Raw genomic sequence first — 67,369 nt, forward strand, 5'->3', positions numbered from 1 at the left:
GGACATTTCCACCGTCGCCTCCATTTCTTGGCTCACACGTGCTATTAATTCTTTTTTACACAATCAATTTTTTATTGATTACAGGAAAATTGGTATCCATAACTAGTATGTTACTTCTCTGTTTTCTTTCTTTCTAAGAGCTTGATTCCTAAAATAACTAGTATGTTACTCGAAACTTTTTTACACAATCAATTCTGTTTTCTTTCTTTCTGTTTTTTTTTTTTTTTTTTTTTTTTCTGTTTTTTGTTAGCTTTGTAACCAAAAAAAAATGTATGTTACTTCTCTAAAAAAAAATACTTAACGTTGCCGTTACTAGTATGTTCATCTAAGACTTGAACTTGATGATAATGATACCAATCTGGACTAGAAAAGACTAGCATTAAGTCTTGTTGAACACCCTGGTAGAATTTTTAATGATCAATGTTTGATCATCAATTCATCATAGTGTAAAAGTCCTTCGGTGTTTGAAGGTAAATCTCTTGCAGTGAAGGGACTAGACATAAAAACCATATTAGGTTGTAAACTAGTATAAAAATATCAGCATTGCTCTAGTTCGCGACGGATTTTGTCCCGACGGAATCACGACACGTTTACAACCATATAATTTTGCTCCTGTCCCAAAACAAGGGATGACATTCTTGCAATTAAGAAAAAATACATTCAGTGCAAATTAGCTTGTCATGAAAATTTCGCTAGCTTATCCGCCGCGATAACTAGCATTATTCTAAGAATATCTATGATTTTCTCATTCATGTCACTTTATCTTTTATATATTTAACACTGTTTTGCTAAATGTATTTTTTAAGAGAAAAATTGGCTTTCAAAATTATTTGTGAAATATTTTTAACTTGAACACAGTTCAACTCCATTAATGTGTTCTCTTGCACCTTCAATTTTATGAAATGTTGTGATTTTAAACATAAATTAAATTGATTATCGAGATGTACAATTGATCAATACGATGTTTACGGATAGAAGTAGGTCTCTGTAATCGATTTTAACTTAAACTATAATTTGGAGATTTTTCATCTAGATTCTAACTTAAACTTATCAATGATCTTAATATTCATCTCTTGAAAAAAGATCGGACTTGTCTAAAACGCTCTCTTCTTCTTATTTTTTTACGAATCTTATTAAATTAACGAGCACCCAAAACTTGACATTTAAAGCTCCTGACGTGGAGAAAAACAAATTGTATCGTTGTTTCAACGTCAAGCCGTTATTACACTCTTTGCATGCCTGCAGCTGCAGGCTGCAGTTGTTGAACATTTTCTTTTGTAATTTTAAAGCTTGCTTCCAATTTTTTCAAGGTGGTCTTATTTATTTGCGCCATAAATATATACATAGAGAGCGTGAGGGAGAAGGTAGGAAGAAGGAAAGCAACAAATGTGATAGTTAATGCTTGTAAAAAATGGCAATTAATGTAATTTTTTTACCATTTATATCCAAATTAACATAAATGTCAACAAATTTGTTTTTGCACAAAAATATAAAATAGAATTTTACTTAGATATCTATCACTTTAAAATTATTTTAAAGAAGAAAGAAAGGGGCGTCTTTAGAGACCTTCAAAATAATTTAGTTTTATAAAAACGACTAAAGATTTAATTTGATTCCTCTCATTTCAATCTATGGCAAAAAATAATATTTAAATTAGTCTATAACATTTTTCATATGAAGGACCATAAATCCCTTAATTAATTTTGACTTCTAGTATTTGATTGGTTGACTACAAGCATGTTTGTTAAAGTGATAACATGTTAGTTACATGTGTTACCAATATTTTTCAGACCAAAATTACTCATTCCTACATTTTATTTTGAATGTCAAGATTATTTACTAAAAGGAGTCAATTAAATTATTAAGATCACTAGAAACACTAGTTAACATATGAATTTTAAGGAAAAATGATAAGAACACTTTTTTTAACGTTTACTCTTTAATTTAATTTCTCAGTTTTAAAATGAGTGTCGTTTTAACTATAAAAATTTGTTTTATAATGAATGTCACTTTCATTTTCTAATACAATAATAACTTTTTCTTTTCAATTGTACCATTACACTACTTGCAAAATATTATTTTTTTATTTAATGAAAAACAAACCAATAGTTGATTATGATAATTTAGTAAAATAACATCTATTTTTCTCTTAATTAATGCATTTCTTAATACGTGTATAAAAACCTTAAACGACATTCATTTTAAAACGGATGGAGTAATAAAACACACACGTGTGTTTCACCACTTTAATGATCACTTTATGTGAGAATATCATTTTTTCAAAAAGTGAAATTCGTATCAATTTCATCCAATAAAAGAACTCTTGTTAAAAAAAGAGCGTTCATGTCAATTCTCTAACACTTATCGTTACACTTCTTCCGGTCATATTTATAAGAAACGTTTGAGTTTTTTGATTCATTGCATAAATAATGTATTTGGTCTATATTCTAGACAAGATACACTAATTACACAATGAATTTAAAAATCGATTTTTTCTTATAAATATAATCGGAGAAACTACGAAGAAATCAATATGTTAAAAAGATATTTTTTTTATCTAATAAGATTTCTAGTAACTGAATGTCAAACAGCAAGTAAATGCTGATTTGCTCAAGCTGGTTTTGACTACTTTCATTCACACAGACACAAGGTTACAGCTGCTAGCTATGTTGAAGCTGTTTTCATTTTCAACCTCGTCTCTCACATTTGACTGCTTGAACGTACTATTAGAATTAATTTAGCTTAATCAATTCATTTATTGTCGGTATACAATTCCAATTGGTATCCAACAACCATCACCGTCATCCCACGAGCCTTGCTTTTTCTCTTTCTCTTTCTCTTTCTCTTTTTCTACCCAAACCGAACAACAAAATAAAAATAAAAATAAATATGAATGAAAATGTTGGCTGAAAGATATAGATATAGATATAGACGAATTTTATTTGAGTAGAGATAATAATTGAAAAAACTAAACGTAAAAGGATAGATTTCCTAATATTATAACTCGTGTAGTTTCCTTCACCTACAAAGAGAAAATAAATAATAATTCTAATTTATGGTAGAAAGATAATAAAGTGAAGTAGGAGAAGAGAGAGAGAGAGAGAGCATTGAGCTCATTCCATTTCTGTGTACTCACTCACTCACTCACTCCTTTATCGTTTCTCAAGTTTTTTGAGTCTGCTTTACTTCACACACTCCCCTAGAGCTACAATAACACCACCTTCTGAGTTGTCTTTCACTCAAAACACATTTTTGTTTTCATATTTATGTTTCTGACTTTACACAGTTCATTGATTTCACTAGCTCAAACAAACATCGTTAAAAGGTACTTTTTCTTTTCTTTTCTTCTTTTATGTTAGACTTTGCAATTATTGTCACTCTTACTTTCCAAAACATCCTAATTTTTCTTGTTTTTTTTAGTGTTTTTTTTCTTTCTTTCTTTCTATGGAGAATTGTTAATTTGTGGTTGGTATGAGATTTGTGTTTTGATCAATTGTTTGTTACAGTTAATTGTGAAAGTTAGGAAGAAATGGCAGGAGGAGGAGCTCCGGCGCCGAAAGCAGATGAACCACAGCCGCATCCACCGAAGGATCAGCTTCCAAATGTTTCTTATTGCATAACAAGTCCTCCACCTTGGCGTGAGTTTTATTACATTCCCTTTTTAATTTACTTTGAACCTGATTCTTAAATTTAAGCCATTGATATATGGGAATATGGCATATTTTTAAAGCATTTATTTTTTTATTTTTTTTTTATTTTTTATGGTAACTTTATATCCAATTGTTTAAAGTGTCTTTCTATAAACTCTTTCCTATCTTGATGATTTTGAGGACAAAATATTCAATTTAAATTAAATAAAAACTAACCATTCTTTTATGTTATTCTAATTCTGTGTACTTAGCAAGGTATGTGGAGGAAATAAGAGGAAAAATAAAAGGAAAAACAAATATTCCTTCAGCAATTAAGTCATGAGTCTTGCCTGATCATTTTCCTTTTTGGTCTCGAGCGCCTCCTTTCCTAAGGGAATGGCGCTGGTTAATTTGGACTCACGATTATTAAGAGATTGAACTTAGTGCACCTGACCGATACTTGACCGGGGATAAGTGAAGTGTGACTAAGATTTATAAACTTTTTTCAAAGTAATAATAGCCGTGTTTGTCTGAAGGACTCGGTTTCTGGTTGTGTGATTATGATAGTCAATGAATTTTTTACTTTGCATGTGATTGGAAGTTGGAACCAATTTGGAGTCCTACTTCGAATTTATTGAATTCCTTTTGAACTTCTTGTTTTGGCTTTTAGCTATGCTTTGATTCTACATACATATGGAGGCTCTTTTTTGTGTTTTTCTGAAGGAGGAGGCTCTTCTTAGTTATTTTCATATTTTAGGGATTGAGGGCCACAAATCATTTCTGTGCTACTTTTATTTCTGATTTAATCATTTCCAAACATTTTACTGGTTAATTAATAAGATTTTTTTTCTTCTGAAGAAACGTTAATTCATTTTGTTGAATTTGGAACATTATATAACAATGCTGAGGCCAAGCAGTCGACAACTTCTGATTGGAAAATACGATTTTATGGTTAAATTCAATACCATTACCATATCCTGTCATCTGTATCATACAAAATAGTTTGAATTTTAAGAATCAACCTCTTTCTTCATTGGGCTCTAGCTTGTAGATATAACCGGTACATCTGATTTTCTTTTCCTTATTAAATTTGATGTGAAATTTGGGGGCATTTTGATGCAGCTGAGGCTATACTTCTTGGTTTCCAACATTATCTTGTGATGCTGGGTACAACCGTGCTAATTCCTACTTCTCTTGTTCCTCAGATGGGAGGTGGCAATGTAAGTATTAACACATAAAATTAATATTCTTAAGGAAACAGTAATTGATAATTTTGAGAGAGATATTTGTATTTGACCTCTTGATTAAAGTTGCACTTTTGTCCTAGCCAAAAATATTATTTTTAAACAAGAGGAGAATTAGAAGTCCATTTTTTTTTTGCAGGAGGAGAAAGCAAAAGTTATCCAAACACTACTCTTTGTGGCTGGAATCAACACATTGGTGCAAACTTTGTTTGGAAGCCGATTGCCCGCAGTAATTGGAGGCTCTTATACCTTTGTTCCAGCAACAATATCGATCATTCTTGCTGGTCGATTCAATGATGAGCCGGATCCTATAGAGGTATTGTATGAGAACAATTCTTCCTATGAATTGTGCAAAGTTGATATGTCATATGCTTGCTGGGTTACTGTATTGTATTGTAATGAAATCCGCCATAATCTGAACAGAGAGCATAAATTTAATTTAACAAGCAGAATATGACATTAGATTCTGGTGCTAAATAAATGCTGGATCACTATTTTTATTTTTTGGGCACAAGAACTGTTTGATCACTAATTTCCCCTGCTTTTTTGCTTCATTCTTCTCTTTATACAGAAATTCAAGAAGATAATGCGGGCAACCCAAGGCGCTCTAATTGTCGCTTCAACCCTTCAAATAGTATTAGGGTTTAGCGGTCTTTGGCGAAATGTTGCAAGGTTGGTCTCAAGTTTAAGTGGCTGTGTTATTACTTTCTTGGTCTTCATATGTGGCTTGAACATGTCCAAAGTGGAGTGTAAGCAAGATTTATGAAGTGTCCTGTTTCTGATGATTGAATTTCATATTTTACTGATATTTATGATATGAAATATGCATTAACTAGTTAATCTTCAGAAACTGAAAAGATTAAATTAACTTGATGTGCTTGTGATTGAGCATAATATTCCCAAATGATGCAAGCTCAACTTCTTTCTTCAGGTTCTTAAGTCCACTCTCAGCAGTTCCTTTGGTATCTCTTGTTGGTTTTGGGCTGTATGAGTTGGGATTTCCTGGGGTAAGCCTTATGCTGCATATTTAAATTGACTGCGTGCATTGTTAATTGATAAAAAATAATAATTCAATTTTGATACCTGGCTTTGGTGTAGGTTGCTAAGTGTGTAGAGATTGGATTGCCAGAGCTTGTATTGCTAGTATTTGTTTCACAGGTACATATTTTTGTAGTGTCAGAAACCCAGTATCTATGTTTCAAATAAGCATCATGATCTCCGTTCATGTTTCTATATCTTTCTAGTATTGGTTTCTGTGAAACAAGATTTGTTAACAATAGTTGATGGTTGTCATGCAGTTTGTACCCCATGTGCTCCATTCAGGAAAACATGTCTTCGACCGTTTTTCTGTTTTGTTCACGGTTGCAATCGTGTGGTTATATGCTTTTATTCTCACTGTTGGAGGGGCCTATAACCACGTTAAACGTACAACGCAGATGACCTGCCGCACTGATAGTTCAGGCCTAATAGATGCTGCTCCATGGTGAGTTGTGGATTTCGTAATTCTTTGACTATTTAAAACTACATGGTTTTCTTCTTTGACAACTGATTATTTGAAAATAACCCAGTGTCCTTAAGTTGTGGTGCACTCACTATAAGTTTATAACATTGTATCATTTGAATTTTTTAATATTTTATATTTATCTTATTACTTCATAAAACTTAAAAATGACGCATTTTGCCATAGGGTGTTATGGGGGATTCATTCCTTGAATTCCATATTAGTATTATCAGTGATCCTTTGTGGAGTTGAGAATCGGGGAATATGCAATATGACTGATAATATCAAAATGATACAATGTATCACCGAGAAATGCTCCTAACACGTTTTTTAAAAAACATTCTTCAACATATTCTTTATAATTTGTTCATTTTTATTAAATGGTTAAAGGATAATCTTGACTTGTTAAAAAATGGACAATTGTGAAGCGTGTATTACTGTTATTAAGTAGTAGCTATAGTGACAGTCTAACCTAGCAGAATTTGAAAAAAACAACTATTATTCGCAATCTGCGAGCATTTATAGCAGCACAATAGCATTTATAGTGACAGTCTAACCTAGCAGAATTTGAAAAAACAACTATTATTTGTGAAGCGTGTATTATGCAATTTGCAATCGAGAATGCTGGTCTGTAGTAAATGTGTGTTGTTAGCCTTCCTTATTGTCACATTTGTAATTCCTGAACCTTAGAGCATGGACACAACGGAGTTGATATTCATAAAGCAAAATTTAATTGCATCCTTGAGATATTAGTTTCTTATTCATTGGGATTTTGGATTTGCAGGATAAGAGTTCCGTATCCATTTCAATGGGGTGCCCCTTCATTTGATGCAGGTGAAGCCTTTGCCATGATGATGACATCCTTTGTTGCTCTAGTAGAGGTAATTCCTTTATTTGGATATTTTTAATTTCTTTTGAAGTTTTTTTTTTTTTGTTTTTGACAAATTTCTTTTGAAGTTGACAAGAGTTCCTATTTTAATTAATAATGAGCAATTTCCTTTCACATGCAATAATTATTTTATTAATTTCTATATTCATAATTATTTTTGCTCTTATGAATATGTTATCAGGGTGCACTGCAGCAAGACATCTAGGATTGTTGTTTTTGTTTTGTAGACGACTGACTTTAGTGAAATGGCCATGCTTTTCAAAAACAAAATTTTAGAAATCTGGTACCTAAGCATCATGGCTGATTATTTTTTTGTTTAGAAAAATCTAGGGCTGAAGTCGGGTTTTTAGTCCTGGAAAGTTTTATCAGTACTTTGGTGTTTGTAAAGAACGGCTGAATTTCTTTCTTAAATGGCAATTGCAACATGGGAACAATATTGATAACTTTAATCGATATAATGGTTTCACAAGAGAAAATGACCTTCCAACTTGAAAATGATAATGATTACAACGTTAAATCATCAAAATTCAAGTTGGGGATAATGGAGGGTATATTAATTTATGGTTGGGGAGGATAATATGATGTAACTATACCAAATAGAGGAATACTGATCTAAATTACTTTTTTAGTTATGGGCAATATTTTACCAGTGTAATAGCTTTAATGTTTTGTGAAGAAAAATTCACTAGAGGGAAATCATTAATTAATATGTACCACTAAAATTTGGCCCGACACATGATAGTGTTACTGTGTGCATGATGACATTCTGAGATTATCTGGCTTGTATACTTGTGTTTTAACTGATTATTCGTGTTATGAATATATGCTTATGTGCATTTTCATTGAATTATACTGCCTCACTAGAACTAAGTTTTATACTTATGTTTAATTTGTTACATGCAGTCTAGTGGAGCTTTCATTGCTGTTTATCGGTTCGCAAGTGCAACACCATTACCACCATCCATTCTTAGTCGGGGCATTGGTTGGCAGGTACAAAAGTAGCAAGTACTTTTGAATTTAAACATCCACAAATAAATTTAAATGCATTTATACACATTAGTAGTTTAAAGTCGACACTGATAATACCGAAAACTGTACATTTTATCCGTGTCAGGGTGTCGGCATTCTGTTATCAGGATTGTTTGGAACTGGCATTGGATCTTCTGTATCTGTGTAAGAATCTATCATTATGTTTGTATACCTAACTTTAATTAAAGAGGAATGAACATCCTTGTTGATTCCTGAAAGGTGTTTGTTTTTGTTTCCTTATAGAGAAAATGCTGGTCTTTTGGCTTTGACACGCGTCGGTAGTCGAAGAGTGGTTCAGATATCCGCTGGGTTTATGATTTTCTTTTCGATTCTAGGTGAGTTGAAAAATGCAATGTGTTAGAAACCACATGATCATAGAGATTTTGATGAATCTCATGTGTGCATTAAATTTGAGAGTATGACAGAAAGGAAAATTCCCTAGAATATTTCATATTGATAAAAGATAGTAAATCAGTTCATGAGAAGCTCTATACGCAGAGTTTGTGAGAAATTAACTAACTACCTACCTACCTAATAAAAGACTAACTAACCAACTCTATATTAACTTCTATATTCTATACAATGTTTGTAACCTAGTACGCTTCTTTCCTTCAACACTTACTATTTTTTCTTTACTGTGTAGGAAAATTTGGAGCAGTATTTGCTTCCATTCCCCCTCCCATTGTCGCTGCACTATACTGCTTGTTCTTTGCTTATGTTGGTATGTTTATTTAAGATATTCTAATAACCACAAGCCATTCATGCGTTTAATTTACTTTGATGCTTACAATAAACAACATGTAACTTTCCACTTTGAATATCATTTGTAGGCTCGGGAGGTCTAAGTTTTCTTCAATTCTGCAACCTCAATAGTTTTAGGACCAAGTTTGTATTAGGCTTCTCCATCTTCTTGGGTTTATCTATCCCACAGTACTTCAACGAGTACACAGCAATTAATGGTTTTGGTCCAGTTCACACCGGAGCGAGATGGGTATGGCTCTATGGTTATCTATTTACTTTTCTATTACTATTTACATCCCCGTGTGTTATATTCACAAGCCTTGAATTTCTTGTCGTGTGCGTTTTATGTATATTGGTTATAAACATTTTGAATTTTTGATGTACCTTGCAGTTCAATGATATAGTAAATGTGCCGTTCCAATCAAAAGCTTTCGTTGCTGGAGTTGTTGCCTATTTCTTGGATAACACACTACATAAGAAAGAATCTGCTATTCGGAAAGACAGAGGAAAGCATTGGTGGGATAAGTACAGGTCCTTTAAGACCGACACAAGAAGTGAAGAGTTTTATTCCCTGCCTTTCAATCTAAATAAATACTTCCCATCTGTGTAACTTAGGTGGTTAATTTAATCAAATATTGCTTCACAAGAGTCTCTAAAATGTCAGTGATTTGATCTTGTTCTAAAATGAAGTTGGATCTTTCTACATGATATAGTTATATCAAGTTCTCTCTCACGTGCTATAGAATAGTATGTTTTATAATGTAACAAAAAACATTTGTTTTATTGTTTTTCATTCTGTAAATGCTGACCTGGGAATTGAATTCACCGTATTAGAGTATGCTTTATCTATCATTCATTTAATATTAGATTACCAGTCATCTTGTTTACCTTGGAATCGCTCTTTGCTTCATACCAGTGTAATTTTTTTTCTCTCACACTCTTATCCTTTAACAGTCTTAAACGATACTCCCTCCGTTCCTTTTTAAGTGTCACTTTTGTAGAAAAATTTTGTTCCTATTTAAGTGTCACTTTCAAAGTTCAATGCAACATTAAATGTTGTTTTATCAATATTGTTCTTAGTTATTTATTGCGGAGAGAGAAATATATGAAATGAGATATTAAATGAATAAGGTCATTATAGTAAAAGTATAGCTTATTGCATCAAAAGTAGTATCAATTGTTGATTGTCTTGGTTTGTGTAAAATGTCAAAATGTGACAATTAAAAAGAAACGGAGGTAGTAGTACTTATTTATACTTAAACTTTATATTGTTAGTAAACTTATAATTACTATAGTAAAAGATTATCTACACAAGATTTATTAGATTATTAGATAGATTTTATCACATTCCTACATATTATATAATTTTTTGATTAAAAATGAATTGAATTAAGATCCCATGTGAATGAAGTCAGATATAATTAGGCCCAAAAAAAGATATCTTCTATCCACACCCCTTCTTGGCTACTAAGAGCAAACTTAGCCAGGAAATGCTGTCCTTGCAGCAAATATCTTTGGCAAAAATGGATTTGGTACTCTCTAGTAGAGCAATTGTCTCAATTGTTTGTTGTGCTTAGACTCTTCTTTTCCTTGCAACTGTGTGGATTCGAACTCAATACCTTGATACCACACGGTTAAACACTTACATCTCGGTACCTTGATGCTACACGGTTAAACTCTTGCTACGAGATAACACTTCAGCGTAGTATACATTGTATTGTTTCATTCATAAGTCAATACAAGTACAGATGTCACCTTCCATTTCTAGTGGTTATTGTTTATTACCTTGCATTTTAATCTCCATCTGTACCTCTATTCTATCACTATCGCTTTGCAAATTTATACCACTTTCTTGGGAAAAATAAGTGCACTTCCCCTTCTTAGACCTCTACACTCAGAAAGTGGAATTTCACTTGTTTCCAATAATACAGTAGTCAGTACACTTTATTACCCGATTGTGTTGATTTTTCCGTCAAGTCCATTCCAATTGTTTCTATTTGTCATACATTCATACTACTCCTGTCCAACTATGTTTTTTTTTCTTTGGTTAATAGGCCTTTACCCCTTTCATTTTTGATTTTGCCCTCTGTAAAATTTATTTTTGGATTCGGTCCTAGTAAAAAAATTTTGTTTTGGAAAACCCCCTAGACCAGCTGACTGTGCATTTTTGCTGATGTGACATGCAACGTCACCTTTTTTGGATGACATGGTGCGCTGACTGTATAATTTTTTCTATGGGTACACGTGGCATTAATGATTTTTAAATTTTTTTTTAAAAAAACGAAATATAATATAAAAAATGAAATAAATTCTAGAAAAATAAAAATATTAATAAAAACGATTAAAAAAACGAAAATAATTATGGAAAAATTAATAAAAATCTAGAAAATTTAGTAATTTTTTTTTAACATCTGGTAAAATGAAAAAAATATAGAAAATTTAATAAAATAAAATCTGGAAAAATTAATATATTTCAAAAAATTCATTTTTTCATATTATTTTCAATAGAGGAAAAATTTTAAAATTCTGGAAAAAATAAAAAAAAAATTCATTTTTTTTTTCGAAATTAAGAAGTTTTATTTTATAAAAAAATAAAAAATTCAGCAACTTAAAATATTTCAAAATTCATGAATCTAATAAGAATAGAATTAAAAATGAAAGTTCAGATTTTTTTTTCGAAATTAAAAAGTGTTTTTTTATTTTTTATACAGAAAATCAAAATATTGGAAAGTATATTCATAATTAAAAAAACATAACATGAGATCATGAAGAATAGAACTTCGATATATATTAATTTTTTAATAGAATTTTGATTTTTTTTTATAATTTTAATTTAATTTAGATTTTTTTTGATAATTGTTTTTTGAAAATTTCGATATATATTATTTTTTTTTATTTTTCCAGGTTTTTTTTATTAAATTTTCTAGATTTTACTAGAATTTTTAAATTTTTCCATAATTATTTTCGTCTTTTTAATCATTTTTATTAATATTTTTAATAATATTTTTTCATTTTTTAAATTTTTATTTTTTTTTCAGAATTTATTTTATTTTTTATAATATTAAAAAAAAAAATCATAAATGCCACGTGTACCCCATAAAAAATAAAAATAATTATACAGTCAGCGCGCCACATCATCCTAAAAAGGTGACGCAGCATGCCACATCAGTAAAAATGCACAGTCAGTTGGTTTAGGGGGGTTTTCCAAAACAATTTTTTTTTACAAGGACCGAATCCAAATTATTTTTTTTACAGGGGGTAAAGGTCTATTAACTTTTTTTTTTTTTTTTTTAACAATGCTGTCCAACTATATTACTTGAGTATAGAAAAACTGTTACATTTTACTCTATCCGAACCAAGAAAAACGAATTTGGATTCTTGCGGTAAGAGAACCCAGATATATTGGCGTCTGTTTGATTAATATTGGAAGGTCTAAAAAATTGTATATTATGATTTTTATTTTATAGAATTCAAAATACTGAGCTTGATGTGTCAAAAAAAAAAATACTGAGCTTGAATCTAAATCTTCTGATCTTGATTGAACCGTCAACGGTATGTTGAATATGTGAATATGGGAATGTTAATGGGGAATCCAATTCCAAAAAAAACTCAGTGACAGCCATCAATATCCTTGTTAAAATGATCGACCACGTTCTTAGAATCATGAACTTGTTGGAGGCCATGAAAAAAACCCAAAGCTTCCCCTTCCCCTACATTAACGTGACAAATAGGTGACAACCACAAAGTTTTTGACTCGAACGAAAGTACCTTCATCATCACGAATACACATCCAAGTTCAACTCGGTTTCTTTGTAGAAAGAAGGATCACGAATACACATCCAAATCCAACTCAGTTTCTTTGTAGGAAGAAGGAGGCATCAAAATTACACTTGAACCTTCCCCTATTCGGTTTCTGCCACCGAACATCTGTCTGACACGATCCTGTTCTGCTTGAGCTCACGGTAGCAGTAGCAAAATTTGAATTCGAATGCTGCTTGACTTGCAACGGGATGTGACTCATGTGAGGCAACTGACCACATTCTAATCTTCAAGCAAATTCACTTCTCTATCCAAGATTTGCACACTAGTTTCAATCACATTATGCCATAATTTCATATTTCTATGCTTCCTTATGCTCCACATAATAATTGTCATTTTATTTGCATTAAGCTGAGATAATTGCTTCTAAGAAGCGCCTTTAAATTATTTGATAAATGATTTGTGAAATCATTAAAGATGGCGTGACTTTGATTTATAAAGGTAATTTATACTTAGAAGAGATGATTCTGACCACTTACTTTGACATATTGCTGGTTGGGTATTTCAACAGCCGTTTCTCCGGATACTTGATGTCACGTGCAATAAAAAGAACATTTGCGCTTACGTTTTTAAAAAGAACATTTGCGCTTGCTTTCAGGTTATTTGGTTGGTCTGTCTTTGGGTCATCTGAAAAGGACGCAATTTGAGTGTCCAACAACATAATGGCGACTCTTGATCAACTTCTTGATAGTATTAAGCTTCATTTTTTGTGGTGGTTGAAGACGAATAAGCTGAGGTTTTCTTTTGATTTTTATATTTGGTGGTCTTCGTTGTCCCTCTACATGGGGTATTCCTCTTTGTAGACGAGGCTCATGTTTCTTTTTGTTTATATTTTGTTTGTTGATTTGACTCTTTGTATTGTTCCACTTTAGGCACTTCTTGTTCTTAACTTGGACGATTTTTTGTTTTATATATTGCATTTGGTTTCTTAAAAAAAAAAAAAAAAACTTTATATGACTTGAGAAAATACAAGCTGAATCTTTTCCAACTAGACCAATTTTATTTTTTTTTGTTTGGTTTACAAAAGTGAGCAAAGTCAGAAGAGAAAAGAAAGCTAACAAATTAAATGAATGTTCTTGGGCATCCAAACTCCAAAAATAGCATTAAACAAAAGACTCTGAAGTTCATTAGGAAGAGTCTCTAAAATATGAAAATCTATCGAAATGTTGAAATTAGCAAGCCAATCTGCACTACCTTCACACCAAGTATGAGTAATTTTGACTACCCAACTCAAACTCAAAAGCTTTTGAATACATCTAATCAAAATAGGAGCCGTTACACTAAATTTACAATTTTCAATAATCATATTGACCAAGATCTTTGAGTCAGTCTCCACTAGACCAACTTATATTAACTCAATATTTCTTTCTTAATATACTATTTTACTTTTAAAGAGAATACATTTATACTTGAAATACTAATATAATCGTAAGATTTTAGTCTCATAACCTTAAAGCACAGAGTATTCATACATTTCAAAAATACTTTTTTTGAAGAAGACATTTCAAAAATATTGAAACACATGCTGATCAGGTCAAAACAAATACCAACCAATCAACTAATTAGCCTAAAAAATTCATAGATAATCTCTACAGCAAAATGACACAAAGTCAGTATCAAGTAGCCATCAAAGTTTTCTCAAAAACAAAAAACAAAATAAAGTTCCATCCACCACGTAAACCCTACATTACATAGTCCATGGATATAGTAATTAACGATAGGTACAGACACCAGCAAAGTTGTATTTATATAATACAAGTAAACAAAGAATAATTGAATTGAATAAAAATTGAAAAGGAAAGGAACATATTCTTGGAGGAGCTAACAAAGAAATAACTTGAGTGAGGTCAATTTGTGTGGGAGTGAGTGGGACTTGAATGAGAATTAGAAAAGGTCTTGTTGGGACTTGGGACCACTTCATAATCAGATTCTTCTTCTTTAGTAACGCAAAAATGTTAAAAAGTTTAAGACAAAAAAACCAATCTAACTATGGATATTGTGCACGCTGTACATAGCCTGCAAGAACACATTGATACGTGTCCTATCTAAGAGTGTCGTGCCGACCATGCATCACTTTACTTCTTTTCTAAAGTTTCCAAGTATAATTTGATAATCTTATAGGATTTAATTCATATACACTACTATAAAATGTAAATATATTTTACACTCTCAATTAATCAAAACCGCAGATTCATTACAATCAACAAGGCAAAAGTGAACTTATTATAAGTTAAGCAGAAACACACTCGTTAGTAATGATAATACATCAAAAGAGACTATTATCACACTTCATATTTGCTGCGACATTTACACATAAATTTGTATTCTGATGAACGTGACAAACTATGACTTCTCAATCCATTTGAAGTCGTCATGGAATTTCTTGAATCAGATTCCATCTCATAATACTACCTTGCCCAATAGATAGAATATTTTGATTTTTATCATAATTATCTTTAAAGTCACACAAGATTAGTGGTGATTGTAAAACTTTTTATAGTGACTATACATAAAAATTAAGCTCAATCTTGTATATAAATAATCATAGCCATTAAATTTTAATTTCAAATAAAATATCATTTGATTTTTGTGTGAATTTTTTAGAGGTACACGTAAAACATGTCGAGTCTGACCAACTCGTTTAACCCATTACTTTATACAAACCTAGTTGAAGTTTTAGAGCCTACAACTTAAGTTGATCCCTACCCACTTACCCCTGAACAAACGAGGCGGTGACTATGTGGGTTAATCCGCTAAAACATAGAATTTTACTGCTTGTATAATGATTGTTGAATTACATTGAATTTTTGTAAACTAGCATTTTTTCCAATTATGATGCGTCATACTAGAAACCCTAGTCATCTTGGTTAGTCTCTTTATTATCCTATTGATTATCCTTTTAATGAAACTCCAGTCTAGTCTCTTTATTATCCTATTTAGTATAAATATATATATTTTGTTAACATTGACAAGTCTTTGTCCCGCGAGCATAGCTCAGTGGTAGGACAATGCATTATTATATGCAGGGATTGAAGTTCGAATCCCGGACACCCCACTTATTCACCTTATAAGGTGAATTTTAGCCATTAGGCTACCTGAAGAAAAAAAAAACATTGACAAGTCTTTCTCAACTACCTATTTACTTCTTTTTGTATATATTATTATAATTTTAATCTTACTCTACGTAAGCTATTTTTAGAAAGTTGGGAGAAAACCAAACCACGTACATCCTGAGATGGATGCAACCTAAACCTAAGGTTGCACGTTAGAAAGAGAGTCACCAAGGGCTGCCACAACTATACGAGTTGATTCAATGAAATTGAGGGTATACTTATCATGCCAAATGTGATAATTGAATATATCATCATTTGTATATCTCCATAAATGGTTATAAGAAGGTCCATGGTATGGTGGTCACGCTAAAATAAAGTTAAGAGTTGATTCTCATTTGATATTGAATAAACATTACAATCCATTTCGTTCATTTTCGAAATTTAAACCATAACAACGACACTCTGACATTCCACACTGGTTTGACTGCTTTGGCAACAATCTATATGATTTTTTAAATTTCTTTCTTTTTATGGTTCGGTTGGATTATTTTAATTAAATTGATGATGGATTAATTAATTTTTTCTCATGGATTGCTGGATTATTTTAACCAAATCTTTTTTAACTCAATTTAAATTTTATCTAATCCTAACATTTCCACCCTTATCTAAGCATGGTAATTAGGATTTGTAACACTATAACTCTACAAAATATATATGCTTTATGAATTGTTTATTCACTACACACCACTCATCAAAACTAGTATTATTTAAGATAGGTGAGAACCCACTTGGTGCTCTCCTCCCTCTACTATATCATGTGGTCCATGAAAATGTGAAAATAATGCGACGCTGAAGTTGGCCATTTCAACTTCAAGTTGAAAATGAAATCCACTACAATTTCTTTGTTAATGTGCTATTATATGTGCGTGTGTGTGTTTTTTTCTTCCCTTTTTCAAATTGATATAATTTTTCCGTTTTAGAGTCTAGTTTAGTGATTATGCATGCACCTTCTCTTTCTAGGATGATTATGTATGAACGTGTTACATGAAGAATAGTGGTATTCAATCAAGGGATTGAAATATTTCATGCAATACAATGTTTGGTATTAATCATTGGAAGTGGAAGTGTGGACTATAGTGGTAGTTGTCAAACAAGGAATGCATGTTGCGGCCTACTATGTCTCTTTCTTGTATAGTTAATCTCCTTTTCTTTTTATCAGTCCATCCTTGTTAGTTGTTTATTCAACAAGTAATCATAGCAAAACAAACATTCAGCATTTCATAACATGATTACAAACATGAATAATTTTATATAATGCAATTATAGATAAATTGAGACATGCATCACCATGACAATGTAAAATTGAATCCACTTAAATTGATTTGGTGGTGTTGGCTTATAATCTTAAACTATGCTTTTTTTAAGGTTCTTGAATTGTGTTTCTCTTAATGTTTTAGGTTTAAATCTTCTCGATCTCAATTTTGATGGGTTGGTTTGACTTCTTCAAAAAAGAAAAATTAATTCGGCTCGCAATAATATTACACTAAGACTTTGTTTGCGAGTTTGGAGGGGAGGGGAAGGGAAGGGAGGATTTTGAAAAAAAACAAAGGAACAAGTGAAAAAAATAGAGAACATTGAGATGAAAGGGCTTTGGGGGATTAATTTTTCTTCATAATACAAAACTCTTCTCACTTAGGGAACTAAAAAATTGTATTTGAGGAACAAGTGTAAAATATTTCTCCATTTTCTTCCATATTTCTCGTCCCATGACCCTCCTTTTCTCTCCCCCAAACTTCCAAACTAAACCTAATATAAGGTTCAAATGTTACCTATTACGTTTGACATAGATGGTTGGACTTTTCCGCTTATGACTGATGCAACTCCGATCCAAGTTAAATTCTATAATTGATAAGCTATCCACAAATTCCATTGTAATTCTTTAATTTAATGGTGGATGGTTCTCTCCAGCTTTATATACATGGAGCTAGTTGTGTATGGCCTAATCTACTTTTTTTTTTATTTTTAAATCAAACAAAAAATATGTTGAAATGTTAAGAATCATTTTGAAACAAAACCAATAATTAAATAGACAAGAATCGAATTTAGGATCTCAATATCATAATCGTGACTGGTGAGTGATAGAACACATGGCCGGCTATGGTCACACTATCATTGGAGAAACTTGATATTCCCTCCCTCCGTCTAACATATACGACTCGTTTATCTAATTTAATTTACAAATACACTTTATATTTTATAGTCACGATATTTTTCTCTCCTTTTTTTACAAGGAAAAAAAATTGCATTATAATGTGTCTGACAATAAATCAAACGTCAAGACAGCATCAATACAATTGGGAATATCTTCAATTCATACATCCTCATGATGAGATGATGCGTATTTTGCTAAATAATGTACAGCCTGATTGGCTTCATGCCTAATGTGCACAGATTGTAAATTTTGAAAATGACAAGCTAAAAGTCTACAATCATCAACAATGGTACCCATGTAGGAAAGAGACGATTGGGCATCTGTGACAGCAGATATCACATTTTGCGAATAAGATTCAACAATCAATTTCAAAAATTACATATCCTTTGCGAATTCCATACATTTTTTCATCACCATAGCTTCAGCCATATCTAAATTCGGTAGAATCGGTGTTTCCCAACATGCTGCGACAACAACAACACCCTCAGAGTCTCTAACAATCGTCGACAGTCCCCATGTTCCATCCTCATTCTGTCCAGCTGCATCGGTGTTGAGTTCATACCAGCCGGGTGGAAGGACAGTCCATCACACATTTGAAGTAGGCATGGGACAACCACAATATTTTTCTCTTTGATACCAACTGTTACACAATAATATACTAAAATATAATCATAAAAACGAACTGTTCGAAAGATTCAGATGTAATTTTTAGATGAAATAATTCTTAGTTGGACTATATTTATCCCACGGTCAATCAAACTTTAGATTACAGGTGCTTTTTTCTGTGAACCAAAGTTAACAAAAATAAATAAATTAAAATATAGCCACCAAAGAATAAAATAAAAAATAATGGGCAGATCAATCTCCATTTCTCAACATGTGTACACCCAGGAAAACAAATGTTTAATAATCTCACATGAATTGTATTTAGTTTACATACTTTTTCTCAATAGGCACACTTTTTATGAGAATATCAATGTTTTTTTTAATTAACCTCCTCAGTTTACAGGCCTGACAGATTCATGCTTTGATCATGCATGACTGATGACTTTGTTAGTATTTCTTTTTATAAAGGTCTGTAACTTGATTTATTTTTGGATGTGAGATCAGTTTTGTTGCAAGAAAGAGGCAGCTTTTCACAACAAATTTGATTCTTATACATTTTTTTTTTGGCATTAGATAAACACATTTAGCATTTTGGAAACTTTAAAAATCCATATATATACTTTAGGTAATTAAGAATATTACTAAAATAACATATATTTAATGCACCATTTGATTAAATATTTTGAAAAGTGAGAAATAATGGATAGACTAGACTTGTTGTAGCAAAAGCAAATTTATAGTCGGTCATAAAGAGCTTGCAATTTAAAGATTTAGTCTATGTGTTGGTATCAGAGTATGTCATCGTGAGATACATCAACCATAATACAAAAGTAAACTTAGACTCTCTGTATTCACGTATCTAAACACAATAATTACAACAAGTGGACTGTTCGGTAAAATATTTTGGGAGAAATTACAAGAACACTCTAAAAAAATTTTTAGATGAAAATACAATGTTCAAGCTGATGAATTATCCCCCTTCCTGCTCTCTAGGTGTCTCCTTTTATAGGCTTCACTTTCTTGATCTAATGAGTCTCTCTTTGGATGTTCAGGTCCATTAACTCTCTGAGGTCCATATGGCTCATTAGTACCAGAAGCGTGAAGTTGATCATGTTTCTTTAGACTGCTCGTCCGTACAAGGCACGTGGAGTTAAGGGCACGTAGGTCATGTCACTTGTGTGTGCAGGACGTGTAACACGTTATGAGATACTTTCAAGGGGAGGACCACAATGTTGCTTGGACAACGACATGAGAGAGAGAGAGTTAGTGATGTCGATTGTGGAGCTAACCTATCCTGAACGATCAAACTGAGCTAAGCAGGTGGAGCTCACGTGACCTGAACGATCAAGCTGAGTTAAGCAGGTGGACCTCATGTGACCTGAATGATCAAGCTGCGATGTACACGTTGAATGATCAATGTATAGGAGACTCCACGTGGTAGAGTCCTTCATACCAGTCTACTGTCCACCAAACGTCAAGCCTGTCAAGGCATATACGTTTGTTCTTCATAGGGTTGACTTGTATTAGTCCACTCTGCAATTGAAAATCTCATTGTCAAAATGATCTACGCATATCGACCTACTCACAAAATGTGCATATTCATATTTTCTTTTTAATATTAAGGTAAATGTTGTTTTGCTCCAACATCAAACAAACGGAAATAAATGGATATATTCGCGTGTTTTGTCAAATGTGAATCAAGCATTGGATGTTTCGTGCTAATATCAATATTTGAATCAAGCAAAAACTTGAAGGTTCTTTCACTCTTTAGAAAACCAAGACATACTACATTGTATGTTTTATGCTAAATATTATTCATGCCATAAAACAATTATCTATAATGAACTGCATCGAATTTGAAATTAGAATGTTTAATCTTAATCCAACGATTCTTTATGTATTGAACGTAGAATTTAGAATTCTAACTCAATGTTACATCTAAATCTGGTAATTTTTTCATGCAGTTTATGATACATTTTTATTTTTCAACCATCTTTTTTGTTAATGACATAAACAATTTCTAAAACCTCAATGTCCAAGTTCTATAAACTCGACCATTGAAAAGGTGTAAACCATAGACAAGTCTTGGTAACTAGAAGAAGAATTACCTTTACCTTATGAACAATGACATTTTTCACTTAATTTAACCAAAGACTATACACCACCACAGAATGTTACACCTTATAGATGCACATCACATCAACTCAGCTGCCAAGGTCCCCTATCTCCATTCCTCAGTTTCTCCATCCTTCCAATCACTGTTACCCACGTTCATCCTTGTTGGATAACAGTTTCACTTTTTTTTTTATTGATCCTTTTCCCCTGTCTTGGTCTCAATTGGCGCACCCCATTTTGGGTGCCATTGCCATGCCATCTTTTTTCCCCAAATTGCTACTTTCTATCACCGTCATTTTTAAGTTTATCATTCACAATAGATTAATCTATCAACTCGGATAAGTTCACAAAAAATTACAATTACAAAGCCATCCTCAATAATTTAATAATAACGTATAGGTAAGATTTAAACCTAAAACCTTTAATTAAAAGTCTTGAATCACCTCATTCAAAAGTTATTGAATATAATTGCTTTTCTTAATCTGAATATAATATTTTCAGCCCATTAACTTAAAAAACTTATTCACAATTTTTTTGATAAAAATGTTTTATGTACACCTACTTTTTCATATACCTGCAATATCTAATTAATCACGTGTAAATAATATGGTTAGTTCAATTATTAATTTAAATTAACCATCTATTCAATCGAATTAACCACATTTTAAAATCGATTAATCAAGTGTATTCGTTAATGTATTTTTATAGACCTCCAACTCAGCATGTGTACAATTATATCATATAATCTACATAGCATAGCATATAGGATAGTATTATATATATGTATATAACTTTGTTTGACTCTTTGAAAACTAGTGGTAAAAGAGTGAGTGGTTGCTATAAATATTCTAGTAGGAAGTACTTTAACATTCCGTTGCATCTTACTTATTATTTATATATCCTTCCTCTTCTTGGAGAAGAAAAAGAAGAAGTGAGAGATAATGGGAAATTGTCAAGCTATTGATACAGCAACTCTTGTAATACAACAACCAAATGGTAAAGAAGAAAGGTTGTATTGGCCAGTCACTGCTAGTGAAGTGATGAAGACACACCCTGATCACTATGTTGCTCTTCTTATCTCCACAACATTATGCACTTCAAAAGACAAAGAAAATTGTTCAAATAAGCGTAGCGACGACGACGACGACAACAACAATAACAAAGTTCGTATTACACGTATAAAACTTCTTAAGCCAACAGATACACTTTTGCTTGGTCAAGTTTATAGACTCATCTCAGCTCAAGGTTAGTTACAACTTCATTTGAGCTTTGACCTTTTTCTTCTGATTCTTTATATTGTTTTTCACCCTTAAAGAGATTATTTTGTTCTTTCTAATTTGTGTCTTTATGTTGTTTTTGGTTTCAGAGGTTACAAAGGGTATGTGGGCAAAGAAACAAGCAAAGATGAAGAGAAACTCTTTGCCAGAATCAGCACAAAAGTCAAATCAGATTAAGGAAAGGATTAATGATAAAACAGCTAATAGGTCTGAACCTAAAGATAACAAGGTAAATCTCAACTTAAATTATGATTTTTACTGTTTCTACTTCCAAATACAAGTTGATTGAATCTGCAAGAACATTAATATCTTGAGTAGTGCTTGATGTAATAGTTTAATTTGCTTATTGTCAAACAACTCCTTCTTATGAGTGGTATGAAGCACGAACACTCTTCAGATTAGACATGTCTCAGTGTCGAACACGTGTCGTGTTTGATATGACACGGCACTGACACATATAATTACATTAAATTATATGATTTTTTCAAATTATTAACGATATCGGTGTGTCAGTGTCCTTGTCGTGTCCGATGTTCGTGTCCGTATCGGTGCTTCATAGAGTCAATAAGCATATTTTGCAAAAGGATTAATTTTAGTTTTACACATTGATTCAAGTTCATTTACATTAATTAATCAAATCAAGGCTTGGTTATAAATTTTATTGGCAGTTCATAATTTTCATTTTCTTGACCCATTGACTTTCTAGTAGCAAGGAAATAGACAAGAGAATTATTTTCAAGAAAATAAGAGAGAGATTTGTTGAATGGTAATTAATAATAATTTATGATTGGTTCATTATTTTCAGGAAACAAAATCTGAAAGACATGAGTCAAGGACAAAAGCAACAACAAATGGTGGCAATCATAACAATAAGTCAAGAACATGGCAACCCTCTTTACAAAGCATCACTGAATCTGCCAGCTGATATGAGTTTTGAATCTTACTCACATGTGATGACTCAAAGGGACATGATTGCTTAGATCTGTGGGAAATTAAATTAAATATAACACATTTTAGGGAAGCTAGAGCCTAGAAATATAAGAGATGATAAAATTCCCTTTCAGCAACTTGTGGCCTCATGCATAATAATTGTGTATAGTATAAGTAAAAGTTGACATATAATATTGAACATCATTTAATGTATTCAGATATTACTCTTCAGTGAAATCAGACTTGTCATTACCAGTTCAGCAATCAGCATTATTCTTATTGTGATGTTTTTTTTTTTTTTTAATATGTGGCTTCAAACGAATAACATGTCGACATCTCATAGATAATTACAATAAATTGAAAAATATGTCCTCAAAATTGATTAAATAGAAGAAATATTTTTCATGAGAATTGTTTCATAAGCTTATGCAAATCAACATCCATAAGATTTTTGTAGGTAGGTTTATATATATATATATATATATATATATATATGTTTTGATACCATATTAAAATTTGGTTTGGACAATCACCTAATTCAATTTCTATATAATCAACTTTTTAGGGTTAAGTGTGTCTCTTATGAGATCAATTTTCAGACCATATCTCATAAAATGTAAAACTCTTGATATCTCTTCTATTCAATTATAAATAAAAAATGCATTATTTGAACAGCATTAGTTGGTGATAGAAAAGAAAAGTGCATTATTTGATGTACAAAATAAATAGTTCAAATGGGGAAATTGGGCTTGGTTGTCTTCAACTATATCTGTGTAATTTTTAAAATTAAAAGAATAACCCTTAGATCAACTTGAAGAAGCAAAGTAATTAATAAGATAATAACAACTAAGGAATATTGTTCAAATGAAAAGTAAAAAAAAAAAGTATGAATAAGAAGGAAGATGTGACATAACACAACACAAGGTTTACTTTAAAAAAACACTTGCAATCAATGTGCCTGTGCATTTTTATATCACTTTAGACATAAATGACACCTTAGGGATATTTTTTGTTGCATTAGAAGCAGAAGAATTTTTCTCATGGCCCATTGCATTATTTGTGCCTCAACTTTCTTTCTGTCTACTTGCCACTAAAGCAATTCACCAAAAAAAATTGCCACTCTAGCGAAAAACCCTTTTTAATTTTTCTCTCTCTCTTTTCCTCACTTTTTTTTGAACTCATTGGTAATTAGGACATTTGGCACCATAGAAGTTCGCTTTAATATCTCCACAACTTCGATCCTTTAAATCAATTATAAGACTGATCTCTGATTCACCCGATTGAACGTGATTTTCGTTTGATTCTAAATCTTTTGATGTAGATCATTTCACAAGAATTCGAACTTGTATTTTCTAAGTCATTCCTCGTTATATTTATATTTATATTTATATTTATTTATAATAAAGATGTTGCATCAAGTCATAGGAATGAATAAAAACTATAGAATAGGACAATTGCAACCAGCTCACCACTCGTGCACTTCCTACGCATGAAAGTTAGTTTGCACTGCACGAGGGGGTCTTAAGATTCCATCATACAATACATAGAATTCCTTCCACACGGCCCACCAATATTTGGCTTCTTTAACTTTTCTTTTTCAAGTGCTTTTTCATTGTTTGAAAAATTCATAACATTAGTCACTACCTTCTTTACTTTCTTTCTTTTATGTTTGATAATGTTTAGTACCTTTTATTTTATTTCTTTGCATTATGTATGATGAACAATCATGGAAAATAGACATAGATATTCGAGCAAAGCATGCCTTTTTTATTTTCCTTTCCAGATTGCAGTTCTGTTGGTCACGAGTTTATATTATCTCTTTCACATGTCTTAGAAGAATACTACTAGAGATGCACATAAATAAAGTTATGTATAAAGATGATAATATTTTTTGCAAGCAAATTCAGCTAAGTATTGCTTAGGGTTAAAGTGTATGTGTATTGTACAGGGAACAATCATTATATGGTACGGCAGGAATCAACAGATAGTAAACAAATAAACCGACTTCAAATTGATTGATAATATATACATCACACTCATATAATAATGTATCCACTATCTAATTTTATTTTTGTTTTGAAAAATCCCAAAGGAACCGGCCTGATCATGATTAATCAATGAATACCTTTTTTTTTTTTTCTTCTACCCCACATCTTTTTCAATTTAAGCTTAAAGACATTTTTGGCTCCTTAATTTAATTTTTAGGTTCATTTTACCCCTTAATTCTAAAACAGGTCATTTTAACCCCTAACTTATCTCTATTAGCATAAGTAGGTCTTTCTGTCCAAATTGTTAGTCAAGTAAAACTTCATTATAGATACATGTATGGATTTGATGTGCCACCTTAAACATTAAGGTTAAATAAGTTATTGTCTTTGCAATTGCAAAATCATTGATTTTCATTTGTCGTTCTCATAAAAAGAATGAGTAGCATGTTTGCGTCAATATAAAATTATCTAGAACATTGTTTTAGTTCTATTAAATTTAAATTTGTTTACTTTTCCTTAAACTTTTAGTTTTTTGAATGAAATTTTTGCATGTTTAGAACTTAATAAAAAGTCCAACCACACAAAATTTGGAATGCAGTCCACGAGGAGGGCAGTTGAAATTTCGTTTCGTTCATGAAGAAGACGAAGTTTGTAAGTGTGAAGAAGAATAATAAGATGAAAGAGGTGCCAAAGAATTAGATTATGACAATACGACAATTAAAATTAAAATTTTAATCGGAAGAAGTGTCCACATTTCCAATATGACATTGTCTCGACTAGATTATATCCGGTGGAGGGAAAAAGAAACAGAAATGAGTAGGGAATAATAAACCAAAGTTATAATAATTACCACTCAATTCTCAGCCTTAAAAATTTCAACAAAATGTTAAAATTCTTTTATAAACTTTCCAAACAAATATTATATAACTTGCATAATCAAACAAATAGAAGAACCAATTAAGTATTGTAACAGTGTCATTTGATAACAAAAAACAGACATGATCTTCTAAACTTGTATATTAATTATTGCCACTGCATTATAGTATTATAATAACTGAGATGTTGTGTTCTCAGTCATCCCTTAGACTTGTTCAATCTTATCAAATTGGCTGAAATTACCCTTCTGTTTGAAGATCTGAGTATGGTGATGTCTACAATAAAGGCGATGTTCATGTGCCACATAGTTTGATGGACTGATTATACAACCTCCATGTGTGCACCTGAAGCAATTCTTATGGTAAGATTCTCCATCAACAGCTACCTGAAAAAAAGAACAACCCCAATGAATATATGGTTAGATCTTGGATATATATTTAATTGTTATGTTCCTATCATATCTCAGAAGGATTTCAATTTTTTTATTTACTCCCTTGGTTAATTAAATACTAACTTCAAAAATTTGCTGGTGCCTAATGGCAAATCTAGCTTAATCACTGTTTCCAGCTCATTTTATGTATATTTCAATTTATAGTTCTGTTTCTATGTTTAGTAACATTAATGTAATAAATGAATCATAGTTTATCTTCACATGTATAAAGGTCTAAAATATTAAGTAAAGAATACATGGATAAGAGAGATTCTCTCAGTTGTGGTTTAATCTTAATCTAAATAGTATGTCAGAAACAAAAAAGATGGATTTAATTTAACAATAAAGATGTCAAGGATAAGAGGTTCTTTAAAGTGAGAAATAAGAATATATTCACCATTAATATCATTTAAAGTGTACCATGATGTTAACATTTAAGGATAGATTCAACCTTACTCATTTTAGAGGCAAAATTACTTTTAAAGGGACATTTCCCAATCAGTAAAGTTTACTAAAGAATATAGTTAAGTTATATAATATACCTTTTCAATTGGGTACACTGTTTTCTTGCAACCAACACATTTTTCTTGAGTTCCAGCAAAAAATCTTGAAACCTTGTTATATGCTTGGACCTGTTACATTATTAGTTACTAGAGGTAATTTAGAAATTAAAAACATATCATGTGTATTAAGAATGAGAAAAAACCTGATCAGTTGATCTTTCAACTCTATAAATTCTTGTTATACCTACAAGCAATAGATATAAAACAGATGAAAGGAGAAAACAAAAGAAATATTTATTACAACTTAAAAAAAAAAGTGCTTATGCTTAAGAAATAACTATGTAGTAGGAGCTATTCACCTTCAAAACTTTTGTACAAACTGCCAGTCATCTTAAAGAGTTGATCAAAATGAGGCTTACAGTATAGAACACTCTCAAAAGAACAATAGTTACTCAGCTGCACCAACCATAAGGAATTAGCTTTCAGGATATTGTTTGACTAAATTTCAAAATTTTAGAAGATTTCATCATAGCCATGCATGCATAAAGAGTAAAGATGTGCAAAGGTTGTAGAGAACAAGAAAATGCATGTTCAAAAAAGTTGTTAAACACATTGTTGAAAACGACATCTAGAGGTGTGTTGTTAAGCATTCTTTGCATGATGGCATATACCTTGAGTGTGCCCTTGCAATGGTGGCATCTGAAGCAAGACTTGTGGAACACTTTGTTATCAGCAGTGAGCTGTTCCACCCAGTAGACTTTCTTTTCACATGTATTACATTTCTGTGCAGTGCCTGCAAATGATGCCATCTCAAATTCTCACTTGGAGGTTTGAATAAACCAATGAGTCTCTTGCTTGCTTTGCATGATGGCACATGGTTGCTTTGGGCCATCTCGGGTTGGGGGGGGTGAGAGCTATATTTTATACGATGGTTAAATTGGCAATCTTGTGTTCAGCTTAGTGAGTTTCTTACCTTGCCCTTCTCTTTCTCAAACACCTTTAAGCATTTTCTATTTCAGCTTTTCAATGGTGAGATAAGAAATCCCAGGATAACTCGAATTCTAGTTGGGTTGTGAAAAGCAGAAAACATTCAGCATTTACTGTAGTCTTCTATTTTCATCTCTCTAAACCGTGTCCTTAGCTTTCTTTTCTTCCTTTCAACTCCAACAAATAGATAGAAAGTATATCATCATTTTCTTAAGTTTGCAAAATACATCATCCAAAAACCATCATTTACATTAGAAAATTAGTACTAATTTATTTCAATACAATAACTATTATAATTTCAGTTTATGATGAATTCTAATCCACCACATGATCCTTGGTAGAAGATGAAATGGCTACAGAAAGAAGTTCGAGGAATACAAGGAGGAAGGGACAAAAATAAGTGACATCTTATTTGTTGATCTAAGTTGAGTCCCACGTCGGTTAAAGTATAGATGTGGGTGTGTTGACGATGTTATAAATAAAGAGGAATTACCGAGTGAAGCTTATATTCACTAATTTCAAAAAAAATGAATGATATTTATAGCATTATTTTATAGCAATAGTTTGGACAACTTTTTGGCGAGTTTTAGTATGATTGCCCCTTTTGTTTTATTTGATATTAGTTGTACACCTTGCATTTTTATATTTCAAATTATAGTCATATTTATTTATAATATATTAGTTTTAATTTTAATTTAATGGGGACTAAAATATTTTGGAGGGACAAAAACATGTCATTTTTTTAGAAGAACTAAAAACAAAATTTCCTATATTTACGGGGACAAAAAAATTCAGTCCCCATTAAATTAAAATCAAAACTCTATTTTTTAGAGGGACAAAAACATGTCACTTTTTTATAAGAACTAAAAATAAAATTCGCTATATTTATAAGGACAAAAAATTTATTTAGCCCTAATTAATATTACAAAGTTTTGAGGAAGGGATTAATAAAGTTAGACACAAACTAAATTTATTTCTTTATAAATAATGTAGTAAATATATATATTTACGTCATATCTTTTTTCGTCCAAATTTCAACATGTCTATGTTGTCAAATTTAAAAATTTATTGAGAATGAGCTGAACCAATTAGATTTTTAAACGGGGGATTAAAAAATAACGTATTCACAAGTAAATTAATTTGAGTCAAATTATAATTGAGTAGGGCTATAAATTAGAATATAAAATGCAGGGTGTACATGTAGTAACAAATAAAACAAAATTGTTCTAAGATGAAGCAATTTGACAATTGCCCCATGTTAAAACTCGTCCAACTTTTTCTCTTTTTCCCTTTTTAGGGAGAGAAGAATGAGAGTGAGTTGTTCAAAAGTTGTTAAGAAATAGTTGTATAATTTTAATAAGGTCTTGTTAACGAGTGCCTCCGGAGCAATTTTTAAAAATTCTAAAAGAAGAAATTATTTTATTTTTGAAGAAAGAAAATTATTTTATTAAAAAATCAAATATTTTGATTTTTGGTGCATTGATTACACATATCTTCATGATAAGTTACTATTTAAAGTCCTTAACTGGTTAACATTTCCCTTTTAATAAATTTTTATTTATACAAAAAATGGTTGTACAATTCTAATAATTTTTTTATTTATATTATAGATAGATTCTTTGATTTATAATATAGATTGGATTGGATTGGATTTGTAAGAATTCTTTGCTTATTTACTTTCTGTTGAGAAAGTCTTTTTATGGAAATATCTTCAAATATCTTCATGTAAAAATGTTTCACAATTAATATTGTGTTCAAAAGAGAGTATATAGAAATTTTGTTAAATGAATGATCAAGAAAATGATACTACAGTGAAAAGTGTTCTGATGAGCCAATTACGTATAATCAATAACTAGGTCTCTAATAAGTACATTTGTGACATGACAAATTTGTTGTACATCTTGTTTGAGATTGATAAGAGAGATAATTAAGTGGTCGTTGGGTTGTCATAAGGACAAATTTGGACTTGTGTCTAATCTATACAGTCATGGCGCAACTGAAAATGTGTATCAAATGATAGTTTTAGAAATCTTCTATTTAGTGTAATATTAAATTCATCTAGCTTATAAAAATGATAGTATTAGAAAATTATGACCAAAGATGAGAAAGCAAACTGGCTATTGCAAAGAAATAAATATGCTTTTCGGAAAATCATCAACATTTTCAAAATACATGGAAAATCTGTCATCATTTTCTTAAGCTTGCAAACCAAATCATCATATACATTAGAACCTTCTACCCGCATACCCTTGTCATTTTCTTAAGTTAACAAAATATATCACCAAATTATCATCTACATTAGAAACTTGTACTATTCACATCCCCTCACCATACAGTTTAGATGCATGTAGATGGACTTTTTCAACAATATGAGGCCAAAAATTCCTTTCAATATCCCAAAACAAACAAACACCAGCTATAATCACATGTTATGCACATGGAGATAACAAACAGTTATGATAAAATGTATCAATAGCACACATGTGAAAATGTGTAAGAGAGTTGAAAAATTGGATTAAATCAACAAAAGTAGTCTAACATATTGTCCCTTTCCTAGACTCTTCACATAGTTTGACATTGATAGAAATCTATTGATATCTACCTTATGATGAATTCTTATTTACCACAGTATCCTTACTAGATGATGAAATAAATGGTTTAGGAAGGGTTACTTGTACCATGTATACCTATAGAAAGAGGTTAGGGGAATGCACAGAAAAGTAGATGACTAGTTATATGACTAAGTTGAGTCCCACATCGCTAAAAGTGAAGATGTGAGAGTGTTAAGGTTGTTATAAATAAAGAGGAACTAGCAACATTAAAACATACTTACCTGGATGGGGTCTATGAGTGATCATGAAGGCTCATGGCCTAGGTTGGTGACCTCCATTGCACTTTGGAGGGGTGCCTATCTAAGGTGTTCTCAAGTAGAACAGTCTACATCATAATTTGTTGCTGAGGGGGCCTGCGTTCGCGCGGCCCCTGCCCAATTTTAGTTGAATATTTATCTTTTCAAACTTTCGTATTTTTATTAAATTTGTTTGGTGAGGCTAGAAAATTGTTGTCAGATATTCGCCATTTCACATCTTACGCTATTTTTTCCATATGGGCTGTGGGCTAAACGAGTGTATTGTATTTCAAATAAAAATCCATCGTTGATGAGAAAGCATTTATATTTATCTATTTGATCTCACTCTTTTCTTGATTTAGATAATATATGTAAACATTTAATGATGGGGGAAATTACCAGGTGGATGAATAATGGCATATGGTGGCCAGTTAAAAACAATTTCGAAGCTCATGAATCAAATTTTCAATGAATGTTTCTCCATCAGAAGATCCATTTAAAAATATTAATTAGCAAATAAAAAATTAATACAGGTGACCTCATGGAAAAAATTAAAACAAACCAAAGAAAATTCAACTTAGTCGGTTGCAAATTTCTGCTTGAGATAAGAGCAGCAAAAAATAATATTGTTATTATTAAATTATAGGCTCGTAGATTACTATGTTCTCTGGCTTTGGCCTCTTGTGATTCCAACAGTACATATGATAGATACCGCTCTCTAAAGCTTGGCAAAACCACTATGATGTATTCAATAGGCTTATTGATGATGTTTGATCAACTTTTAACCGAGACCAACATGGAAAACTGATTTTATTTCACAAGATATGGTTACAAAAATATGACCCAGAATAAAAGTCTCTGAATCTTGAAATTATTCACTACTTACTATACTACCTCACTAAGCATCTGCCAACAATCAGAAAATCCTCTACTGACTGTAAAAATTAAGTATTTACAAACTCAATTTTAGACATAAAAAGAGAAGAGCAAAACAGCTCTTTAACTTCTGGCAAGCTACAAAAACCAATGCATGGAGGGTGTATTTACATATATAAGATAAACCATAATTTTTCTTCTATCAAACAGCACACTATTATTTTGTCGGCTGCATTCACAAACGCAATGTACAAAACCTTACCTATATAATTGGTTTCTTCGTTTCTTCACCATGAACCATTTCAGAACGTTGACTACCTTTCTCCATCTCCTCTGAGCTTTTCCCTTAGTCATAGATGTAGAAGATACCGGCATGAAGCTATCAACAGCACTATGTAAATCTGCTTCAATATGGCACTGAGATTGAAGATCCGCATCGAAAAATTGCAGATGATCTTCATCGCCAAAAGCATGGACTATTGAATCCATGTCACAGATCAAAGAGTTGGAGACTTGGACGGGAAAACCAAGATGTTGATCGTATCTAAGGCCGAGGCTTTCGAAATTAGGCAAGCCATAGTCGTCCAAGCTACTAGTTCCACCAACTGAGTAAATGGATGGCATGATATCGGTAGAAGACGCGCTTTCTTGTGTATAGTTGAATCCTCCGGTCTTTTGAAGAGCCAAAAGCTTGTTGGCGCTCGATCCCTCGGTTCTCGGAGAGCTTGGGGAGTAATGAACATTAGTTAAATGTGAATAACCATCCATTAGGGAGACCTCATCTTCAAAAGAGGCAAAATCGCATTGGTTGAGTGCAGAAATAACCGAGATTTGAGCATCAGCCTGATCGTGGAAAATCAAATTTTGTAAGTATTAGGAACTGTGAATGAAAATGAGAAAAGTAAGGAAACTAGCGGGTGATCAGAGATAAATGCCTTTTCGGTTTCGGACAGCTTATCTACAGCGACATACTCACTTTCAGCGAGCAGTCCTGTCACTTCTCCCACGGCATTGAAGACTACGTGAGGTTGTTGAGAATGAGAAGCGAACGATACGTGTCGTGTTGTATCAAGAACACAAGTCCGAGCATGCTCTACGGTTACTTCCCACATCTTTGCAGACATCCCAGTGCCCAGTATCTACACATTCCCAAGCAAAGAACTTTGTCATTTACCATAGAGAGAAACAAACTAGTAGTACTTATCTAAACTGTACCATGAAAGTGTTTAAAAAAAAACTTTTAAAAGACAAAAATCTATCAAAAACAAGTTAAGACACTAAGAAATTGACATGTTTACCAACTTGTACCTAAACAAATAATTAAATAATAATGAATTAGTTCTTACTGTTCGCAGCTTCGCTGGATCGAGATTTAGTAGTGTGAGAAAATCTTTAACAGTACGTATCTTTTCACGACTCAAACGCCTGTGGAAAGCTCCATCTTTGCCTATCTTTTCCAGTCTCCAAACTTCATCCGACAGACTTGGAGGGTGGTGTTTCTTGTACACTGCAGCAAAAAATCAAATGTTAAACCGAGTTTCCTTTTATTGTTCGACAAGTGACTTTAAAAGCTCAAATATGTTCTGTTGTAAGATATTTGCTGTAACTAAGGAAACCAGATTTTTAGGCTTCTACTTTTACCAATAACAAGAACGAAAATACAAAATGAGATAAATAATTCATTTACGCCAAGAAGAAAATCAATATTTGTGTTCTACTGTTTTCGTGTGAATCACATTTGTGTTCTACTGTTCTTCGTTTATTAGGGTCTGTGTGGATTGACCTATTCTAACAGGGCCTTACTCTCTTAAAGTGAAATCATTGTCTAACATCTACAGTCAAAATTAGTCTAAAAAGTGAGTTGTGATAGCATCTGAAATATTAGATCTTATTGCATCTAAGCAGAAAAAATATTAGCACATGCTTTTACACAAATACTCACATTCTCCTCTGTGATCCCTAACAATAAATGAATCTGTCTTTGCTTCTCTTATTCTAATACCGTCAAAGTTGTCCACAACTCTTACCCCAAGCCTGAACCTACGACTCCTTGTCCAACTTGAATTATCGGTATATGAAATTTCACCCACCATACAAAGCCCGTCTTTTAGATATAAAATCACATCTCCTGTAAGGAGGGGCTTTTTTCCATCCCTCTCTCTCACAATATTGTTCTTGAAATCTTCAGGCATCCAAATGTCACTTTCTTCTTCAAAATCACCCTCAAGAACTACAATTTCCACCTTAGCTGAAGATTCAGGTCCTGTACAAACAACCTTCCCTGTTAAGGCGTCAACTAAACGTATCCTTAAGTTTGAGCCATCTTCTCCTTCAATTCGAGCTCCTGTAAAGACAGGGAGAGATATGCTGTTTTCAAACTGCAGCTGCAAAGTTCTTGATTCTGAAGTATTCATCTCCTTTCCACAGGTCCTGAAAACAAAGCAAAAAAGATGCATGAGAAACGGTTCAAGTAAACAATTTCAAACCATTAAGCTAAAGCTTCTTTTTTTCCTAATCCATTCCCTTTGCTTCAAATGCAACTCGACAAATGAGGCATGTGAATTTAAATTATCATTAGAAGATTATTTCTTACTGTTTAATGCTGCTCAAATGCTTCTTTAGAGCCAATTCAACTTCCTCTCTAACCTGCAAAGAAGTCACATAGCATCAATTATATACCAGTAAAAGTGGAACCAAAATCCAAACCAGCTCCTCTAAAAAACATAATGAATATATGGTATCAGGCCAAAAGAAAAGCCACCATAAAGTGGATACAATACAACTACACAAGTTATTTACAGCCCACAAAGCATGGTTGCAACTCACAAACAACACTTAAATACTCTAAATAAATGAACTCACTTATTCTAAGATGCACTTAACCATTATAAAAATCCTAAAAGCAAATAATATTACATCTTATAAAACAGAATAAAGTCATACACAAATAAATAGAAATGAACATGATATATATAAATGCAATGAACCATAATATAAGAGAGTTCATACCACTCTGCGAACCAAGGGCTCTAGAATTGGCTCCATCAAATTCCTAACTGATTGTAACTTCATCACTTCGCGCACCACACTAAAACAAAATGTCAAAAACATAACAAATTAGTCCTGTTAATAATCAAATAAACTGTGAATACAAAATGGTTCTAAATTTTAGTGGCGATCATGCTGCAAATCTTAATGTTGCAGCAAAATGCAGACAAATGCATGCACAATTGTGGTTAGTGGTTACGATGTCACTGCAGAGACATCTAAAGTATTTGTTTTGTGCCAACAATTTCAGTTGCAAACCACAATTTAGAACTATAACAGTTGATTAGTACCCAGAATAATACACAAATGGCATTGCCCTTTTTCCATAGAACATGAAATTACACCTACTTAAATTTGAAAAAGGGACCAATTTGACACTTATTTTCTCATTTCATTTCATCCCTGGTGGACATTCCACAACGACAGTACAGATACATACCCAAATTTTGAGCCCCAATTTAATAAAAATGCAATTCACAATTTCACATTTGCAAAACCAAAAACACCCCATTTGATTTCAGATCAAAATTCATCCTTTTCACCATTCCCATTTCCTCAAAACATAATCAAACAGAAAGATCAAAAGTAAATAAATGAAGTACAAAAAGATCATACACACTCACTGACCTGGAAAAAGGAGGAGGCTTTCTACGTTTATCATCTGGAGTCTTGTTATCATCGGGACCCCTCTTGAGCGACATAGTCGAAGTAACAGTAAGAATGAAGAAAGAGGGTATTCAAAATTGAAAGCAAACAACATGGGGGTGTAGACAGCAAGAATAAAAGATAGGAAAGAAACAAAACATGACACACCAATATATAATAATAAAAAGTATATTGTGACGCCAAAAAGAGGAAGTAACTGATAAACGACAAGACCATCAAATAAAAACGAAACTACTTTGTATCTCGTTTGAATAAGAAGAAAAAGTACATGTGTGTTGTGTTATGAAGTTTGTTTGGTGTAGGATGTTTCTGGGCTATGAAGAATTCTCGTTGTGTAGTGAAAGTAGCCACCATAATTGTGGTGGATGAAGAGAAAGAGTGTTTCTTACTTCTTACGCGAAAGAAGAAGAGAGTGAAATGAAAGCGAGAAGAGAAGAGAAGAGAACAACCTCAGACAAAGGAAGGAAGGGGAGGAAGTTGGTGTGGGACCCATGATAAGGCGCGTTTGTGTTATTGTGTCTGTCTGACTTGGTAAAACTGGGTCCTACTTTTCACCGTTTTAATTCAACACGCTTCTCGTGGCTGATTGTGTTCGCCACATGGTTTCACCGTTTTACTCCTGAAGTGTCTGATTAATTAAGTTCAATGTTTTTTTTTTATTTTTTTTTATCTTATATCAAATTCGACATGAGAGTTTTAAAAATTATTGACAGAAGTATTGTTTATAGATAATTATTTTTCGCTATTATTATCTATAGTTGATTTAAGAGAGACAACACAACCTTCTTAAAATTTAAAGCAAAATCGACATTATCGAATTGAACGTTTGCTGCCCATCCCAGAGCCGTGTGTAGTCCAATTGCTTCCTAAACATCAACATCACAAAGAAGAGAAAACCATGCGGTTTTGGCAAGGACAAAGTTTCTATGTTGCATCTATGTTGCATTTGTGGTTTTTTCCAACAGATTCTTGACAGCTTGAATGCTCAACTTGCCTTGAATTCGGTTGGTCATGATGAGTTCATCTTTGCTCCATTTTGATTTCCTCCATTTACTCCTTTTCAATGTGCAGATGTGTGACATGTGTCAAAAATAAATCCTATGGTTAATATTAAGTATCAAATTAAAAGACACCACATGGGTTTTTGTATGTTGAAGCTTTCATCTTGTTCCTTTCCTCTTCTCCACAACCTCACAGTACCGTCCTCCAAATTCCCGTGTGCAGAATCGATTCAATAAACTTTTTAATTTTCAATTTATGATTGATAGTAATATTGATAGTAAATTGAATCCATATTCAAGCTTAGGCGTTTTTTGTTTATGTTTTTTGTGTTGTCTCATAAATCTATCAAAAAGAAACAAACCTGTAAAGAATTTTTGAAAGACGGTGTTTTAAGAATCAAAATCCAAATCTTGTTGCGATTCCAAAACATTATAAAGGAGATTAACAGGATTGTCAATTTAAAATTCATTCAATCCCTTTGTTGCAATTTCAATTTTAATTAATTAATTTCTTCTTCAGTTTTAGAAAGATTTCATGTTTCAATTAAGTAATCTCATCAAAATCATTTTATGTGGTTATAGATTTTGCAATGAAATTGGGAAATTGAAAGGGGAATGAAGGAGGTGGAGGAGAAAGGGATCAAGTGACATAGAGTGAAAAAAGCATGGGATGATGTCTTTTAATCTCAGCTTTTAGATTTGTTTTTACCACATCTGTAAATTAAAAAAGAGTAAATTGAACAATCATAAATAGAGTAAAGATGGACTCAAAAAGAGTGATCCGCCACACAGAGTCATTCTATTTGTAAAATACAACTTAAATAATAATAATAATAATAATACAACTTACTTGTTTCTGAATTTATATGACTAAAAAAACTGTTTGATAATGTTCATTTTCTCACGAGCTTATATTTTGTTTTGACTTCGTAACGTTTTTTATATGTTAATTTAAGTTGTTTGTACTCTATCATTTTTTTGTCTCACGGCTACTTTTCTTATCTTAATTGGAAAAAATAAAATGATAAAATATTTATAACCATTAATTTCCTTCTCAAAATTTTATTTGTTGCAGTTGTTGCACTTTCCGAGATGCTTCACTTCTTTTCTACTAATTCACCGTCAAAGTGAAAGAAACCACACACACACACACACACATATATATATATATATATATATATATATATATATATATATATATATATATATATGGGTACCCTGATATGGTCCCGTTTAAAAAGTTGAGTGTGAACCAAACCTGTTATAGCCGATTATAACTTTTTAATTTCATTGAGAGGAACTTGTGCGCAGTTATGCTATAGCTGACATAACCGAAATGTTTATTTTTTTTTTTTGAAGGACATACGAAATGTTGTTCTTCACCATCAAATGGTAAGATTACTCGACGCTGGAGACCATGATGGGGTTCTGTCTACAGGCATTGGACGACAAAAATAGGTGGTGATGGGGAGAGGAAGATGAATCAGAGGAAACTAGAAACGGAAGCAAAGATTGACAAATTTGAAGAAAGTGAGAATTCTATATAATATGATTATAATTGAGGAGTGTGTTTTTAATTATATTTGCGGTACTGGGATGAAGAATTTGTTATTAAAGAAGGAATAAATATAAAATACGTTTATTGATAGCTTAACTGGTTACCAAGTAAAATCTGGGTCATAACAAGTAAAAGTTTTTTGGATAATTTCATTAATTTTTAAAAAAATATATTCTATCAGGCTGTTGATTCAATATATAATCATGATCAGTATAAAGTTATAATTAAAAAATAAGAAAAGAAAAATTTCCTTAATGTGCCAACCGGTCAAAGCATATGTTTTTCAAAGGTCCAACCATGAACCTTATTCTAAAGGGTGAGAATTAGGGGCACCCAATAATTAGATAATTAATTAAAATAATAAACAAAAATGCTTAAAAAATATAAGCATTTCACTTATTCTATTAAGTTTTTTTTGAATAATTATTCTATTAAGTTTAAAATTATCAAGAGTGCATGTTTAGAATAAAAATAATGAGCCCAAACAAAATTATTTCGTTATAAATCTATAAAATTGATTACAATAAATAATTTAATCAAATTGTCATCTAAAATTTTCTCTATCAATTTAATATTTAAAAAATAAATGAAATATATATATTGAATTTGTCAAAATATATGCTAAATGAAATATAATTTAAAATGAAATTTAATGAATGAGAAAACCGAGGAAGGAATAAATAGTATGAAATCATGACAAAACTTATGTGAATTTCTTTAATTGTTTTTCATGTGATTCTTAGCAAAAAAAAAAAACCATTTTCATGAGTAGTTTATTTATGGACCATACAAAAAGCACCTAAAAAATGAGTAAATAGGCAATTACCCCTTTAAAATTGTAAGTTTCATCAGTTACATCCTTAAAATTAACAAAACGTCAATTACCCCCCGAAATTGCACAACATTAATCAATTTACCCCTTCCGTGAAATTTTTCTGTTAGTCAACATGACGTTTGACAAATACCCCCTGAAGTTTTGTACTTATGTGCAAAATGCTTCCGAACTTGAAAATTTGTATTTTTTTTTTCTTCTTATTCTTAACTCAAAAGATATTAAAGACAAACAATTACAGTTAACTTTAATATTTACATGGCTCTTTCATTCTTAAAGGGATCTGTTATTTTATTTTGTTTCTGTTATGCCATTTGGTTGTTCAATTCTCCATAACTTATGACTTATTTAAATAGAGACACGCCAATTCACAACAAAGTAAGCTAGAGACACTCATTCCTTATGAATAATTAATTCTAGCAGTTTCTTAAGATAAGTTTGAATAAAATTCTTCTATCTTAAAAATTGAACTAAACATGCATTTTGTTAAAGTAATATGAAGTTATTAACTCTGCATTATTTTTATGGATCAAGGACCTGAGACAGACGACCAAGGACTGCAAGCTTAAGATGATGAACTCTTATCTCAAATACGGGCCAAAAGGAACATAGTAAAATCATCCAAATATCTCAAGGATTATGTGGTACCAAAGAAGAAAGCCAACTTAGATCTAGAAGGTACCTCTGCTAGCCGAGTCATCATCAATGGGAATTACTAAGAAATGTATGTGTTAGAGACAGAATGTATTATCCAAATTCTTTAGAGGATATATTATTTATTGTAACCTTAAATATTAAAGTTAACCGTTAATTGTGTGTCTTTAATATCTTTTGAGTTAAGGATAAGAAAAAATATATATAAATTTTTAAGTTTGGGGGACATTTTTATAATTATTCTCAATAAAAATAATTAACAAAATAAAAATAAAACATAATAATATGATAGAAAGTTTTTATTTTATTTTTATAAAGGATTCAAAGACCAATACCAAAGTGCAGGGTCAATATAAAAAAGTATTGAAAGTGCACGGATTAATGATATTTTTAAGTTTAAAAATAATGAATAAAATAATATTAAAAAAAGTGCAGAGACCAATGCCAAAATATGGTGAAAGTGCAGGGACTAATGACATATTTAAACCTTTATTTATTTTTTGCAATGTTAATGATTAAATTAGTTAGAAATTGAATTGTTAATGTTGATTATAGTGAGTTTGAGTGGAATTTGGTAGTTTAGATATTGAAATGGCACAATGTGGTAGTTTGGGTACAATGTGAATTGTTGTTGTTGATTAGTTAGAAATGACACAATGTCCTTATGAAAATCATTGAGTTTTTGCTTTTAAAAATGTTGTGTAGATATGTCTGAAAGACTGGACAAGCTGAGAGCAGGCAGGAAGATTATGACACAGAGTGCAGAGGCCCAAAAAGGAGGGTGAGGCCCAGCAGGAAAAGGAGGTGAAATTGGATATGATGTTACTCAATTGAAAAAGAAAGCAAAATCCACCATGACATGGCACGTCATCAAATGCGAAGGATCTAAAAAAAATCAATGCCAAGGTGCCAATATACAATTTCAACAAGCTGAGAAGGAGTGGAAAGAACTGTTATTTTGGTCCACAGCCAAAACTAGGTGCCCTAGGAAGTGCAGAGGACAATCCTATTGAAATTGAAATTGACGAGGGAGAAGAATAAAAGATATTTTTGTAATGGCTTATAAAAATGTCTTTGTTTTTAGATGTTTTAGGATATGATGTTTTTAGTCTTTGCGCATTTTTATGTCATTTTAGTACATTTTTGGTTTTATTTTTGCGTATTATAACTTTAAATGAATTTGTGTATTATAACTTTAAATGATTGAATGAATGAATTTGCGTATTTTGAATGATTGATGAAAACATGGATGAAAATGAATAAATAGATGTATGTATGAATGCATGAATGAAGCAATTCTGCCTATTCTGCTTGGTGACACAAACAGAACGTGGCTTAAGTCATATTGGAATATAACCTATGTGAATTAAGTGACGTTGAGGAATAACCAACGCGATTTAAGTCACGTTCGATACATCCAACGCGAGTTAAGTTACGTAGCGTACATTTAAAGGCCTGACAATACCTCATTTCTTCATTTTTCTTCGTTTCACATCTAAAATCTCTAAAAACTCTCTCAAATCATCCAAATCTTCAATTTTTTCTTTCAAATCAAACAACACTCCAATAACAAGTAAGTTTTCACAATCAAGTACCATTGATATTTTATGTTTATATGTTACATTTTTCCTCTTAAATTAGAATTTTTATAGTTTCATGGTTTGTTTAAATTTTGATTTTTTTTAAAGAATTGATACAATGTTTACATGTAAATGACTTATGTTGCTTAAATGTTTAGATGTTTGCATGCTTATTTTGTAGATTTTAGTTTTTGGGTTTATGTATAATTTGTACTCCAAGTGTTTGATGAAATGTTTGAATGAGTTTTTCATTGATTGTTTTTAATTTCTTATGGTGTAGATCCGGGACTTTCTTCCCACAGGTTATTCTATACAATTTATGAAAGAGAGGAGAAGCCCCACTCGGGGAGATGAGTCAAAGCTTTCTCTTATATACGATACCTACCAAAGAGAAGAGATCGCATTCTAACAGGGAGCACCCGAAACAATGAATAATTTGTTCAACGCTCAAGTATGCTTCAATGGTGGAAACTCTAATTTGTTCAAGGTTCGGTACGATGTCACGTTAAAAGAATTGAAGGATCAACTTGATGAAATCAACCAACGACTCAACCACAGAGACAAAAAGAGGGTAGAATATGTTTGATATAAGCATCCATCATTCGACTCAGTGGGGAGATTGACGTTCAGTCAGCCAGAGTTAACAAACTACGACGATGTGAGGAGCATGTTATCGACATTTGGTCAGCACAACATGTTTCCGAGGATCGAGATGGATGCTACATTGCTGAGATCACCTGAAGATATTCTCAAGAATTTGATTCGGTCAGAGGAAGATGTTTAGGTATTATTATTATTATTATGTCATTGTTTTTTTTGGATTTTAGTTTAATTCTTGTTAGTTTGTTGAAGATGTTGGCATTGAATTGTCTTATACTTAGTTCAAAAGTTTGCAAGTCTATTTCAAAACTTACAAGAATGAAGAGAAAACAATATGTATTATGCCGAATCAACTATATAAGTTCTCACATCGAATTCCTTCGTATAAGATGAGTGTCACAAAAGGAAATGCATTTATAAGATGTTGTTTTGTGTTTGATCATGCTCCTCTATCAATTGAAACTTGTCAGTTGGCAAGGTAGTAAGATTAAGTTCAATAGAATATATTGAGATGTACTCCTTTATGTGACTACTCATCCTATATAAAGGGATTCGATGCGATAACCTATATAGTTGATTCGGTATAATACATGTGTTGTGTTCTCTTCATTCTTTTGAGTTTTGAAAGAGACTTGCAAATTTTTTACACTAAGTATAAGACACTTCAATGTCGACATATTCCGCAAACTTTCAAGAATTTAATTTAAATCCAACATCATGATGATACCACATATTTCGGGAGAATGTAATGTAACGTAACACTTCGTTTATTTTAACGGAGATGAAATTAAAATTAAATAAATTTGTTGTATTCTATTAATTTTGAAATTTATTACGCGTACTTGTGTATTTTTAGTTATGATTTATTTTGGATCATGAATGAATTGTTGTTATTGTTGTTTCTAAGACATAACATGTAACACCCGTTTTCCAAAAGTAAAAATTTCATTTATTTAATCAGAGTATTCACATAAACGGAATGTCACGTTCTTTTTTTAAAATCATAAACTGAATAAATAACTATTTATCCTTTAAAATTCAATAACAAAATCTTTAATACTTCGCAGTGAAATTTATTCAATAACTAAAACAGTCTTTGACACGAAGGCCTCTTCATAAATATCTCATAAAAATCCAATCGAAAATCATAGTCATAAATCTTCAAAAACAATACGTAAGGAATAGAAAAGCAATAACAAAGTTCCAATCCCGTTACGTATCAGAGCACCTAAGACACACGAGAGAGAAACCTCACACGACATCAACTATTCTCGATCACCTGCAAGTTACTCATACGAAGAGCAACATTTCCAAGCAGAAGGGATGAGATTTCACAAAACAATAATATTAAGCATATAATTCAACAATTATATTTAACAACCTAAAATCATCATAATATTCATCATAGACATTAATATATCATATATCACATCTTTAATAGTTCATATAAAGAATCACAGCTTCAACAACTTGGTAACTTAAACATCTTTGACTCGACAAATGCGACTCCAACTTGACTATGCAACCTAGACCTCTTATATGCATGTGGTACCAATCCAGGGCATCAAGCCCCCAACGTATTTGAGCGTAAATAGGCTCTCAGGGCATCAAGCCCTCAACTTTATTATGCTAATGCATGGACTCGACCTCTTAGACATCTTAAATCGACAAACTCTTGTATAATCCAATAATTTGGAACTTCATCATCTTAATCAACTTAGACCGACTCATGCAGCTTAGTTAAATAACAACAATAACACAGTAGTATACAAAAACAGCATGACATAATAATATCAAATGCAAGTAAACAACGTCTCAATTATTCACATATAATTCAAGTAATGCATATACAATTATATCACAATATAACATCATCAAATCATCATAAATCAGCTTCACAGATCATCATTAATATTATATATAATATTCATAACTATCCCAAGGTTCAACTCTCAACGACTCGTGCTACAAAGATCGCAAAATCCTAAACAAGTATTCTGTAAATAGGTCACTCGCGAGGCGAGAGCCTCTGCTCGCCATGGCGAGTTCAGGTCAGATTCTCAAAGTTTTATTCTAAAATCTATCCAGGTTCAATCTCATCCTACATTCTTCATAATCATTATTAAACATGCTCAGGCACTCAAAAGCATCTAAGGATCAACTCAAAAGTCAAAATCACGAAATTTGGATAGCTCTCTGGTCATGCTCGCTATGGCGAGTTCATCTGCTCGCTACGGCGAGCTGCGACGTGCAACTCGCGAGGCGGGTAAGGTTGCTCGCGTGGCGAGCGATGAAGTTCATCATTCGTCGTGGCGAGGATCATAGCTCGGGAGGCGAGCGATGAATGTCGCTACGGGCAGAAGTGCAGTTTTGCATAAAAATGACTAACTCTCATGGTTTTAAGCCTAATCTTGATTCCAGAATTCATCATAATCATTATCTAAGGTCTAGGGACAATCTCTACATCATTCTAACAACTTTTCACCGTTTAATCATCAATTCCATCAATTTTAACCTACTTTTCAATTTCTCTAAAACTCATTCTACTTCATGTTAAACCTAACCATTGATTCACATACTTAACAGAATTGCAAAGTTAGTCTCACCCTTACCTTAACAATGAAAATCGCAGCTCTCTAGGTGTTTCTCCCTTCTCTTGGCTTTTTCTCCTTTTTTTCCAAAATTGATCGTACGTTATGTTTTTTCTAAACTAGGTCTCTCCTATTTATAAAAATCCTTAACCTACTTATTTTTCTCTTATATCCAAATCTCCCCAAAATCTCAATATTCTATTCTAATATATATATATATATATATATTTCTATAACGAATAACAAATATATCTCTACACTAAATAAAATATATTTCTATAACAAATTATATATATTTCTCTAATAAATATCAACATATAACTTAACAAAATATCACTCATCTAATTTCCAAAACAGCCCCCACAACTTTAATCTTATTTTATTTTCAAATCCTATTCCATTAAATAATAAAATAAGTCACTTAATAAATCACATAATCATATAAATATATTATAAACTTATTAAAACAATCAAATAATTCAAAGAGGACGTTACATAACATGCTTTTAAAAAATGAACATAACATATTGTATATTGTAGGGTCTTTAAAAAATAGCATCTTTGTGAAGAATTGATGGAAAATAAATACCAAAACTCTTCTTCAACATGACTTAAATCATGTTGGCCTAGTACCTACGTGACTTAACTCACGTTGGATCAATGTGACTCAAACGTGACTTAAGTCATTTGGGGGTATTTTGATCAGATCACTTGGGAATGAGCAAAAATGTAAGGGAGAAGAGCAATTTTCATTATTCAATATTAACAAGTATGAAGTATGCTATCTCCCTTAAAAAAAAGTATGGTATCCGTGTTCGCGGTGTGGTTCGGTTGTAGTTTTCATTGATTGTTCAAACCGTGTATGTATCGTTACGCCTATCCTTTCGTATTTTATATTTTTTCTTTCAAAGAGAACAATACATATGTTAGTCACAACTAATCAAAGTCAAAAACACTTTTTATATGTTTTTTTCCTTCAATTTCCACATTTATGCAATGTTGCAAATGTGGACAAACCAAAAGGAGGGAGTGAGGAAGGATGAGAGACCTCATTTTTTAACATCCTCTCAATTTATCTTTTTCGATTGGAGTAAATATGCTTTTTCATTCTTTAATCTATCCGCATCGATCAATTTCATCCTCAAATTGTTCGAATAGTATGAGTAAGGATTAATTTAGTTTGATATAAATTAAAGGGGGGACGAACTTGTGATGATAAAATGAGACAATACCAGTCGACAAATAAATCAATATCTAAGAAATTGGTACAAAGTTGAAGATGCAGAAGCAAGAATATAGGGCTGATGTAAAATAACAAAAATAGCGGTAAAAAGAAAGCTTGTTTTATCCTATATATTCCAAATTGGAGGAAAAAGAACAATGGAATGAGATGAAATGGATTTCATCATATATCACTCTATTCCACTAATTTTTCAAAAATTTGAACAACGGAACCACATTCCATACCACTCCATTCCATCATATATATTTCATCAATACAAACAAAGTCTTAAGAGAGTTCCAATGATCATAATTCAAATCTCAGTGAATAAAAAATATACTAACATGTCAATAAATATTCTAAAGAATTGTATAAAAATAATAGTGATAATAGAAATAAGGAAAAAGCAATCCAAATTTGTGTATGGGCTGGACCAGTTATGTTATCTCAGTTTTACAAGAATAAGAATAATTAAAGATGGATGAACCCGAACTGTAAAGGGAATATAATGCACTGTTCTTTATATATTAAACGATCTTAAACACACAGTTTTATACATATAATTCATAGTTAGCTACCACAACATACAAAAACAGAAAACACACCCATTTACTATAAAGGTTTAACATACTACTAATACAACAACAGAAATACTTTCCTTTTATTTATTTTTTTCATTCAAACTAACACACCCATTTACTAAACTACACTAGTAGATACTAAATGGGAAATGAAGAGAGCCCAAACTAATTAGGCCCATGGGCTTTGATAAGATCTCTAAGGGCACTTGGTCTTGTTGCCATGAGTGGTCATATCAGTGTAACAAGCTCCACAAAACTCCCTATTACCAGCAGTACCTGGTGGGACGCACTTGCACCTCACACAGCAAGTCCCACATGCCCTCTTGCACAAATTTGGCCTTGAATGCACACTGCACCTTGACCTGCACAGCCCTCCACAGTCTGCGCAAAATTGATTATGAGAAATTAAGTTTAGTCTTTAAAAATCTTAATATGTTAGTTAGATACTTTTAGTTTTATCTTTTTGGCTTACCTATGTCTTGCATTAGCCTTCTGTTTCCGTCTCGCACAATAAGCTGAAGATAAGCATTTTAACATATATTAGGTTCTATTTAAGTATTAAAAAGGTCAAGTACTTTAGTATATATATCATTCGAGAAAGAAAGAAAAGAGAGCATATAATATACCGGCTTATCAGTTAAATGCATTTCTTCATCTTCTTCCTTTTCTATCTCATGATCAGATGAAACCTGCATGAGATTGACAAAACACCAAAAAAATTAATTAAAATCAAGAAAATATTGTTACAAAATATCAGGTTTAGTTTAGTACCTTAGAGAGGCACACTAAAAGCAACAACCCGAAGACAAGAAGCTTGTGTAATGCCATTACAGAGAAGAATTTTAAAATCTAGCTAGACTGCACCTTAAGTTAATGAGTAGAGTATAGTTTATTGATATTCTACATGCTACTATTTATAGGTGAAAATGGTCCCACAACTCAATTTGCAACCAGCTGAAATTACCTACATAACCCAACATTTGGCACATTATCGTTTATTTATTTTTTCCCTTCTTATTACAAAATAGATTTAACAAGGATTTTTTTGAGGAAGATTTAACAAGGATTGTGACTTGATTGATTGGTATAGATTTAACAAAAATAAGAGTAAATAACATTTTTAATGTTCTCATTCACTTCTCTTTATTAATTTCTTAAGTATTAACATATAGCAGATCATCTATCGAATATGGAAATTTAGTACTTATCTTGCATTTCACCTAGAACATTAGTTACTACATAGTGGTATTTGTTTTAATTAAATATCAAATGTAAAAACTCATGACTGCTTAGAGTCAAAAGGATCGTCGAGAGTCCTAAATTATAAGAGAGTGAAACTACATTCCCCATCCAATTTAAGATCACAAGAGAGGGAAACAATAAATATTCACTCAAAATATTATAACATTTGATATATGGTATTTATCCAATATTTTGCTTATTCATAAACGATATGAGATTAACCAGTCACATTTAACCCAACAATCTCTCTTAAATGTGAGTTTCACGTCATATATTTAATTCAAACCCCAAGATCCCCCTCTCACTCTCTACCAAACTGAATCATGATTTTGATACTATTTGTTTAGGAGTTCGATGGAACGTCGTTACCTACAATGATCCATCCTCTAAAACTCACGAGTGCTTAGGAGTCAAAGGGATCATTGAGAGTCCAAAAGTATAAGAGAGTGAAACCACATTCCCATCCAATTTAAGATCACAAGAGAGGGAAACTACACATATTAGATCAGACATATATACTCATTTATAGACGATATGAGATTAACCATTCACATTTGAATCCAAAATGAGTTATCTTACATTTCAACTACAATAGTTGTTCAATTTTTGTTGAAAAGGACAAGACTGTGGTCCAATGTCTAATTTACTTTCTTGTCTTGTTTCTTTTTTCTTTATGGATTGGATGGATGGGATCAATATCAAACCAGTCCAACTTGGCTGCATACATCCAAATCCAAATGAAAAGAAAAAAATAAGGCAAAGTTGTTGGAATAAGAGCATTGATCAAAGTTGTAGACAGCTGGTTGAAGGCTGTAAAAACACTGTAATAATCTACTCTGCTCCCTCCATCCTTATCTCATTACTCGACGTGTACTGCAAACAAAACAGACCTCACTCCACTAAGATCAATGTCAGCACTTCAAGAGAGTGGAGAAAAGAAAGAATCACAATGATTCTATTAGGGTAAAGTACCTTCCGTACTAGGTCCTGCACCGAAACGTGCATCAAAAGCAAAGCAAAATTTCCTTTAACCTCCTTACTATTTTAACAGTCTGTACAAATATTTCGAAAGATTATTTTCTTACTATTTTTAGCACAAGATATTTTTCTCATAGTTGTTCTCAACACATTTAGCTGATTGACAACAAAAATTATAAATGATTCTATAGTTTGGTTTAAAATTGATTGAAGTATCATATCCTTAAAGAAAACAGAACTTAATAAAAACTCAACTTTCACAAAAATAAACCGGGATACATTAGTCCGTTAATCAAAATCAATTCACAAATTGTCGATCATAATTTGTTTTGTCTATTATAGTCTGTTGACATAAAAGAAGCACAAAATGCATCAAATTATTGGAACTTATACTATTTGATTTGATTTGAAGTGTGTATTTTACTTGATGAAAGCTATCATTTGATCACTTGTTGAATGTTTCATTTAGTCTTAATAATGCATCTTAGTCAAAAGGAACATTATTTACAACTAGAAGGAATACATGTAAGAAACTTCATTGTCTTGAATACCATATAAGTATGATTTTCTCCTTCATCAATTTACCTTTCATTTGTATTAATTTATTTTGAAAAAGGGGTTTATGAAAAGGAAAGGTTTGTAAAAGTGTGTTTCATTTGTCAAAACAACGAACGTGTCTCAATTTATCTTACGAACTTAGGATTAACATGAAGACTATTACTTTTTTCACCATCTTGCCTTCTCGCGTGCCCTACAAAAATTCCAAAATTATCTCTGGTCTGGATTTTGTATTCCGGACCAGATTGTTAGTGTTTTCGGAAATGATAATCCGGACAAATACGATATGAATATTTTGTATCTTTCTTTGATGTTAAGGGTCGTTGTTGACCGTTATACGACCCCCGACCATGACACCACTAACACTCCTAAAATCTACCTAAAAAACTAAAAAAAATTGAAGAAAATGTAAGAAAGGATGGTGAAGAATAATGAAGGAAAATGTTGAAGATCCAAGCCTTTTTATAGCCTAAAACAAGTCATATTTGGAAGTCAAGGAAAACGTGTTTTTCATTCAAAACCGTCCAAAAAAACGTATAAAAACTCCACTAACCGGCCTAACCTTTGGTGAAACGTCACCGCCCAAAATGTTATTGAGGGTTTCCGGATTTTATAATCCGGAATGCATGAAGGTGGTCCGGATTATAAAGTCTGAACCGCATCAAACCCTTTTTTGGATCGTTTTCGTTGCGAATGCCTTGGAAAAAAACAGAACAAAGGTACATAACATAAATAGAATCAACATAAGACAAATAAACAGTTGAAAAAAACCATAATAACATAAATGTTGAATCTTTCGTAAAGGTGTTTTCAAGGGGATTTCTTTGAGTTCGATCATGCTGCCTTGCCAAATGACATATTCATCTGGCAGACAGAAGGATCGAACTCATAGAAACCTCTTGATATTTTAGAGTTATCTATGTATCAAGGAGGCATCAAGGAGTATCTGTATATTTTTGATAGCATGTTGAGGATCTTCATCATGCTGTTATATAGAGATCTATATATTTAAAATAGCATGAGAAAGATCATCAGCAGTATGACAAAAATTTGCATGATCTCTTTGGTGTGCTTGTTTGTATTTTTGACAGCATGCAGAAGAACCGGAGATGATGTATTTATAGAGGTCCTTGGATGTTGTGGACCACATAAACTCTTGGTGCAATGTGGTCCATACAAAAGAATCATATGCTAAGGTATTCCTGATTTCGTTTTCCGGAACCCACATACGCCCTAGGCAAATTCGGATTTCATAATCCGAAAAGCATATCTTTGGTTATTTTATCGAATAAATGAACATATTTGACGTAAATTAAAACATAATGAAAGTTTAAATAACATATATATTATTCAAAACATAATGCAAGAACTTAATTCAATAACACATAACTAATACGCAATTAAAACAACATAAAACACACGATTAATTAAAACAAAGCACATTATCACGGATCATCTAAACTAACTTCTTCCTCCTCTGGTCCCTCCAGCAGAGCCCGGATCTCTTCGTAGTTCCTGGTCAGGTGCAAACTTTTCAGAATTTGTTCAGCAGATCTAACCAACGAAGCGTCCAACTCGATCGGTCCTCTAGTACTGTGCTGACCAAAGACAGAGAACATGGTTCGCACGTCGTCGTCGTTCTTGAGACCATGATGGTCATCATGAGCCATCGGTATTGCTTATGTAATAAGTTAAGATTAGAAATAGATTTAGGATCTTATGTAATAAGCTTAAAAAACTTGAAAATTATTGTTCATATATTAATAAAATGAGTTGTTTTTATGTTTGTGTCTTTTTATTTCTATTTTTTATTTTATTTGTATTTTATTTTACGAATTTTGAAGATTAAAATTGTAAAACTTCTGGTAAAACATTATTCCAGATTTTAAAATCCGGAAACATCTGCAAAATTCTAACAATGCAATCCGAAAAAAGAAATCTGGACTAGGGGTAAAATTGAAAAGAAAAAAAAAATAGGGTGCGCGAGGAAAGACATAGAGTAAAAAAATTAATAGTCTAACATAAATTCAATGTTTTCTGTAAGGGGTCAAATATTCTTGGAGAAACAATAGTATAACCTTTGTCCATCAATGGTTCTCATTAGGCCACCACACTCAACTAGCTCTCACTCTTTTTTTTTTTGCATCATCATTATTATTAAGGGTATGTTTGGTTGTGTGAGAAGAAATTGAGAAGAGAGAAATAGGTGAGAGAGAAAGAGGGAAAGATGTGAGAAATAGAGTAGATTTGATGTGTTGTTTGATATAAGATAAAGAAGAGAGAGATAGAAGAGAAAGAAGTATTGATTATTTTTGAAAGTACAAAAATACCCTTGAATAAAAAACATATTCTAGCAAAATTAAATTAATTAATTCTTTTTTTAAAGGAAAATCAATGAATTTTATTATATACTTTAATTTTATTAATTAGATAAACTAATTAATTATTAATTTTGACATTATAATTATAATTATAGTATAATAAACTCAATTATAATTTACTATTTCATTGAACTAAGTTTGTAATATTTCCACGTCAACTCATTCAAAACTAACATACTAAAAGATATAAATAAGCTTCAGTTCTTTAAAAAAAAATTAGTTTCAGCACTCACTCGATCACAATAATATTATACATGGGATATTGCTTTCTCAACGTGATGGCACTGTGAGATAAGGGCCAAATAGGAAAAATAGAAATGTTGATGCTTTCTCTCTTCTTTCTTCGCAAATCTGAGGAGAACCACAAAAGTGTGGGCCCCACCAAAATTTTGTCTGTCTCGCCTGTTTCTCTGCTCCTCCAAACCAAAGAAATTGCCTCTTTCTCTCATACTTCTCTCTTCAGTTTCTCTCTCGTCCCTATTTCTTGCTAACCAAACAGACTGTAAGTCTCATCCAATCGGACAAAGGAGAGTGGAGACTACCATCTAACATTAAACCACTTTTACGTTTCATACTTATAAGTAAAATTGAAAAAAAAAAATGATTAATTCATATTAACCCATTAACCAGACTTGAATTCGTTGGTTTAATGAGTTGGATTGAGATATTCCAAGTGTAAGTTTTGAGATAAATAAAAAAGATTTGAACTTATATAATGTCGCATTTTTGTATTTATATTTTCAAAACTACAGTAATTCAGCAAATAAAGAGTATAATAAATAAAGGCAATTCTAACCCAATTTAGACAACCCTGTTTTCAACTTAAATTTTAAGCATCTCCATTTTTTTTTTTTTTAACAAACCAAACTAGCCTACCGAAGTTGATTCCAAAGAGAATCGAATTTAAGACTTTGAAAAAAATACACTCCAAAATCTCAAGTCAAGACTACCAAACCAACTTAAGTGGATTGAGACTCTCTCCATTCTATTTGCGTATATCGAGTATACATACATTATTTTCTTTATAAACTTTTCTTCAAGTTTTTTATTTATTCTTTGCTGTTTCTCTCTTTATATCAGATGTGCCCAATAGGTCTAGAATAGGAAATATATACAAATTTTCAATGTATCAAATTAAATAACATAATATCGCGGTAAAATACAGTGACCTCTTTTTTTCCTCCCGTCTCTTCTTCTATCAAAGCATTTCTCAAAATAAAAGCTAAAACCTTCTAAAAATGCCTGTTAAATTGTGTGCCTACGAATTTACTCTAAACCCTGTGATATTTGAATTTTATCTTTTTTTTATGACTGTCAATCACTTACATTTTCTGTTCCTAAAGAGAAAATTGTTTAAACAAGGTATCAAATGAAGAGCCATAGTCCACAATAACCAGCCATGCTACATGATCTTCTTCTACAGGTAGTTGCATCAACTCCACAATCGTTATCAGTCAAACACCTATGATCACTACGAACATCGGAGATGTGGCAAGCACTCTCTATATGTTGACCTGAATTTAAAGTCATAGCAGGACATACTTGCAATGACATTGCACTGGCTCGATTTGCTGGTTGTCTCTGCACATAAAAATATATTTATCAATATTTTCAAGTTCATGTGTTTTAAGTTTGTGTGGATCATAAAGAAAAGTATAGGAGGTCCATAGTCCACTATACTCCCTCCGGTCCTATTTATAAGAAACATTTGACTTTTTTGATTAATTACATAAATGATGTATTTGGTCTATATTCTAAAGAAGATACATCAATTACTCAATGAATCTAAAAAGTCAACTTTTTCTTATAAATAAGACCGGAGGGAGTAGATAGTACTCTAATACTTTTTCTATACTTTTTCTTAGAAAAAAAGAGAGCAATTCATCTCTATGAGGGTTATGTGGGGATATACTATTTGTTAATAAAGAAAAGTTTAGGATGTCCATAGTCCGTACACTACTTACTATTATCTATAATTCTATATAAACAAAATGCATAGTATCATTAAAGCAAATTGTTAAAATACCTTCAGAGTTGTCCAATTAGTTGGAATGTATGTTTGTGGAAGCTCTTCATGCCAAGTGCTTAGTACTGGAAGGGGATGACCTTCAGTGGTAAATACGTAATTACTGTCGACCATAAATGAATCATCAAAGAGAAGATACAAATATTTACACCTGCAGAAAGCACATGATCACTAATCTTAGAAAATTTAATGTTCTGTAATGATATGAGTGAGGATTTCCATTTTTTATTTTTATTTCTTAAATGAAAGAGGAAAGGCAAAAAGATCTTACGTTTCAGCAAGAAAAAAACTATGTTGATGATCTTCTAACTGCATAGTTGTCACATCCTTGATGCTTGCAAACCCACCTTCTACTCTTGTGTGTAAATTAAGGGAATTGACTATTAATTCGCCAACTTCAATATACCATGGATCTGAGATTAACAAATATTGATGTGAACAAGTGATGTGATGTATCGTTGATTCGTTATACCGTCAAATTGAAAAAAGAATAGCTTCGCTGAAGTGACGAGTGTACTTTATAAGATAAGAAGAAAAATCATGACCGTTTATCAGAAAATTAGTTGTTGAGATCTCAACAACTTCATAGTTTGTTACATACGTGTATGCATTTTATCAAAATCTCAACTGTTGATTACCCAACGGCTATCCCTGCACTTTATCCTCTAAAGTACACCTCCTCACTTCAAATGAGTCAAATAATTGTGATATTGTTATGATGTTATGTTGATACAAAACACTAAGCTAATACTCATTTTTTTATGTCAATATTCTAGGTTAATTGCTAATAACAAATTGAACAGGCCTGGCTGCAATGCAAGCTTATTCGACTAAAATATTGTTATTCGCTATAGATGACCACTTAAATTTAGAGTCATTAGATTTTGGTCATTTTTATCATCTAAAGAAGTATTTACAAGTGTAGCAACAATCTTAAGAGTATATTAATAGAAGCAGTCAAACAGAAATGCCAAAATATCAATAAACTGAAAATACAAACATAGAAGAATTGTCGGACCTTTAGTAGCTTGATATAAGTAGAATGTTGACTCAGCAAACTCAGGGCGTAACGGATAATATTTTTCAGTAGGATGAAGCATCTGATGGTCCAGCAAATACCTTAACATGGATTTATGATTGAATGTGATATATATTATCTAGTACTGTAATAACAAAAAGATAATGATAGAATGATGGCGATATACAATAAGACCGATGTTATAAAGATGTTAACTAAATCAGAAAATACCTCTCTGGCAGCACTCCAAATTTCTTCCACACATAGAAGAACTCACGGTGAGATGAATTAGCAGCAGATATATCCCCAATAAGAACCTGGTTTACGCAAGTCATAGACAAACTCAGAAAGATACCAAACAAAATTTCTAATCTGTGATTTTGAAGTCCAGCTACTAACCTGTAGGCCAGGCCAAAATGCTTGAAGACTTGTAAGCTGCCAATAAGTTGCTCTTCCTGTCCTCATATCAGCTTCGTGGTACCTGTGTTACATCAACTAACCTGGTTATAACTGTTGATCAGATTTTCGTCAATAACTTTCAATTTTAAAATTACCGGATAAGCATGCTAGTAAAACAAACACGTGTTTCTTGCAGTTAAAGTGGTACCAGGGACCGTGTCTGAAATGCTTCTGCACTGCAACATAAGCAGAATGAAACATTCTCCAATAGTCCTCCTTTCCGAAAAGGATATGAGCTTTAAGTAGATATTCATAGAAGGAATCTACACCTAAAATAATTCAGGAAAATAAATCCAACATAATAAACATCAAGTTCAGCTCGTTGGCATTTGTAAGTTTAGAAGTAACTTAAAATATCAAACAGCATTATTGTCAACAGCAAAAGGCACAGTTCATTTGTAAATTCAATGGACAATAAGTATGCAATTGATAGGCTAGTTTGCCACATGAACTGAATGATAGACAATATCACAGTTTAGAGCTATTTACCAGCTCCAATTCCTGAAGAATGTTCAATCCATTGCCCAGTTGACACGTCAAGTGTGGTTCCAAATAATTTTAATAAGCTCTGCATACTCCATAGCTTACGGAGAGCTCGTAAAGCTACTGATTCATATATGGGGTCACCAGTCAGTTTTGATAAAGCACCCATTTCAAGAATCAACGAACCTGCACAAAGTTGGAAATTTATAAGCAACCAGACTTAACAGTTTTACTATACTCTAGTCATAAAGTACTAAGGTTGACCTCTCACCACACCCTGAAGTGCTTGTTTCTGTAGTCTCATTCTCCATTACTCCATACTGTGCACATAATATTTTGTATTGGTATGGAGTTATATATCATTCATTCTAAAAGGATGGAAGACAAAAGAAAGAAAAAGCAACAGATTATAATTTATATATCTTATATTCCTAAAAAACTGAAGCAACATGGTTCAAATACAAAGACAAACATCTAATAATAACACTGCAAGAACAAGGCTTAACTATCCCATATATGATTATTGATTGCATTGTTGTCTATGATATTCCATACGGAGAAAGATGTTATACTTTACTAACTTTTTTTCTTGAATATTAGTGATGTAACGAGAACTCCCAACAGTTGGGGTATTATTACCTATCGTTCAACATTCAAAATAAAAAGTGATGTCTCCACGTCTATATAAAAAGTTTACAAAATCTCGGACATTTGAGTGTTTTATACAGTACCTTCAAGTTAATCCATGCATATGGTAATCCAGTAGGCGTATTGAACGCTGGTAGAAAACGTTTCCCTAAATCTTCAGCCAGGCCTAGTAGCTCATTCTTGTAAGATCCTTGTAGCAACTTCTTTGAAGAATCAGATGCCAGTAAATGAGCAGAGACAAGTCCTCCAAGAACTCTAATGTTGCACTGAATGATTCCAAATTCCAATCAAGTGAGAAGTAAAACACAATATTGTGCTTCAGAATCAAGTGCTCAAAATAAATAGTCTTCTGAAATCATTCAGAAATAAATTAAAGCAAACAACTTTCCAAATTCCGAGCAGTCTGATGTCATGTTACACAGAGCTATAGAATCCATAATGTCAACCAAATCAAGAATTTACCTCAAAAAGATTAATGCGAGCATCAACGTCAAATTTTAGATTTTCTGAAAGCCAGCGTACTCCCTTCTCGAATTCGGTATTGTTGCCCATAATCACAAGGCTAGAGACACAAGAACCATATGTATCAGTTTCCAGTTCAACAAGATGTGTTCAACAGAGAAAGCACCAAACTGAATAAAAACAGAACTACACAAACTACTCTAATTCATCTAGCAGCTGTATCAAATACCTAGACAGTGATTCAATTAGCGAAAGGGCAGAACCATTGTAGTCTTGCGGCAAACGTTCAAGCTGCAATAATAAACGGTTACTTTTACAGTTCTCTAACTAACTTTCTTCTTACGTTCTTGAATATATGTCATTAATTATTTACCTTCAAATTTCCCAGCTCGCTTAGGGAATCGGTGAAAGTTTTCGTGAGAGGTTTTAGCTCATCGTGCTGCAAGAACATGACAATCTTAACATTGCATTCTGTGCGTACATTAATAAACAACAAATAATGAGTAACATTAACTAACCGGAAATGCATGAGTCATATAGTTGTCATAGGCATGGTGAAACCTACAAACAACAGTAACAGAAAAACAAGAGTGATAAGTATTTATTTAATTTCAAATAAGAACAAAATATTACTCAAAATTTGGAACAACTTTCTTTGACCAAGATTTGCTTATATTTTCAGCAGGTTGAGTTAGTACTTAGCCTAATACAAAGGTTATGGAAATTCTTACACCCTTCTTCAACAAAATTTCTATGTTGATTTTTCAATGTATGGAGATTTAAAAATGAAACAAAATTCACGGATTGAAGTTGCATAATAATTTGTCAATAATCAATGCTTTATAAACCTTAAATTTAAGCCTTGTTTTTGATAATTCATAACTTAACCGATCCAAACTATTGATTCATCTAAAGGAGCTAAAAATTGGTGTAGAAATAGGATCAACGAATTGAAATATGGTGATAGAATTTACATACATATTGCGAACTTTTTCTCCGAGGCGTTTTTTCTTGGAAGACCAATGGGGTTGAGAGTGAGAGAAGGAGAAGGTGGAAAGTACGAGAAGAAAGATAAGGAGACATGTCAAAAAGTAGCGACGAGGAATCATTGTATTTCGGATGTAGAAAGAGGTTTGATTCGCGGACTTGGTTTGAAAATGTTGTTGAAAGGGGAAAGAACAAGGAACAGAACAGAACAGAACAGAACAGGTCGTATAGGTAAGATCTGCTTGCTTCTCATGTGTGTTTCAATTTCATAGATAGATGATGAATTTCGAGAGTACACGTGAGTTGTACAATTAAAAAGTATGAAAAATATAATTAAAAAAAAAATCAAAAATAATATTTTGTTAAAAATTGTAGATCCTCCAATAGATAGGGTCTATATTGGACGGCACCTCATTCAATAGTAGATAGTTCTCATCCGCACTTGTATTTGCTCCGATATTAAATTTAAACAAAATTAAATACATTTAATTTTAATTATGGAGAAAGGAGAATCCACAGTTTAATCTACTTCAATTATAATAAAGATCGTTTCTTTGACAAAGTTGTCATAGTGGCTTTGGAGGAGCGACAATGGGGATTGGAGTCTGAGGCGGTTGACTAGGTGGGGGACGCACCACTAGAAAGAGAATTGTCATAGTAAGTTTGGGGAATCCGAAGGGTGAGGCGAGCCAGTCAAGGGGTTGGACATGGTCTAGTGGCTCTAAAGGCAGCACAAGAGGGGAGAAAGCAAAGAGAGAAGCGCCATTAAATGGCTTAAAATTTCGCTGGTTCAAATCTTTACAAAACCATTTGCTTTTTAAAAAAGACGGAGGGAGAGGAAGACCTACACCTAGGAAGAGAAAGACACATGACATAAAACCCCAACTAGAAGTTAAAATTAGATAACATTTGATAAAATTGTACCGAAGCTCAAAGTTGTTTTATACTGATTTAGTGTTCATCGGATAGATGTAACTTCAACTTTTCAAGATTCAAATCATATTTTACTATTGTTTCAATTAATTTTTAACTTCTTTGATTTCAGTGAGTCTCAGACTTCAGTTGTGGGTTAGAGAAAATTGAAATCTAACTCGTGAGTCGTGATGTTAATCAAACTTGCGGAGGCTCTTACAATTAGAGCTAACATTTTCAGCTAATGAAGAGTGGTGAAGTGTGCCAAAGAGGTTTGGCTGTCCGCTTTGGATTTGGGTCATCCGTTGTTGGATTTTCACCTTGGTCTCTAATCTCTAATGGTGGCAAGTTCTGGTAGGTGGTTCACTTCTTTCAATACTTGCAAAGAGAAACATGGAATTAGAAGCATAAGTAAATGCATCAGTAAGAACCTTTGATGCAAACTTTAGAACAAATGTTATCCTTATCATTCTATAAACAGAATCAGATCTCGCATAAAAGACCAAATGATCCAATTAGAGATTGACCAATTTCATACAATCCAAACTAAACCCTTCATGTGTTTTCATGCACCAGCACAAAATTGCGAGCCTTTCTTCTAACTGTTCTCAAAAGAGTTATCCTGCCTAATTCTATAACACTAGTCAGTAGGGTTCTATATAGTTAGAAGATCAGAGTTCCCGTGTTGAACTGGGAATCAAAAGATTGAAAGAAAATAAGTTTTCATAATTCAAAGATCAAACTGGCTCTTTGTTATAATTTAATAAAGGACAAGAGCTATCATTGAATTTCTTCTGTTGCTTGTTCCCTCTTTTACTCGAGCAGTTACTGCAAAGCTTCCCGTGAGTATACAGAAGGCAATTAAGGTCAAACTTAAGTTCATCCGGGATCCTTTGGTTTAGATGAAGGTAAGTCTTGTTTCTGTCTGCAGCAGCTGGTACCCAACCCATGGTTTTCGCAATCTCAAATATCTGCATAAATATTCAAGTTTTAAGAAATAACTCAATGGAGTCATATGCTGTAAAAGAAAGATGGAATCAGTAGTACATACGTGAGTGTCCACAGGAAAATCATCTAGCTGAAGGTTGAACATCAACACACAAGACACCTATATCAATCACGTAATCAGAGAAACCAACATAAAGAAGGAAATGATCTAAACATTTATGTTGAATTTGAATATTAATTTAAGAGCATTGCAAATTTTGACATTATGATACAAAGATGGAATAAAATACAATCAACATTGATATATCACCGATACAACAAATTATCCTATTAATAACATTTATCATACTTAATCTCTATGTATTGGTGAAAAAGAGTTACACAATTAAGTCAAGGTCTGATGACTAGGTACCATGATATCCCCCCCAAAACAAAATGGAAAAGTCCTTCCTTCATCTGATTTGAAAATTATCCTCCTCATGAAAAAGATTTTTAAGAAAACAATGTCCTAAACAAGGGAACTTTTTTATACTTCAAGAAAATAAGCAACAAGGTGACAGGTAACGAATCACTTTACTCCCCAGGCCAAGCCAGGGTCTGTTTTCTGATAATGGGAATTCAATAGGCTTTACAAGAGTCAATACCTTATAAGCATGTGCCCTGACCATTAAGCCCATTGTCTCACATTACACATAACATCAAAATTAAACCTATTATCTTTTTAAAAAAATCCAAACCTGTTTGAATTGGAAATGACATCAGGTAAGGAAAATTGAATGGGAGGAAAACAAAATTATGCGCCAGAGTTCATGTTTTTATCAAATCACAACTAACACATTTATTTTTTCTTATAAATCGTGGTGGGCTCTAACACAACCCCACAAAACGGGCTTGTGAGGTGAGGATTACCCCCACTTATAAACACATTGTCAGGCCATCTCTTATCCGATGTGGGACTCTTTAACATTTTTTTCTACAACGTATTAGCTTTGCAGCTGCATATGAGCATTGTTGTTTAAAAAGCCAAAGGAATTAAGATACTCGGATAATGAGTTCCAAAGTCTGTTGCATATTGCAACTGTAACGTTGTAATTCAAGTGGAAAACGTTGTACACTATCACATATGATTCAATTCTAGAAAGAAATGACAAGGTTACATCTAGGGCATGTTTAGAAGAGCTTATAGAAACAATTTATGACATGTCCATAAGGTGCTTTATAGCTTATATGAAAACATATTGACTTTGTTTTATCTTTTGCTATAGAAATAACTTATACATAAACTTGTAAACACTTATGCTATAAACTGTTAATTGAGTTCTTTATTGAAACATGGCCCCATTCGTAATTTTAGACATGCCTTCAAAAGCAATCCTAATCCTAATACCTTATATATAACAATGATAAATAAATGGTTCAGGTGATTAAAATGGTGATCACATTATTTTGATTAACTAAACAACCAATAAGATACTAAAAAAAGAGATTAGGAAAAGAAGATTACTGTTTTAGGACCAATTCCTTTGAAAAGAGACAACTCAGCTTTAACTTCATCAACAGATAAATCTCTCAAATACTCCAAACACATTTTCCCCTTTCTCTCTAACAAACAACTCAACAAATTCTTAATACATTTCGCCTTAGTCGGCGCTAAACCTCCACACCGAATAGCATTCTCCAACTCCTTACTCTCAGCACCATGCACCTTAAATAAACAAAACAACACTGTTTAAGATAACACACAACCATAAATTATAAACACAATAACACTTTAACGAAGTTGCTACATACATGTTCCCATGTAGGAAATAACGATTTAAGGGAAGCAAAAGCCTTATTGGAATTAGCTTCTGTTGTGTTTTGTGAGAGTATGGTTCTGACTAAACCGTCGAGAACGGTTTCCGGTGGCTCCACGGTGTCGTTGGTTTGTTGCGATTTGCGGTATTTTGCGAGTTCTGGAGGTATGCCGTGGAGGGATAAGAGATTGTCGCGTATTTCGAGGCATTCTTGTGGGGTGGGTGCGCTGTGTGAAGGGAATGGGTTCTTTGGATTCTCGGTTTTGATTTGGGGTACCTGAACTGAGTTTGGGTTTCGATCGCCGTCGCGCTCCGTCTTTACCTTCCTTTTTCGCTTCTTTTCCATTATTTTCTCGGGTTAAGCTTTACAATTTCGGGTGTTTGTGTTTGGATTAAAATTCGTATTTGTTGTTTCCAATTTTCGATAGGATGATTTATTGTTTATATTTTCATTAGATGCGACTTCCTTTTTAATTATTGTTAATCGACTTTTGAGTCACTGAGTCAATGGTAAATTCACTAGATTATTGGTCGAACCATAGAAAATAATCAGATTAAATCGGTTGATTCGATTGTATCATTCATTCTTTAGAAGAAAAATTACGTAATACATTGGATGATTTTGTTCTCTAAATTTTTTATTACACTTATAAAAAATTAACATAATTTCACAAGTTTATTTTTCAAATTTAATTCATTGACTATAATTTAATTACCAATCAAATACAAAAATTAATTTTAAACACAAATTTGATTTTCATAAAATAAAAATTATTTTTATTTTTGACAAAAAAAAAATGGTATTATTCACAACAATATCTACAAGCAAGTGTTTATTTTGTGTTAAAAGTATTTGCATATAATTTTGAAATTTATCACAGATCTAAAATTATGAAAAAGATAATTGAACATTAAATTATAAGTTGTTTTATATAAAAAAAAAAAAAAGGTTTAATTGCACTTTTGGCCCCCTATCTTTTCAAAAGTTACGATTTTGGCCCTCTAACTAATTAAAATACAAAACAGTCACCTATGTATTAGACCTTTGGCAGTTTTGGCCCCCAAGGCCACTTTTGACTTAGTCTTCGCTGACGTGGCACCCACAATCGTCGACACATGACACCTCACTTAAGGGATGTGGGAGCCACGTCAGCGAAGACTAAGTCAAAAGTGGCATTGGGGCCAAAACTGCCAAAGATCCAACTCAATAGGGGGGTTGTTTTGTATTTTAATTAGTTAGGGGGTCAAAATCGCAACTTTTGAAAAGATAGGGGGCCAAAAGTGTAATTAAGCCTAAAAAATAATAGAAGAGTGATATTTGTACAACTCATTTTAAACAACTTTTGAGACAACCATTTTTCCTCTCTTCTTATTGGATAAAATGAATAGAGAGAGAAAGAAGAAGAAGAGAGAGAATAAAAACACATGTGAGTATGAGAGAGAGAGAGAGTTGTCTCCAAAATTGTCAAAATTTGGTTGTACAAATATCATTTCTCAAAATAATAATAATGTGGAGTTATGGTGAAGAAAAACACCATACGACCCAATTACTTGCAACACAGACTATCAAAGCATTAGCTAGTTTTTAGATATGAAGCCGGATACATGATACGATACTGTACCGATACGTCGATACGAGAAAATTTTAAAATTTAAGATACGATACAGTTTGGATACTTCAATAAAAAAAATTAAATTTAGACTACATATTAAAACTCTAAATACAAAATATGGACTAAAACTCTAAAGAAAAAAATTGACGCAAAACCTAGACCAAGCAGACATAGAAAAACGATAAGGCACAATAATGAAATTGCCTTCACACATCAGTCAACAATAACATCGTTCTCAAACAAACAAAGAGACACAAAACAGACGGCGACAACGATAGAAACATAAATGTAAGTAATATTGATAATAAAGAAAGCGACAAATTAGTCAATTACATATATAATATATCTTAAATAGAAAACATCATTACCTAGTCAATTATATATATATATATCAAATATAATAGAAACATCAGGTAGCTCGCGCATATCAGTTTCCACCGCCTATCGTTCGTATTCCATATCAGGAAGTATCGGGCAGGTATCGGTGCAGGATACGCAGAAGATACGATACGTCGTCCATTTTGAAGTATGTGGGCTTCATAAGTTTTTAGTTAGCAAAATATAACAACTTCCCTTGATTATTAGAAAGTTAGTTATGATCCTATGCAATAGAGTTCATAGTAGCTTATTATACTCTCTCATAGGATCTCTATGAAAAATTATAATTGTTTCATTCTCAAGTAATCAAGAAAACCATGATTCACCTTTTAATATTTTTTATCGTTTTTCAATTCTCTCAACATAGATATTACTAGATGAAGAATATAATGGACAGATTTATACATGATAGAAAAATCTTGAATAAAACTGTTAGCTTCAATTATTACCTTGAAAATCTAAAGAAAGAATTGCACATTACTTTGCAACCTTCTCATGATAAATTTTGAGACTTAAAATTAACAATTCTTATTGAGGGTTAACTAACTTTTTGTGGTGGGTTAATTATAGACTCTTTTAGTTGTTGTTAGCTTAGAAAAAAAGGGCACCCCATCCACTGTTTCATTTCTACCTGTCCTAGAAGATATCTTTCATTTTCTCAACCTTCAAAATTGAGTCGGGCAAGTATCTACTATATTTATAAAGAAGTCAATAGTTGTGCATATTTTCTATAAAACTCGGGGCACCGTGAATATTTTAATTGGACTATATTTTTTTCTCCTCATCCCTCTCTTAGTATTAATTTACACTTCGATGTAATGGAATCCAAATATGAGAACAACATCAGTGATCGACTTTTTTTTAAGGCGCCTTCTAGGGTGGGAGAGCTTAATAGGTCTCCCACCGTGTAAGAGAGTGAAAAAGTAGCAAGTGCATTGTACACCCTCCCACACCTTATCAATTTCTGTTCTCTCTTCTTTCTAACTCCTACAATTTCTCTCCCTGTTTTTTTCTCAACAACACATGGAAATGATTTCCGAACACAGTTCTAAACATAACCATTTTATATAACTTACTCCATTATTTTTCAGAATTTTTCTAGTTCTTAAGTTTCAGCCAAAAATCTTTTTAACTTTTTCACTGTTGGAATAAGAAACGGTTCTTCAAGAGAACCATGGATCTAAACTTAAGATGAATACCCATTATATATATTATCAAATAAGCAAAATTATTTCTTCAAGAGAAGTATGAATCTGAACTTTACTGGAAAGTACCACTAGGGTAATTTGATAATAAGTTTCAAATTCAATTGAAATGTTTAAAGAAATTTCCATAGTTAGAATAAGAAATGTTTAAAATTCAATTAAACAACTTCAACTGAAAGTAACTCTAAAAAAAATTAGACACAAAAATGTTTCCTTTTCTTCAATTGGAAATTAGACACAAAAATGTTTCCTTTTCTTCAATTGATGAATGAGCGATAAAGGGTTACGATGATAATGGAAGGATAAACGGTGAGCATGAAATGGCAGCAAAGGTGTTTTTAGATTTGTTTCTCAGCTGATAGCATAATGATTCTTTCCATAGATCTTCAACAGTGCAAAGATGGAAGATGATTATTTCTACAAGGGTGGATTTGGACAAGGAAGAACCAAGAGGAGAGAGAATAGAAAACGTGAGATGAAATAAAATGTATTTAATGTTGTTAGAGTATGATAGTAATCATAGAGCTTTCACTATCCAACGGCTGAAAATAAATATTTTTACTCTCCCACGGTGAGAGACCTATCAAGCTCTCCCACCCTAGCCTTGGCCTTTCTTTAATGCAAACATATAGCCTTAAACCAAACTTGATATGTCTATCCAACTTAGTGTGTGTTTAGTTTCCCATTTGCAACACACAAAAACATATATGCATATTTCACGGTGCATTTTTGTCGTGATTTCGAAAAACTCCAAACACTAACTTTTACACCAACGTGGTTTTCATCAAACCACGTTTTACAAAATGGTGCCAAACATGCACTTAGCCTATGCTTTGAACCACATTACAAATTCATTTATTGTGTTTCAAGAAACCTTTTGCTGCATTTTTGTTTAAGCTATAGGAAATTATAGCTTCTATTCTGAGTTCTGACGCACATCCAGCATATTTAAACCGTGGAAACAAACAAATGTATTATACTCTTTTTCCAACTATACCCTTATTAATACCTACCAATTATATTGGAATATGAACACTCAACATTGAATGCATTTATACAAAAAGGGCAATTTAGTAATAATAATACATTTTTCAGACATATTTATTGCTCCAACAACTTTTCTTAATACCTGTGATTTTTGTAAAATAGTCTTATAAAAAAGGACAGAGGGGTAATTTAAAAGGGAACAAAAAGTTAAGCCGTGGGAACAATCAAATGTACTCCCTCCGTCCAAAAATGTAAGCAAAAATTTGCCTTCAAAAGTTAATATTTTTGGACGAAAATTTAAACCAAATGCATTAACTTTTGTTGACCAATTATTACTTACATTTTATGACGGATGGAGTATTAATTTAAAAGGGAAAAAAAAAACGTATTTGAATAAACAATATAAACAAAACAACAAATCAATTTTTGGTACAATTTAAACCAAGTGGTTTGATCACATGATATATGTCAATTGATGGAGATAATACATTGTAGTATGCATGGACTGATATTCAAACCTCATATACTCTATCTATTCACTTTAAGGTAAACTATAGTCATTAAATTAATTGGCCAAAAAACCAAATGGCTTAGTGAAATAGTTAAAGTTAAATTGTTTGAGGGAGTTCAAGTATGAATTGTGACTTCCTTAAAAAAAAAAAAAAAAGTATAAATTGTGACTAAACATAATATTTAGCCGCATTTACTTATCTTTCTGTCAAATAATTTAGATTCTAGGGGCACATATTTTTCCACGGGACAAGATGATTAAGATTAGGAAAATGTTAAAGATTTTTTTCTTAGGACACTTATTAGGATCTAATTGGGTTCCTACGTTGCTTTGGGATTTTATAGTGTGTTTCTTTTGAGGTCATAAATTTAATTTTTCCTTTTATGCTAATTTTGGTGGGATAATCCATATAAACCTTTGTGCTGCCTTTAAATGGAGCCCCATAAATGGTTGTTGAAATTGAACTCCTCAAATTAGTTAATCTTTTGGTCAGATATCAAGTTTTAGAAAAACAAACATAATAACTTATCTTACAAAAATTTAGAAAAACAAACATATAACTTATCTTAAAAAAAATATCGAGTATTCAGTCTTTGAAAATCTTTTTGACTTTAAAAATTGTTGTTCCTGATGTAAACTTTTTTACTTTTATTTTCCTAACAAATCCTTGTTAACATGACCCTTAAGATTAAAAGAAAATAGACGAACACAATCATTTACTTTAGATTTTTGTTAGGTGTATATAATACTCGATCGTTTACCTTTAATTTGAAATAATTTTTTCAAAGCGACGTATAATTTAGGACGAAGAGGAGTAAAAATTTAAAAGACTAACTTGTTTACATTTAAAACTAAAGAAACTAAAAAATTAATCCGCTACAAACTTTAAATTTAAAGGACTTATAATATATTTTACCAAATTTAAATTACCAACGAAACAAACAAAAAATATTAAGAGATCAAAGCAAAACATAAAATTAACTAAAGGGCGCCCAATATATACCCACTGTTTACCAAAATTCTCAAGTTAATATTGGCACAAGTAACGATTTTCTTGATGAGTTGCAGTCCTGTCTCATCTTACCTGCATTTTCTCATTAGCAGAGAATGATATATAATGGACTTAATTATCTTTTTGGTCCTTTAACTATTTAATTGGTATTAAATTGGTTCTCTAACTAAAAATTGATTTTTTTCGGTTTTCTAAGTTTCTCACCGTTACTACATTTAATCATTTCTGTTAGTTTTATTCAAGGTAAAACTAACAGAAACCCTAACGTTTATTTGAATAAAACTAACAGAAATGACTAAATGTAATAACAGTGAGAAACTTAGAGGACCAAAATAAATCAATTTTTAGTTAGAAGACCAATCCGACACCAATTAAATAGTTAGATGACCAAAAATGTAATTTAGCCTATATAATGTTTTTACCTTGCCAACTCAATTTGTACTTATCTAATTATTATTACTATACGACAAACCAATCATATCCTGATCCAATATGCTATTTGGTGCAGCAATAGGAAATGATAAATTAAACTTATTTCTAATCCTATCCTATTCACCTTTTGTTTTTCTAATTCTTTGTTTTTGATGGGTTAGCAACTTGATAGGAAAAACATCACAGTGTATTGTTTTATTAACAAAGGAACCTGCTTCAACTCCCACCGCAACCACTCCACTCTGACTTTCAATTTTTTTTTTCCTTCTAATTTTATGCTAATCGACATCAAATTCTATATTAATCTGTTCCTAATTCTGAAGTCAATTTCTGATTCGATCCACATCAATTCCAGTCCTTCTCCAAATGGTTCGACTATTGGGGCATATGAAGAAAACATGCAACAAACCCTCTGTTCCAGAATCACACAACGTGCAATCAACACTT

The 67,369-nt window shown here is 32.0% G+C and overlaps 7 protein-coding genes, 1 long non-coding RNA gene and 1 other non-coding gene across 13 annotated transcripts; 4 read left to right on the forward strand and 5 right to left on the reverse strand.

The window, feature by feature from the left end:
- The first annotated feature begins 3,037 nt into the window (after positions 1–3,037).
- On the forward strand, positions 3,038–9,920 carry LOC11439131 (nucleobase-ascorbate transporter 6). Of its 3 annotated transcripts, none has more exons than XM_003608903.4 (15): positions 3,038–3,325; positions 3,507–3,638; positions 4,752–4,849; positions 5,013–5,189; positions 5,445–5,545; positions 5,805–5,880; positions 5,972–6,031; positions 6,172–6,356; positions 7,159–7,255; positions 8,167–8,253; positions 8,378–8,436; positions 8,536–8,627; positions 8,936–9,013; positions 9,123–9,283; positions 9,425–9,920. In XM_003608903.4, the coding sequence occupies exons 2-15, from the start codon at positions 3,530–3,532 to the stop codon at positions 9,641–9,643; spliced, it is 1,599 nt and encodes a 532-aa protein (XP_003608951.2). In that variant the 5' UTR covers positions 3,038–3,325; positions 3,507–3,529; the 3' UTR covers positions 9,644–9,920. The 3 variants fall into 3 exon arrangements, with proteins under 3 accessions (XP_003608951.2, XP_039689181.1, XP_024638075.2); XM_039833247.1 differs by having other exon boundaries at positions 3,520–3,638; positions 9,425–9,643; XM_024782307.2 differs by lacking the exons at positions 3,038–3,325; positions 3,507–3,638 and adding an exon at positions 4,121–4,139 and having other exon boundaries at positions 9,425–9,643.
- Positions 9,921–21,711: 11,791 nt separating this feature from the next.
- LOC11440186 (uncharacterized) lies at positions 21,712–23,312 on the forward strand. Its single transcript, XM_003608907.4, has 3 exons — positions 21,712–22,083; positions 22,205–22,344; positions 22,921–23,312. Exons 1-3 carry the CDS (start codon positions 21,780–21,782, stop codon positions 23,038–23,040), a joined length of 564 nt encoding a protein of 187 aa, XP_003608955.1. The 5' UTR covers positions 21,712–21,779; the 3' UTR covers positions 23,041–23,312.
- A 2,594-nt stretch (positions 23,313–25,906) lies between these two features.
- LOC11439636 (LIM domain-containing protein WLIM1) lies at positions 25,907–28,274 on the reverse strand. The gene is made up of 5 exons (XM_003608908.4): positions 27,514–28,274; positions 27,202–27,298; positions 27,046–27,086; positions 26,882–26,971; positions 25,907–26,294 (listed from the first exon to the last, which is right to left on the reverse strand). Exons 1-5 carry the CDS (start codon positions 27,649–27,651, stop codon positions 26,115–26,117), a joined length of 546 nt encoding a protein of 181 aa, XP_003608956.1. The 5' UTR covers positions 27,652–28,274; the 3' UTR covers positions 25,907–26,114.
- On the forward strand, positions 26,133–28,466 carry LOC112421133 (uncharacterized). 2 transcript variants are annotated; one of them, XR_003011170.2, is made up of 2 exons: positions 26,133–26,270; positions 28,171–28,466. It is a non-coding gene; the product is annotated as an uncharacterized lncRNA (long non-coding RNA). The 2 variants fall into 2 exon arrangements; XR_005645687.1 differs by having other exon boundaries at positions 26,139–26,270; positions 28,132–28,466.
- Positions 28,467–30,654: 2,188 nt separating this feature from the next.
- On the forward strand, positions 30,655–30,815 carry LOC112421424 (U1 spliceosomal RNA). The gene has a single exon (XR_003011757.1). It is a non-coding gene; the product is annotated as a U1 spliceosomal RNA (small nuclear RNA).
- A 659-nt stretch (positions 30,816–31,474) lies between these two features.
- LOC11443585 (calmodulin-binding protein 60 A) lies at positions 31,475–35,737 on the reverse strand. The gene is made up of 7 exons (XM_003608909.4): positions 35,229–35,737; positions 34,563–34,641; positions 34,147–34,199; positions 33,496–33,983; positions 32,900–33,060; positions 32,489–32,692; positions 31,475–32,396 (listed from the first exon to the last, which is right to left on the reverse strand). The coding sequence occupies exons 1-7, from the start codon at positions 35,300–35,302 to the stop codon at positions 31,812–31,814; spliced, it is 1,644 nt and encodes a 547-aa protein (XP_003608957.2). The 5' UTR covers positions 35,303–35,737; the 3' UTR covers positions 31,475–31,811.
- A 10,061-nt stretch (positions 35,738–45,798) lies between these two features.
- Positions 45,799–46,808, reverse strand: LOC11440187 (snakin-2). Its single transcript, XM_003608914.4, has 4 exons — positions 46,658–46,808; positions 46,513–46,575; positions 46,359–46,401; positions 45,799–46,267 (listed from the first exon to the last, which is right to left on the reverse strand). Exons 1-4 carry the CDS (start codon positions 46,712–46,714, stop codon positions 46,083–46,085), a joined length of 348 nt encoding a protein of 115 aa, XP_003608962.2. The 5' UTR covers positions 46,715–46,808; the 3' UTR covers positions 45,799–46,082.
- Positions 46,809–52,139: 5,331 nt separating this feature from the next.
- Positions 52,140–57,404, reverse strand: LOC11407473 (alpha-mannosidase I MNS5). 2 transcript variants are annotated; one of them, XM_003608867.4, is made up of 15 exons: positions 57,120–57,404; positions 56,660–56,702; positions 56,515–56,580; positions 56,371–56,432; positions 56,142–56,241; positions 55,763–55,945; positions 55,303–55,351; positions 55,038–55,217; positions 54,697–54,817; positions 54,489–54,570; positions 54,321–54,406; positions 54,090–54,190; positions 53,343–53,484; positions 53,072–53,222; positions 52,140–52,626 (listed from the first exon to the last, which is right to left on the reverse strand). In XM_003608867.4, the coding sequence occupies exons 1-15, from the start codon at positions 57,248–57,250 to the stop codon at positions 52,411–52,413; spliced, it is 1,713 nt and encodes a 570-aa protein (XP_003608915.1). In that variant the 5' UTR covers positions 57,251–57,404; the 3' UTR covers positions 52,140–52,410. The 2 variants fall into 2 exon arrangements, with proteins under 2 accessions (XP_003608915.1, XP_024638195.1); XM_024782427.2 differs by lacking the exon at positions 56,660–56,702 and having other exon boundaries at positions 56,515–56,612; positions 57,120–57,258.
- Positions 57,405–58,448: 1,044 nt separating this feature from the next.
- Positions 58,449–61,195, reverse strand: LOC11405585 (putative DNA glycosylase At3g47830). Its single transcript, XM_003608868.4, has 4 exons — positions 60,780–61,195; positions 60,493–60,693; positions 59,092–59,148; positions 58,449–59,011 (listed from the first exon to the last, which is right to left on the reverse strand). The coding sequence occupies exons 1-4, from the start codon at positions 61,128–61,130 to the stop codon at positions 58,778–58,780; spliced, it is 843 nt and encodes a 280-aa protein (XP_003608916.1). The 5' UTR covers positions 61,131–61,195; the 3' UTR covers positions 58,449–58,777.
- Between the last annotated feature and the right edge of the window lie 6,174 nt (positions 61,196–67,369).

The sequence above is a fragment of the Medicago truncatula genome, chromosome 4, assembly GCF_003473485.1.
Source record: "Medicago truncatula cultivar Jemalong A17 chromosome 4, MtrunA17r5.0-ANR, whole genome shotgun sequence".
NCBI classification, from domain to species: domain Eukaryota; kingdom Viridiplantae; phylum Streptophyta; class Magnoliopsida; order Fabales; family Fabaceae; genus Medicago; species Medicago truncatula.

Bases quoted from the DNA above. Each gene is read 5' to 3' on its own strand.
- LOC11443585 (XM_003608909.4), bottom strand. From the start codon at position 35,302: ATGTCGCTCAAGAGGGGTCCCGATGATAACAAGACTCCAGATGATAAA. The intron at 33,984-34,146 runs GTAAGAAATAAT...CTTTGTTTTCAG, and splicing joins CATTTGAGCAGCATTAAACA to GACCTGTGGAAAGGAGATGA. The intron at 32,693-32,899 runs GTAAGAACTAAT...GGGAATGTGTAG, and splicing joins ATCCAGCGAAGCTGCGAACA to ATACTGGGCACTGGGATGTC.
- LOC11440186 (XM_003608907.4), top strand. From the start codon at position 21,780: ATGGGAAATTGTCAAGCTATTGATACAGCAACTCTTGTAATACAACAA. The intron at 22,084-22,204 runs GTTAGTTACAAC...TTTTGGTTTCAG, and splicing joins TAGACTCATCTCAGCTCAAG to AGGTTACAAAGGGTATGTGG. The intron at 22,345-22,920 runs GTAAATCTCAAC...CATTATTTTCAG, and splicing joins CTGAACCTAAAGATAACAAG to GAAACAAAATCTGAAAGACA.
- LOC11440187 (XM_003608914.4), bottom strand. From the start codon at position 46,714: ATGGCATTACACAAGCTTCTTGTCTTCGGGTTGTTGCTTTTAGTGTGC. The intron at 46,402-46,512 runs GTATATTATATG...GCTTATCTTCAG, and splicing joins TGCATTTAACTGATAAGCCG to CTTATTGTGCGAGACGGAAA. The intron at 46,268-46,358 runs GTAAGCCAAAAA...AATTTTGCGCAG, and splicing joins AAGGCTAATGCAAGACATAG to ACTGTGGAGGGCTGTGCAGG.
- LOC11439636 (XM_003608908.4), bottom strand. From the start codon at position 27,651: ATGGCATCATTTGCAGGCACTGCACAGAAATGTAATACATGTGAAAAG. The intron at 27,299-27,513 runs GTATATGCCATC...TGGTTGGTGCAG, and splicing joins ATTGCAAGGGCACACTCAAG to CTGAGTAACTATTGTTCTTT. The intron at 27,087-27,201 runs GTGAATAGCTCC...TATTGCTTGTAG, and splicing joins TTTGTACAAAAGTTTTGAAG to GTATAACAAGAATTTATAGA.
- LOC11439131 (XM_003608903.4), top strand. From the start codon at position 3,530: ATGGCAGGAGGAGGAGCTCCGGCGCCGAAAGCAGATGAACCACAGCCG. The intron at 5,881-5,971 runs GTAAGCCTTATG...GCTTTGGTGTAG, and splicing joins ATGAGTTGGGATTTCCTGGG to GTTGCTAAGTGTGTAGAGAT. The intron at 9,014-9,122 runs GTATGTTTATTT...TATCATTTGTAG, and splicing joins CTTGTTCTTTGCTTATGTTG to GCTCGGGAGGTCTAAGTTTT.
- LOC11405585 (XM_003608868.4), bottom strand. From the start codon at position 61,130: ATGGAAAAGAAGCGAAAAAGGAAGGTAAAGACGGAGCGCGACGGCGAT. The intron at 59,149-60,492 runs GTAATCTTCTTT...TGATTGATATAG, and splicing joins AAGGAATTGGTCCTAAAACA to GTGTCTTGTGTGTTGATGTT. The intron at 59,012-59,091 runs GTATGTACTACT...ATATTTATGCAG, and splicing joins ATTTTCCTGTGGACACTCAC to ATATTTGAGATTGCGAAAAC.
- LOC11407473 (XM_003608867.4), bottom strand. From the start codon at position 57,250: ATGATTCCTCGTCGCTACTTTTTGACATGTCTCCTTATCTTTCTTCTC. The intron at 56,242-56,370 runs GTATTTGATACA...TTGTGTCTCTAG, and splicing joins CTAATTGAATCACTGTCTAG to CCTTGTGATTATGGGCAACA. The intron at 55,352-55,762 runs GTACTGTATAAA...TTATGTGCACAG, and splicing joins ATGCATGGATTAACTTGAAG to TATGGAGTAATGGAGAATGA.